The sequence below is a fragment of the Ochotona princeps genome, chromosome 24, assembly GCF_030435755.1.
Source record: "Ochotona princeps isolate mOchPri1 chromosome 24, mOchPri1.hap1, whole genome shotgun sequence".
Classification (NCBI taxonomy): Eukaryota; Metazoa; Chordata; class Mammalia; order Lagomorpha; family Ochotonidae; genus Ochotona; species Ochotona princeps.
In genome coordinates, this window is record NC_080855.1 from 26,541,904 (window position 1) to 26,603,447 (window position 61,544).

Below are 61,544 nucleotides of genomic sequence, written 5' to 3' on the forward strand. Positions count from 1 at the left end.
AATGGAAGAGAGAGAGAGAGAAAGCTGTTTCCCCCTCCAGTTCACTTCTTAATCAGTTGCAGCAGCTGTGGTTGGGTCTGGACAAAGGCAGGAACCTTGAACTCCAACCCGGTTTCCCATATGGCACCAGGAATTCGTACCCTTGAGCCAGTGCCACTGTGTTCCAGGGTCCACTTTGCAGGGAGGTAGAGTCCATACCTGCAGCTAGGCATCTCTGTGAGCAGAGAAGGCTAGGGTCAAGGTCCTTGTCTTCACACAGATGAGAACTGAAGCACACCACATGAGTAGCCAGCAGTGTGCCAAGACCTCCTGGCGTGGGGCATTCATCAGCGGGAATGTGAGAGAGTACCAGGCCATGCAGAATGGGATAAGTGAGGTTGTCTGGTTTAGCAGAGATAATACACCCGAAAGGACAGGTGGCATCCCAGGGAAGGGCTAAGAAGGCAGGTTTGGCTGGCATAGCAGGGAACAGAGTCCAGTTCTTCCTGCCCCTTCCCCTCACCCCTTCCCCTCCTCTGGACAAAGGATTGGCTACATGTGAAATAGGTCAACATCCTCCCCAGGTTTTATTGTCTAGTATTGTCAGGTTCCCACTTGGCCTGGGACAGAGAGCAGGTGCTTTCTCTGGAAAAAGGCTAGGACTAAGTGGAAAGTTAGTGGGCCATGGGCAGGGCCTTGGCAAACAGAATCATGACATTCCAGGATGTGCTTCTGAAGCTGCTGTGTCCTCCGAAGGCTAACTTTTCTCTGTCCACCTAACAGCACTCACTCAACAGGTGTCCCAAGAAAGGGGCTAGCCAACAAGCCAAAGGAAAGGCCCCTATGAAAGTTTCTAGAGCCACTAGACAGCAAAACCAGAATCAACGTGCCCTCAAAGATGGCACTAATAGTTTCTGCCTAGGACAGTCATGAGGGGGTCGATCGTGAAGTGGGTAAAGCCACCACCTGTGACACGGGCATCCCAAAACTGGTACTGGTTCAACTCCTGGCTTCTCCATTTCCAACCTACACCCTGCTAATGAGCTTGGGAAAGCAGCAGAGGATGGCCCAAGTGCTCATGTGGGAGATCCAGATGAAGTTCCTGACTTTAGCTTGGGCCAATTTTGGCCACTACAACCATTTGGGGAGTAAACCAGTGGACAGAAGATCTCTCCTTCCTTCTCTCTTCCTGTAATTCTGCCTTTCAAGTAGAAAGAAAATAGATGCTGTTTTAAAAAATAAGCATGAAACAGCAGCAACAGCTTGGCAGCCAGTGTTAGTCTGTGAACTGTAGACAGGAACATTGGATGGAGAAAGGAGATTTCTCCCCCATCCCTTCAGTGGTCATGCTTCACCTTGGGAAATGCGTGAGGGTGACCTGCATGTTGGTTTGGACTTACGCAATCAGGAGCTTGGTTTTACTCAATCTCCTTGGGTGACCTTGGATAAATGACCAAGCTTACGGTATCACTGTCCCTGTTACGGCCTATCAGGACTTGCGTACCTGAAACTCCTGCCAACAATTAAATCTGATGTCTTCGTGTTCATGGCTGATGGAGTAGGAGTGAAGACATGATGTAATTGGGTGGCCAGGATATAGGGCTTGTGGAAAGTTTGCAGGTCACTGGGGCTTGGCCTAGGAGAGTGGTTCCCAGGAGTGGGCCCATTGATATTGGAGTTCAAGTTCTGCCCAGCTGCAAGTCATTATGGCATATGTCACCTTTCCCACCTGCCCCCACCCCTGCCACCTCTCATCTGATCCTGAACTGTAATCTTCAAACTCTCCTGGTTTTTCAGGCATTTTTGTTACAATATTAAAGTGAAGACACAGATTGGAGTCTCTCTTTCATGCATCATATTTAGCTCCTGGCGTGTGCCAAGAACCAAGCCAAAACAGTAGCCATAAAGACAGCTGAGACATCCTGTCCTCAGAGTTCAAGGTCGAACTCGGTGGTACTTCCACTTTCTGTCCTCAGGTTCACAAGGTACCTGAGGGAGCTTTGCCTGTCTTGGCTACACAGGAAGGCATAGGAAACACTGCAGCCCGAGTCCCAGCAAACCAAGCCTGGTACAGCCTCGGATGGGAACAGCCACTCCCGTGGGCCAGAGGATGTCCTGACTTGTGGGGGGATTTCTCCACCAGGAACTCTGCACACAGTGTCCCATTGATCCTGAGCACAGGTGCAGGCCCTGTGTAGATGAGGAAACAGACTCCATGACTCAGCAGGCAGCGGGTGGGTGGCCGTGGTGATACCTGCCCTCAGCCAGGAAACTGTTCTCGGGGAGGAGTTGAGGCTCTTGCCGGCTGTGTGACTTGGTGACTTGGGGCCAATCGCATAATCCTTTGGTGGTTGGTGTCCTGCAGATGAGCTGGCTGTGGAGGTTGCAAATCCTCCCACAATTGCGTGCTTTCCTTTCTGTCTAGTCTCTCACATCCCTGCTGTCAGTCCCATGCAGGTATCAGAGAGAGAGAGAAAGAGAGAGAGAGAGAAAGTGACCACTGGGCGCACCCGTTCCCACAACCCTGTCCACTGGAGAGTCAAGAATTGGGGAAGTGCCCGGATGGACAGGTCGATCACTGGCTCAGGAGAGAGAAGGGGCTCAGCAAAGAATTTACCTTGGTCTTCCAGCTGGAGAGCCCCAGGGAGGACCACGATGGAAGAGGAGAGAATGCTGAGAAGCCGAAGTGGCAAGGTATCTGTCCATGGTGACCGGAAACCCTGGAGGCTGCTGGCCATAGTAGGGCAGCGATGGAAACTCAGGGCTACCTGTGGAGGAGCCGTGTGCGTGGAAAGGCACTGCTGAGAAATGACAGGGACCAACGGCACCGGCACTAGCTGACAGGAAAGTCAGCTGGCCCAGGGAGGAGGGAGCCAAGGAACCCTGGGCTCTCCCAGATAAAAAATCCAGATAAGTAAATCAGCGGCAGCAGAGAGGAAAGGCAACAGGTGGCATTGACCGTCATCCAACATCCAACGCTGAAAGACACCTCCAGCAGGTGCACCGTTGAGACTCCCTACGGCTTGGCCCCTTGCAAAGTTCATTCCCAAGGCTTGTCCTGACTGATCATTGGTGGCAGAGCAGAGCTAGAGGGGTCTGCATTTGCGGGCAGACACCCCGACTCCGCCCCTTACCACCCAATGTGTATCACCCAAGTGTTACCAGCAGAGATGGCTGCTGGCGGGGAAGGAGTTGGTTCTTGTCTTTGAGAAAGGAAGAATCGGGGTGTGAGATAGAGAGGAGGGGTGAGCAGAGCAGTCAGGCTCAATGGGGGAAGGGCGTCATAAGAACAAATGAACACTTCGCCTCAGCTGAGAGGGAGTGCTCAGGCATACAGTCTGGAGGAAGCGAGGTGGCATCTTTTAATGGACAGAATACACCTGGCAGGTCAGCTGATGGCATCTCAGCCAAGAAGAATGAACTGAGCGAGCTGAGCAATACCCATGATAAAGCAGGCACGCATGTCGGGGAAGAGCTGAGTGCAGAGTGGCAGGGGCTCAGAGGGGAGCAGGGTGCAGCTCCATCTCTAGCTTTCTTCTGTTCTCCACTGACTTCGGGAAGAAGGGTGTGCTGGGCGTACAGAAAGTTCTGTCTGTACCACTCCAGGGCTATTGGTCTGGGTAGGCCACTTGGCCCTGTGCAGAGAAGAATCTCTTTAGAGGAAAGTGGGGACCACCTACAGTGTTGTTCGGCCTGGGCAGGATTTGGTGGTGAGGAATACTGAACTGCCTCCCAGGTAAGTGCACAGTTCTCTTAGTGTGATACCTAATTTCCTAATGAAGTTCTAGAACGTCCCCCTACTCAGTAAAGGCCTGTGCCTGCCGGTCAGTTGGTCGCTGCAAATGCTGGGTACCTGGGCCAGCAGCAGCCCAATGCCCAGTCGAGTCCCAGGCTCACCCTTTGACACTTCTAGGGTGTGAGGGCTCCCGGACTGAGCACAGAGGTGCTGGGGGAGGAGACAAGGACTAAGTCAACAGCTGCCCCCTCTGCATCGCCAGGGTGTGCCCTCCTCCAAGGCAACAGCTTGTGCCAGGTCTGTCTGGCAAGTCCCACCCTGGGCATCTGCAGGTTTCCTCATCCTTCTTGCTGGGCTCCCTACCCCTTGGAGCTCCCTACACCCTAGAGCTCCCTCTGCGTCAGCACCCCTGCATAGCAGGAAGTTGAAACTTTCTGTCCAGGGCTTCTCCTCTGAGGTCCTATTTGGGGGGTCTCTATGGCATATCTGCCCTCTGCCTCCCCCACCCCTGACAGCCCAGGCTGTTCCATTCATTCTAGACCTGGTGTTTCTCCCTCTCCTTTGGAAGTGCTTTGTGCCATGGCCTCTTTGTCTCTGACCCTCTGCTCTCGGCTCCTCTTTCTCCCTTTCCAGCTCCCTGGCCCCAGCCTAGGCTCCAGGCAGCCCCCATGAAGGGCAATGCCAGTAGGGTGTAGACATAGACTCCCAATGCCCCTTCTGCCCAGAGCTATCCTTCCAGACGGGGACCCAGGGTGGGGTAGGGAGCCTGCTCCTGGGACTGGGGCTGGTCCAGGGAGGAGCCTGAACTCCCCTGTACAGGGCCCACCCAGAGTGCACCTGAGCTTCCCAGGGGCCTGGCTGGAGGCTGCTGGGCTGGCAGGAAAGGAACAAGGCCTACCCATGACTTGCCTTGGACCGTCTCACCTGCCCAAGGGCTTGAGGATCCTGGAACCCGGTCTGTGTCCTCCACTCCCATAGACATAACCATCGCAGGGAGTGGGAGATTAGGAAGGAGCTCTAGAGAAGCAAAGATGGGGTGAGTGGGCAGGGCACAGTCTCCCCCCTTCCCTGGGCCCCCCTAGAGCTCTCTGCCCCACACATCTGCCCTTTCCTAAGTCCCAGGGTGGGAAGCTGTGGGTTGACACTTCATGGTTTTCAGGAGACTTCCAGTCAGCAGGCTGCTCTCCCTCTCCCCCTTAGGCGAAGGGGGCATTGTTGGCGTCTCCAGGGAACCCAGCAGCAGTGGCACTCAGGAGCAGCTGGTTCAGGCTGCCTGTGGATGCAGAGGGAACATATGGTCCTCAGAGACCTGGGCATTAGGGGTGTGGTGCTTGGGCTAGCCCCAGGTCCACAACTCTGTGAGTGTGCACCCAGGGATTGCTGGTCTGGGGGAGTCAGGTGAGTGGGGCCCTGAGTCAGCTTAGCCCACCTGGCATTTGTGGCTCCTCCTGTTCAGCCCCCAGTGGCTGTTGTGTGGCTCTTCAGGCCAGTGTGCAGGTCTATGAATGTCAGAGAGCTCCCCATTGGCCCAGGACATGGGACACTGCCCTCAGCCCATAGTCCCCTGGGCCATGTGCTTTCTCTTTGTGTGAGGTAGGGGCTGGGGGCATTAGGCAGCTTGAGAACAGAGGAGCAGGTATTCTTCCAGCCCTGGGGTCCCCCTGCCTCACTCTAGGGTTTAGACCCTGCACCCTATGCTCTCTCCCAACCTGGCCACAGAGCTCCCTGCATTGAGCTCTCCTCTGTGCGCTATAGGAAGCTTCTTCAGACTCCAACAGGCTTGTCCACCTGTCTGGGAAGGTGGATTGGAGAAAGTGTCTCTTGGCAAGGTCTCTGGACAGGGCAGAAGGGTGTGCCCTGGGCCTGTGCAGTCTGGCCTGGGCTGAGGAAGCTAGCTTGCATCGGCTCCTGCAGACCCACAGTGCTGGGTACCACATTTGGGTGTCACAGCCACGCACCCAGCAGCGTCCACCTGATGTTTCCTGCTCACAGATGACCTGAAAGAATCACTCTGGTGACTGAAGCACCAGCTAGGGTGTCAGGCTTTGCTGAAGGAGTGCCTCCCCCTGGCCTGGGGAGGGCGCCCACAGGCTGAGGAGGCCATGGTGCAGACCTGTCCTGTCCCCCACCATCTTGGCCCTTCCTTGGGGGCTGCAACATCTCGAGCCTGGCCTGGATGCCCTGCCCATCACAGCCTCCCCCAGCTCAGACCCCAGGAGGTCTGACTGCCCTCAGGAAACTCTCCCCTCTGCAGGTGCTGGGCCACAGGGCTACTTCTGGGCAGTTGTGCCTGAGTGGACCCTGGCCCTGTCTGGGCCTGCCTGGAGCCCTGCTGGATCAGGTCCACTCTGAGCCCTGAGGTCCAGCCCTGTCCCTGAAAAAGTTCAGATCCCACATCTTGCTCAAGCACCTGGTTATTTCTAGGGCTCAGAGCTGTATAAGGCCCCTCTCCAAGTTGGCGGCCTCCTGCAGCCCCTCTGTAGAGCTGTCCTGTGTTACTTGTCAGCGTCGGTATCCTTGGAGTCTAGACACCCTAAATCCAGGGGAGATAAATGGAAGAATGTCCCTGCCCCTCTGCATTCCCATTCCCCAGGCACAGTCTCAGAACGGCAGGGGTGGGCACCCTTAGCTCAGTGGCATCCTCCCGGAACTACCTCTTCTGCTGCTGTCCCCACAGGAACCAGGTGGGCTAGACCTCTGGCCTGGAGTTTCTCTCACCTGGGCCCGGCCTGGGGCTACACCTGCCCAGAGGCCTGGGGGTTCTCCCACCTGCCCATGCTGCCTGCTGATCCCATCTCACCACCTCCACCTCCACCTCTGCTCATGGGCACGGGTGAGAGCCTCGCCCTCCTCCCACATGGATGGGGCCAGGAAACAACTTCTGGTCCCAGCACTACCTGCACAGTGTCCTCCTTGCTCTTCCCTTCAAAACCCAGCTGCCTGTCTGCTGTGCAAGCCTAGGGCCGTCAAGGGCTTGTGCTGGTTGAGCGAGGCTGAACACGGAGCCCTGAGCCAGCAGGTCCACTCTCAGAAGGGATAGGTGAGTCGTTGTTGGAGCAGGGGTAAAGGGAAGCTGTGTCAGGGTGCACCTGAGCTGACTGGGCAGATCCCTGGGATCCCCCAGGGCATCCTTGATTTCCATCTTTTCCTTCCAGGAGAGCTAGAGCCTCCAGCTGCTCTGGGACACAGTGGGCAGGGCAGGGCTGGGTATGGGAGCCCTGAGTACCAGCTGAGCATGGTCCGTGACCACTGGGGCTTCCTCAGCTGCCCGTTGCTGACTTGAGGGTCCTGTGGAGCACGGACCTCCAGCTCTGAGCTGTGGGAGTGGCTCCTGGTTGTGCTGTTTTACTGGCAGGTAGGTAGCCACCCCAGAGCAGCAGGGTACAGCTGGCACAGGTGGACGCAAAACCCAAGCTCCATGGGGAATGATTTCTTTAGCAGCTCAAGGAGTGAAGGTGTGATAAAGCGTTACTTCCATGAGCACGTGGTTCTAACCTAGGCACATGGCAGACATCATGCCCCAAGTAGTCCCTTTTGCAGAAGAGAGGGGGCCAGATAGAGGAGAGAGTCCTCTCTGTGTCCTAGGAGCCTGAGACCTGCAGCGGCTCCTTAAAAAACCACAGAGAGAACAGCACTCAACGTCCCATTCATTGCAGTCTCCAGTTGACCCTTGCCACTCGCCTGCACCTGGAGACTGTGGGCGGGTTGACCAGCTGCATGTCCCCTCCCTGCATGGTTGCTGGAACCCAGGTACCGCCCATCTCCCTGCACACCCCCACCTCAGGCTTGCTTCCCACAGGGGCTGACCAGACTGACAGATCTAGGATCAGTTCAAAATCAAACTCAGAAAAGCCTGGAGACTCAAATTCCATCAAGGCAGCTCCTCAGACACATGCTGGACACTAACACAGGGACCTGAGACCCAGCCTGACCTGACCCTCCAGGAAGAGGAAGCTGCTGAGATGAAAGTTGCCACAGCAACTCTGCCCTCCTGCCAGACCAAGACCCCGCAGAAGCAGTGGCTGGAAGCACTGGGCGCCCTCCACTATGTGCTCAGTTTCCTATTTCTAGGTGAGAGGAGGGGGAGGCTAGGGTGCTTGGGGACAGCCCAGGGAGAAGGGACTGTAGGAATATGGCTATGTGGTAACTGGAACACCTGGACCAAGGGACAGGGACAAGGCCAAAGGAGATGCTCCAGCCAGATGCTACGAGGAGAAGTGGGCTGAGATACTCAATTCTGGGGACACATGTTTCTTGCTCTCTTACCCCAGGCCCTTGCGCCTCCATTCTCCTCTTCCTCCTTCTCTTCACGCGGCTCTGGTCTCTGACTGTCCTCTACCTGATGTGGCTCTACGTGGACCGGGACACCCCCAGCCAAGGTGAGCTCAGACAGGGTTCAAGGTGGGAGGAGGGATGGGGAGGCTGTCTAAGGCAATCGGCTACCAGGATCTCCACCCACAGGAGGAAGGCGGGTTGTATGGACAAGGACCTGGATGATCTGGAAACATCAGAGGGATTATTTTCCTATCAAGGTGATGGTTACCCACCCCAGAGTCACCTCTTCTTTCTTGTCCCATCCCCACCCCTGCACCTGCTCACTCTTTCCTGTCCTGCAGCCTGAGCCCTGCTGCCCAAGGATACAGAGGGGAAGGGGTGGAGAGGTGGACCCTAGGACCATCCCAGAACACTGAGCTCTTAGGTCTGCTGGAGAAGAGGGCAGCACCTCCAGCTGTGTCCTGTCCTCTATGCCTTCCTTCTCTCCTCCTGCCCAACTGTGCAAAGCTGGTGAAGACAGCAGAACTGCCCCCCAACAAGAACTATGTGCTGGGATCTCACCCCCATGGGATCATGTGCACTGGAGTCTTCTGTAATTTCTTCTCTGAGAGCAACAACTTCTCCCAGCACTACCCAGGAATACAACCCTGGCTAGCCACCCTGGCCGGCCTCTTCTACCTTCCTGTCTTCCGGGACTACATCATGACTGCTGGTGAGTCGCACAATGAATGATGGGAAGGGCCCCTGGCCTGAGTGCTCCTCTCCAGGAATTCGAAACTCCTGAGGCAGAGGAGACCAGGACACCTGTCTTGAACACTGAGTCCACTCTGCAGGAGCAGGGGAGGGGTGATGGAGGAGGGGATTGGGAGGAGAGAGAGGGGGGCCGCCCCATCTGTGCTAAAGGGTTGGGTGAAAGACTAGGAACCCCAGGTGCACTGCTGACTGCTCCCCACCTACTCATGCCACAGGACTGCGACCCGTGAGCCGTCACAGCCTGGACTTTGTCCTGTCTCAGCTCCAGCCTGGCCAGGCGGTGGTCATTGTCACCGGGGGTGCCCAGGAATCCCTGTACACGGCTCCAGGACAACACTGCCTTGCACTCAAGAGACACAAAGGCTTTGTTCGCCTGGCACTGAGGCATGGGTGAGTGGATTTGAGACTCCACGCTGGGCTGTGCTCTGTGTGTCCACCCCTCTGAATGCCTGCAGGTGATGTTGGAGTGTCCAGAACTAGATGTCACAGTCCACACCTGGAAGCACCTGTCAGCCCCTCAGGTTCTGGTGTCTGCCCTGTGTGGTGCCAAAGTCCCAGGCTCCCTCCACTCTCAGCAAGCAGGACCACTTATTAGAACAAGGCCTGTGGGACGAGAAACTCTGGGTTCTCTTTCTGACTCTGCCTCAAAAGCAAACCCTTGCATTTGACCTTTCCCTGAACACAAGGCTGTGCTGGCCTTGCCCCAGGGCTGCAGGTGCAAACCCTGAGTGAGAAGGTGCAGGTGGAAAGCCCGCTGCACAGGCATTTCTCAACACAGGTGAGGTGTTCTTCCATTGCATTCTGTGTAGACCTTGTAGGGAGCTTCCAAAGGCCTTGGTTGTGACATCAGGAAACTTGGGGAATGATATGCAGTTCCTCAGATGACCATTGTGTGGTATACACATGAGTTGGGCATGACTTTTCTTTCTGCAGGGCGTCCCTGGTGCCCATGTACTCATTTGGGGAGAATGACACCTTCAAAAGTATGACTTTCGCCAAAGGCTCTTGGCAGTATGTGTTCCAAGTCATTTTCAAGAAAATTGTTGGTTTTCCGCCCTGCGTCTTCTGGGGCCGGAGTGTCTTTTTGCCCAACTCCTGGGGCCTACTGCCCCTTTCCACGCCCATCACCACCGTGGGTATGTGCCTACCTACATGGCAGGGAGTGGCCATGGGGAGACAACATGGATAGCGCAGCCTCGGACTCACCTGTGTTTCCCTCCCTTGCAGTGGGCGCCCCCATCCACGTGCCCCAGCTTGGTGTACCCACTGAGGAACAGGTTGACCACTACCACAGGCTCTACATGGAGGCCCTGGAGCGACTGTTTGAGGAGCACAAGGAAAGCTGTGGTGTCCCCGCCTCCACCCACCTCACCTTCCGTTAGGTCTCACCTTTGCATGGAGCCCTGGACACCCATCTCCTGCTCTGCCACATACTCTGTTGGCAGGAGTACAGCCAGACACAACACCCCACCGAATGACCTGCATTATTCTATTGCGCATAGTTGCTCCCCTGGATTGGGGCTCAAGACCCTGGTTAGCCTGCCAGGGATAGAGGACTGTGCCACAAATTGGGAAAATCTGTTTTTCAGCTTCTATCTATTTAGCCAGGTGCCCTCATGGGTCAGCACAGAGTGGGAGGGAGACTGCTAACTTTGGGGCCTTGAAAAGTGAACAAGATTGATGGGGAATCAGAATGGGGTATATTGACTCCTGGGGCAGGAGCTGAACTTGCTAAGAGGCCCAGTTGGAATCAGGGATGGGAGGAGCGCAGGGCATGAACAGAGCTGAGTGCTGTGCTTTCTCCTTCACCTGCCCTTCCTTTGTGAAGTCTGAGGCTGGTAGACTAGATGACTGTAGGGCAGATATTTTGCCAGCATGAAGAGCTCCTGTTAGCCCAGCTGTGGGCCCAACTTCCTAGGTTACTGTGGAGATTCAGTGAATGAAGACTGGAAGCCTTAGCACAGAGTAAGGGCTCAGGCCAAGAGCCAGGGGACACTCCTACACTCCTGCTGCTGTCATCACTCCTGGGTTACTTGTTCAGATGGGAGAGAATAATGGTTGCAGATCTGTCTCATCAGCTTTGCTCTCTCTCTGACAGCACCTGGCACAGGCTCTTGGAGAAATCCCGTTGCAGGTTCAAGGTCATGGCTCTTGTGTCAGCTCAGGTTCTGCTCACACCTTCATGAAGAGTCGGGGATTGAGTCCCATCACGACCTGGATCACACATCTGGAAGTGGTCTGGGAAAGCAGCGGCAAATGCCCCAAGTGTTTGGTTCCTTGCATGGACATGGGAGACTTGGATGGATGTCGTGACTGCTAGGCTTAGCTGGCCCTGCCTGGTGCAATCATCTGGGATAATGATTCAGCAAATGGAAGAGCTCTCACTTTCTCTGTAACTGTGATTTTCAATATGTATCAATAGCCATTAAAAAGAAAAACCACCTCAGGACCAGAGACAAGAGTTTGGGTCCCACAGCCCCTTCTAAATTCCTTAGCTCCTGGCACAGGGCCTGGTTCTCAGCTCTCCACACTCACTCCATGCAGTGCTGCCACCTTGGGGACTGATGCCCACACATGGTGTTTAAGGGGATCCAAACCATATGGGAAGCTCAGCTCAGCATTGTCTGACTCCGGTGGCACCCCTTGCTCCTTGGCATAGAACTGCTCCAGGACTGGGGAGGAAGAACTGGTGGGAACACCCCAAGGTGCTCCTGGAGCCTCTCTGTGCAGTGTCCAGGCCAGAATGCTCCCTCATCCCGGGAGCCGACTCCAGCCCTGCCAACTCCTGGGTCACACCTGGGGCAGTGCGTTGTGGTCACTAGAGATTGCCCTTGGAATCATGTCCCTTCCCCCTCTTGGCCTGGGGGTGTGAAATCCCCCATACTGGCAAGGGAGGCTGCAGGGGCTTCTCCTGGGCCTGGGGTGGGGACGCCAGGAGAGCGAGCAAGGGTGACCTCCTCCTGCCCTGTCCTTGCAACTGACTGTTGGCAAACCGGATGGGGGTAGTGTGGAATAGAAATGGGACATTAGGGTCCATTCCTCCAGAAGTGACAGGGATGGGAGAGTTGCACCAGCTCACACGCCTTACCCTTGGGGTCCCAGTCTGGGATCTGGTCCCTGGGAGGCCCCTGGGCAGCTCAGAGCTGCTTGGCCTGATGGCAGTCTTTGGTTTTCTTTGTGGAAATATCCTTGCTCTCTGTTTGAGAGGCACTGAGACTGAGACAGAGATATGGGGCACTCCCACCCTCTGGGTCACCCCCAAAGACCCATGAAGGCTTCAGGGAGCCTTGGCCCCCACGACAGCCTGGAAACTCAACCCAGGTCTCCCAGGTGGGTGACAGCAACCCAGTCCTGGGGGGTCATGCCTGCTTCACCCAGACTTGCTACAGGCAGGGAGCTGGGCAGGACTAGAGCAGCTGATTAGTCCAAGTTCTCAGAGCTGGGAAGAAGGAATCTCACACACCAGCCAGAGTCAGTCCCATACCTGGTTCTGTCTGTGCACCTGCTGGACTCTTCTGTGGGAGACTCCTTGTCCTTCTAAGGTGGGGACAGGGGAGCCCAGACGTCTGGGCTGGAGCCCACTGGGGACTAAATTTGCTCCCAGTCCTTCCCATGTTTTTCCTGTTATGGGAGCAAGGATGGTCACAGAGCAGACACTGCATATTCTTGCTGGTTACTTGCCCCAAAGGCTGGGCTGTTGGAGTTCTTGAACCTGCAGCATGGCTGCTGATCCTGTCCAGGTGGCCCTGCCATGTGGAGGCAGGGCTCCCGCCTCCCAGGGTTATCCCCAAAGCTTCTCTGCTTTGTACCTAAGCTCTGGGTTCTTGCCCAAGGGGCAGAGTTCAGGGGGAAGCTGTGAGCTGGGGATGGGTTAGATGCCCTCCAGCCCTGCCCTCCTCCCTGGGAGTGGAGGGGGCCAGGTGAGGATTGGGAGAGTGTGGAAGGGAATTCCCTTCCCATCATGCCTCTGTGTGAGGTCCATGTCCACAGGGGCGGGGTGTGGGAGTGGGGCTGGGCCTGTCCTTAGTTTGGGGTGGAGTTCAGAAGGCAGGTAGTCCAAGAGGGAGAGAGAAGCCAGGAGAACATGGTGGAGGAGGGAGCAGAGTTGACCTTGAGGCCCATTCAGGCTCCCAACTGGACAAGTTCATCCGGGAGGTGAGTGGACAGAGGAGCAGGACTAGGAGGGAGCCAGTCTTTGTGGAAGCTGTGGATGCGGGCAGGTGTGAGGGGAGTAGACCACGGCAGAAAGTAGGATGGTGGAGGAGGTCAGATCAGGGACTGGTGCCTGTGTGGGCTTAGGGACTCGCTGGACAAGCCAAAAGACCTGGTGGTGGAGTACACAGAGTTGACCTTGAGGCCAAGACAAGCTCCCATGGAGAAGTATTCTGGGGTTGTGAAGCCAGCTGGAAACTGGCCAGGGCTAGGGAGGGAGTGGGCAGGGCTGGGGGTGTGGGGGCAGTGCTTCATGCAGAAACACAAGGTTGGGAGATCCTGGCAGGAAACAGAAAGGTGCGTGGAGGGCAGGTCAGGCCCTTCTTTCCGGGAACACTTGTCCTCATGCCTGCTCATGTTCAGGCTGCACGACTTCGTTAAGACAGGTGGCTTCCCCCGGAAACAGTGAGGGATGACACAGAGATAGCCTTGCCCAGTGTCTGGACATTCAGCTACCCCCTTCCATGCAGTGGTGGCACAGCCCCATGCCCACTGTGTGCTGCTGGGCATGCTGGCCATTGCTGGTACAGAGAAGCCACCTGTGAGCCCAGGTGGCTTTGGCTGGGACCTGGTTTCTGCCATCAGCACCCATCTCAGAGTTCCCACCCATTGGACGCAGGTGAGAAAATCGTTGCTTCCCAGCTCCTTCTAGGGGTTGAGTGTGCAGCATCATAGCTGAGACCCCCACATCCCATATCAGAGACCCTGCCCTCAACACGTAGCTCAGGCTCCTGATGACCACTCCCTGTTCTCTAGCAGGGAGAAGGTGACAGATGTGTGGAAACTATCTCTCTATCTCTCTCCTCAACCCTGTGCCCATGAGATAAAATAAAATGTATGAGAAGGCCTTTTAACGATCATCTTGTTTTGATCATTGAAAATATCAATAATTTATCGATTATTTTTAATGTGCTGAGACATTGTGGATAAACATTATTTTATGATTTTTGTAGATTTGTTCATTTACTTGCTTACAGACAAGGTGGATTGATGGGCTAGTGGGGTGGGTGAGAGAGAGAAAAAGGAGAGAGAGCGAGATCTTCCATTAGATGGTTCCCTCCCCAAGTAGCTGCAATGGCTAGAATTAGAACACCCTGAAGCCAGGAGCCAGGAGCTTCTTTCAGATTGTCTGAATGGTTGTAGGGGTCCAAGGATTTGGGCTATCCTCCATTGTTTTCCCAGGTCATAAGTAGAAAGCTGGAAGGGAAGTAGAGTAGCTGGATCAAATCAGGATCCAATCAGGGATGCTGGTGCTACTGGTAGTGGCTTCACTGCCACTCTACAGCACCAATCCAGATCCCTCTACTTCCAAAAACATCACACCTTTTTTTTTTTTTTTTTGACACAAATAAACACAACCTGACTTAATTGTGTATAACTTCTTTTTCCAACATGTATACTTTCTATGTGTGTAGAACAAAAGATTTTTTTTTTAAGACCTTATTTATTTGAGAAACAAAGAGAGTGACACAGAGAACTCTCCCATTTGCTGTTCTCCACCTCCTTTTCTCCTACTAAATGTCTGTAACCACCAGCTTGGGGCCAGAGCCAGGCAGAGACCTGGCTACTTGAACCTTCACCACTGCCCGCCTTGGTCGTCATTAGCAGGAATTAGAGCTGGAGCTGGACCCAGCTCTGCAATCCAGGCGCTCTGCTGTGCGACATTGCAGCTGCCACCAGAAGATGTTTTGTGGCAGTCAGTTCAATGAAGCTGCTTGAGAGCAGATGAAGAATCATCCAGAGCTTAGCAGGTGGAACTGACATCCTCTAACAAAACTAAAGCTACCCAAGAACTTCTAGGGAACAGAGAACGTTTCAGCTTGGAGTTCCGGGTTTCCCTTTCAGGACTTGGCAGCCTCATATACAGCTTTCCGTTTATGGTGCCCTTGGGAGATGCTGCCAGCAGGATTTATGTTGGCATCCACCAGGCCTGGAGTCATAAGGCATCCTAACTAGGGGGCCCCATGGCGCCTCCTCCTTCCCTGCCCTGTAGGAGGTGCCCCAGAGGCCCTGTGTGGCAGCCTCTGGGTTTTATCTCTGCTCCTTTCCCTACTGCTAAAGCTCCTAGGCCCAACCCTAGGCTCCAGGCCACTCTGAGGGGTGCAATGGGTGGACAGGGCCAGCCCCACCTGTGACCTGCCCTGAGCCCTGTCTCACCTTCCCAGGGCTTGAGGACCCTGGAACCCAGTCTTTCCCATTACAGGGAATGGGAGAATTGGAAAGAGCTCTAGGAAAGTGAAGATGAAGTGAGTGGGCACAGTCTCCTCTCTTGCCTGAGACCCACTAGAGCTGCCCACCACCACCTGTCCCTTCCTGAGACCTAGAGAGGGAAGCTGTGGGCTGATGCCTCATGGTGGTCAGATGACTTCCAGTCAGCAGGCTATTGTCCCTCTCCCTCTTAGGGGAAGGGGGCATTGCTGGCGTCTCCAGGGAACCCAGCTGCAGCTCCCAGGAACAGCTGGTTCAGGCTGCCTGGAGATGCAGATGAGCCCAGGAGTTCACACGGCTGCACCTCCTGGGTGTTGAGTGCTTCCTCCCACCACTCCTCTAGCCTGGCTGGTGACCTTGATCATTACCTTCCCAGACCAGGCTGGGTCCTCACGATGTGAGGACAGGGACACACTCTGGGTCACAGCTCTGCCACCTGCGAACATTTCCATGACTGATTCCCAGGCCTGGTGAGGATGGGAACACTGTCCCAGGTGGGTGGGGCTTCCAAGGAGACCTGGGACCCCTCCCCCAGCACAGTCTCAGAGGCAGGTGGGGCACGCAGCCCCTGTTCCCAGTAGCACCTTCTGGTACCTCCTCTTTACTCCACATTCAGAGCTTGATGGGTGGGGCCTGAGGCCTCCACGCTGTACCTGCTCCTGTTGCCAAGCTGGCTTTACCCCACTGTGTCTTCAGATCACATTCTGTGTAGGGCTGAACCCTCTCGCTCCTGCTTGAGGATGCACGGTGAAGAGGTGAAATGCCTGGGCCCCATGCCTCCAGCAAGGACCCTCCTCCTCTCCTTCCCATGCCCAGCTGGTATCCCCCAGGTCACCTTTCCTAAGCCAAGGCCAGGGCTGCCCCTCAGCTCCTCAGACCCAGGACCCCACACACCACCTGTTCTGGGCTGCCTCAGGGTTCTGGGCTGTGTATCTGGACACGGCCTTCTCCCACCGCCCCCCGACCGGGTACTCCTCCCTCAGTTCCCCTTCCCCCAGCTGTCGCCTGCCTCCAGCAACTATCCCAGCCCTGAACTCTGTCCTGGTCACTGCTGCCAGCCAAAAGAGCCCAGGTCATTCGAGCTTGGCTGTTCTACTCCAGTGCAGGCAGTGGTGCTGGGCAGCAGAACCAGGAGGGTACCCTGGGTACCCACAGAGCCATGGGAGCACTGAGGAGCTCCCAAGGTTTCTGCAGCCCCAGCACCACGTCCTCCCCTGGGAGAGGCCCCTCTCACCCTTCACAAGGCCCCTCTGGGACTGAATCACACTGAGTGCATCACTGCAGGCTGGGAGAGGCTGTGGCAGCAAGAGGTCCTGTGCAAGGGGTGGGGCTGCCTGTATCCATAGCCCGCATTGGCTGCCCAGGCCTGCACTGGCTGCCCAGGGAGCCCCAACATTCCCAGACACCTGCAAAGAGCTCAACACGTAAGCTCCTCCACAGCCCAGTTTCCGAGGGCTAACCGCAATGGCCCAACAGTGCCTGGGGCCCCATGGGAGGGCTAAGCAGCCTCTGTCCCCTCCCTGCATAATCCCCGGGGCACCCAGGTGCTGCCCCTCCCCCTGCACACCCCTCCCCTGGGCCAGCTCCTCCCAGGGACCAGCCCACACTGACAGACCCAGGATCAATTCAAGATCTGTCTCAGAGGTACCTGGAGACTCTGGGGTTCCAGCCAGGCAGCTCCCCACCTACCACTAGAAGAGGCACCTGTGATACCACCTGTTGCCCTGATGGTAGAGGGAGCTGCTGGGATGGATGACTCTGTGGAACCTCCAGCCTCCCACCCCAGGAAAACCCTGCTGAAGCAGTGGCTGGAAGACCTGAGTGCCTTCCATCATGTGTTCTTGCTGTGCTCAGGTGAGAGGCAGCCTGGCTGTGCTCCTGGGAATAGGACGTGCCGCTGTCAGGGGTCCTGTGAAGGTGGAGAGGGAGGCAAATAGGTCCAAGAACTGGGACCCCAAGACACTCATTTTTCTTTCTCACTTTCCCCAGTCCCTTGCTCCATTCTCCTTCTCATCTCCCTCTTCTTCACACGGCTCTGGTTTCTGTCAGTTCTCTACCTGACGTGGCTCTACCTGGACCGGAACACCCCCAGCCAAGGTGAGCTCAGGCAGAGTTCCAGGTAGGGAGACAGGGAGGTGTTGTCTCGGGCATTCTGCCACCCGGATCTCTGTTCACAGGGGGAAGGCGGTGGAACTGTCTAAGGAGCTGGTCGATGTGGAAACATCAAAGAGATTATTTCCCTATTAAGGTGATGGGTTACCCTTCCCAGAGTCACCTCCTCCCCCAGGCCCCTCTCCTCCCTTCCCTTCCCTGCAGCCTGAGCCCTGCTACCCAAGGACACAGAAGTGCAGGGGGTGGAGGGGTGGACCCTGAGCCCATCCCATCTCTGAGCTCTGCGGTGTGTAGGGGCACAGGGCAGCACCTCCAGCAGTGACCTGTCCTCTGTGCTTCCTCCTCTCCTCTTGCTTATCCCTGTCAAGCTGGTGAAGACGGCAGAGCTGCCCCCTGACAGGAAGTACCTGCTAGTGGTCCACCCTCATGGAATCATGAGCTATGGGCTCCTATGTAATTTTGTCTCTGAAACAAACAACTTCTCCAAGCACTTCCCGGGAATTAAGCTCTGGATAGCCATGATGTCTTGCTTCTTCTATGTTCCTGGGTTCCGGGAATACGTCATGAGCCAAGGTAAACCTCATGCTTGAACAGGAGGAAGCAGTCCCCGATCCAGTGTTCTCACACAATAAGACCTCCCCATCCTTACTGAGAACACAGGGATCTGACCTGAACACTGGACCAGCTCTACAATGGGCAGGAGATGTGCAATGCAGACTTGGGCTCCGCTTTCCCCTGCTAAAGGGTGAGGGGAGGATACAGGGAGCCTACCAGGGAGTAGTAACTACCCCCCCACAACTGCTCATGACACAGGATTACGACCCGTGACCCGTGCCAGCCTGGACTTCATCCTATCTCAGCCCCAACTGGGCCTGGCAGTAGCCATCGTGCCTGGCGGTGCCCAGGAGGCTCTCTATGCAGCCCCAGGGCGAAACTGCCTGGAACTCCTGAATCGCAAAGGCTTCGTTCGCTTGGCACTGAGGCACGGGTGAGTGGGGAACAGCTTCCAATGCTGGGCCGTTCCCCGCCCCCCACTCTGGCTGTCCAGGTCCCTGTAGGAAAACACTATGCCTGCACCTGGGTGTGCCTGTCAGCCCCTCCCTGTAGAAAGGTGGAGCCCAAACTGACACAAGGAAGTCCCCTGTCCTAGCAGTCCTGGATTCTCTTCCCAAGCCCACAAAGAGACAGCCCTGGGGCTTGACCTTTCACTCTCCGCAAGGCTGGGCCTGCCTTGCCCCAAGGCTGCAGGTGCAAACACTGAGTGTGAAGGCAATGTGGAGAGGCCATTGCACAGGCCTTTCTCAACACAGGTGAGACTTCCTTCCAGAACATTCTATGCAGACATAGAATGGCATCAGTTGACCTGGGAAGTGGCATCAGTTGAGGTGGGGAGGGATGTGCAGTGCCCACAACTCCAGTGCCCATTATGGGGGTCAGTCCAGGTTCTGCCCATGACATTTGTCTCTGCAGGGCATCCCTAGTGCCTGTGTACTCCTTTGGGGAGAATGATATCTTCAAATGCATGACTTTCGCTGAAGGCTCCTGGCAGTACCAGATACAGTTCATCTGCAAGAGGCTCACTAGAATATCGCCATGCATCTTTTGGGGCCGAAGTATCTTCTTGCCCAACTCCTGGGGTCTGCTGCCCCTTGCCAGGCCCATCACTACTGTGGGTGAGTGTACACCTGTAGAGCAGGGAGCAGCCATGGGAGGTACGGACAGTGGCAATCTTGCGCTCACCTGTGTCTCCCTCCCTTGCAGTGGGCGCCCCCATCCCTGTACCCCAGTTCAACACACCCACTGAGGAGCAGGTTGACCACTACCACAGGCTCTACGTGGAGGCCCTGGAGCGACTGTTTGAGGAGCACAAGGAAAGCTGTGGCATCTCCGCCTCCACCCACCTCACCTTCTGCTAGGCCTGCCCTCAACATTCCATGGAACCTACTAGCTCTTTCCCTACTCTGTTCTCCAATAAAGGTTGTGATGAAATTGACATGTCCAGGCACAGCACCCCACCAAACGCCTTTGTCCTGTCCTGTCGTGCTGCAGAGTTGTACCCTGGGTTTGGGGCTCAGGTCCCGATTTTTCCCCTGGGGGAGAGGACTGTGTCACAAGACCTGGGACAATCTCTCCCTCTGCTGCTGTGAATAAAGAAACTGCTTAGCCAGATGCCCTTTGGGGTCAGAATGTAGCAGGGTGGGAGGTTATGAGTGGCAGGCCTTGAAAAGGTGAGTAGGATGGAGGAGGAGCAGGGTGAGTCTTGGGGACCCCTGCAGCAGGAGCCAAGCCTGGTCAGTGCCCAGTAGGAGGCAGGGAGGGGAGGAGCCTAGACCCAGGGCATACAGAGCACAGCACAGTGCTTGCTCCTGCACCCATCCATCTTCTGTGAGTTTCTGGTGCTGGCGGACCAGATGGGAGCAAGGCAGCCCATCACTCAGCTCAACCTCCCAGGCTGCTCTGGAATTCCATGAATGCAGTCCAAAGGTGCTTAGGACAGAGATGGGCTCAGGGTATGAGCCAGGGAAAGGCTCCCACATCTGTCACTGTGGTCCTCAGTATAGGGTGGCACTAAGGATGGGAGGGAGACACTCATGGTATTAGATTTTGTGTGTGTGTATACACACACACATTTACTTACTTTGTTTTTTCTTGATAGTCAAGTACAGACAGAGAGGGAAAGACAGAGATCTTTCATCTGCTGCTTTTCTCCACTAATGACTGCAGAAGCCAGAGCTAGGTTGACCTTCTTTTGGGTCTCAGGTGCAAGGCTCAAATTCTTAGGTCTTCTGCTGCATTTCTAGAGCATTAGCAGGAAACTGCCAGAAGTGAAACAGCCAGGGCTTGAACCAGCACCCATATGGAATGCTTATGCTGAAAGTGTAGGATTAGTCTCCTGCACTGCCACTCCAGCCCCTGAGAGTGCTTTGGTTCTGACTCCTGACCTCAGCAATTAGTGAAGGAAGGAGGTTGATTTAGCTCACGGTGCTGCAGGTCAAGGGCATGGCACCTCTGTCAGCTCAAGCTGTGGATGTAACTCATGCAGAGTGACAGATGGCAACTCTATCCACTAGGATCACAGAAATCCCTGGAATGGGCAGCGTGTCCCTTTAAGCAGCCACCACCTCCAGTTGACGCACCTCTTCCCCAAGCCACACCTCTTCAAGGTGCACTCAGCTGCCGATACTGCTTGCCTGGGGGTTGAGTGACCAAGGCACTGATACACGGGACATTTCTGTGACCGTTTCCTTTGTGGGTTTTGCAGATGTGGTGCTGTGTGGGTGAGGCTTCAGAGGAGAGTAGAGACACCCTTTCCAAGGACTCTCTTAGGGATGGCTGGGGCATGCACCCTCTGCTCCCCACCGAGGGAGGATTGGCCAAGTTGAGTCAATCAGGGACCTGCGATTGGGCTTCCTCCATCTGGAGACTTAGAGTCCGGGGACTCTGCACGGAGGCCTTGAACTTCTCTGGTCTCCTGCCATGCAATTCCTCCCCGCCACTGTCGGCCCTGACTGTCCTGCTGGATCCATCACCCTGGGCACCAGGATGACACCCTCCCCCTCCTCCCATGGACCCATAGCTGGAGGAACCCCTGGTCCATGGTCCACCCTCCTGTATCCTCTTGACTTTGGTCTCAAGCCCAGGCCTAATGGCCCCTAAGCTGCTCTGACAATATCCCAAGCAGCCCATGACTTCCTGGTCATGGACTGTTCTCCTGGACCTAATGGCCGCTAAACCCAGAGCCCTGTGTTTTGCAATTTCACAGTCAGAAGGGAACTCTTTAGAATCTCACTGAGGGAGTGGCTGTGAGGAGCAGTGAGGGCTCAGGCTTAACCCTGCTCCCCCAGGGCCTCCCTGGCACCTTCCAATTGTGATGAAACATGCTGGTACCCAAGGTGAGCTGAGAGTACAGAAAGCCCTATATAACTGCCACTGTCTCAAGGTCTCCTGGGCCTCTTGCTGCTCACCTATGCTCAGCGAAAGTGTCTGGAGGCTCAGGCCACTCCTCCTAATCCCAGAAAGGCTGGGGGCCCCCCACTTCGAGCAGGCTGTGTCCATCTCACCCCTTTGAGACCGCCCAACCTGTGCATGGAAAACCTCATCCACACTGATTGCTCTCGCTGCCACGCTTGTGGTGGACACAGACCAGGGGATAACAAGGACTCCTGTACACCTGCAGAAGGACTGCCATCCTGGGGCAATGTTTTGTGTGTCTGTGTGCAGGGTGGGAACAGTAGGGTGGGCACACCAGAGCCAGCAAGGAGCCCTGAAATTTCCAGAGAGACATTGGGATAATGTCTTGGTAACTGGCATAGCCTGGGAAACCATTGCAGGCTGTCTAGCTGCTTATCCAGTCCTTGCTAATAGCTTGTGCACCCAGGGCTGCCCCTCCCCTGCACACACTAACCCTGGCACAGCTCCTCCCAGGGACCAGCCCAGAGTGACAGACCCAGGATCAGTTCAAGATCCGTTGCAGAAGCACCTGAGGACTCGGGCTCCAGACACAGGCAGCTCTCCAGCCATACACTGTAAACTGGCAGAAGGAACACCTGCGACCTTGCCTGACCCTGCAGGTTGAGAGAGCTGCTGAGATGAACGGCCCCACGGCACCCCCGCCCTCCCGTCCCACCAAGACCAGGCAGAAGCAGTGGCTGGAAGCACTGGGCACCCTCCACTATGTGTTGGCTGTGATAATTCTAGGTGAGAGGAGGGGAGAGGAGGGTTGCTTCATGGGAAGGGACTACAGGAAGAAAGCTGGGCTGCTGGCCAGACTCTAGGTCAAGGGAGGGTGATAGGACTGAAGAGATGCCACTTCCAGAGGTTTCTTGCAGGTGGAGGAGGGGAGTGGCTTGGCTGAAGGCCTGGGTCCCTGGAGGAATTAATTCTTCCTTCTGACCTTTCCCCAGGCCCTTTCTCTTGCCTTCTCCTCTTCCTCTTCCTCTTCACACAGCTCTGGCCTCTCACTGTTCTCTATCTGATGTGGCTCTACCTGGACCGGGACACCCCCAGCCAAGGTGAGCTCAGGCAGGGCTCCAGGTGGGGAGAGATGGGAGGCTGCTTATGGGACTATGCCACCCTAAACTCTGCCATAGGAGGAAGGCGGTGGAAAAGGCTAAAGAACTGGTCGATATGGAAACACCAAAGGGATTATTTTCCTATCAAGGTGATAATTACCAATCCAGAGATGGTTATTTCACCTTCCCCCTCCTTCCCCTCACCTGCTCACGCTTGCTTGTCCTGCAGCCTGAGCCCTGCTGCCCGAGGTCACAGAGGGGCAGGGGGTGGAGGGGTGCATCCTGAGCCCATCCCAGGACCCCAAGCTCTGAGGTCTGCTGGGCATAGGCCAGCACCTCCAGCTGTGTCCTGTTCTTGTGCCTCTCTCCTCCTGCCTAACCGCGCCAAGCTGGTGAAGACGGCAGAGCTGCCCCCCAACCAGAACTACGTGCTGGGATCCCACCCCCACGGGATCATGTGCATGGGAATGGTCTGTAATTTCATGTCAGAGTGCAATGATTTCTCCCGCCGCTTCCCAGGGCTGCAGCCCTGGATAACCACGCTCGTTGAATTCTTCTACCTTCCAGTCTTCCGTGACTACCTTCTAGCTGCTGGTGGGTCTCATAAGGAATGGGGGGGAAGCAACCCCTGGCCCCATCCCCACAACTAGCTTTTGCCCCCATCCAGAGACAGAGCAGACCTGAACATGGCATAATCAGGACTGGACTCAGATGTGGGGAGGAGTGATTCGAAAAGCACAAAATGTAGGGCTGTCGTTATTTGTGCTAATTCATAGGTAGCAGGGATAGAAGTAGTGTTGACCACTCCTTCCCTCACATGGCACAGGACTGCGACCTGTGAGCCGTCACAGCCTGGACTTTGTCCTGTCACAACCTCAGCTGGGCCAGGCAGTGGTCATCGTCATCGGGGGAGGCCAGGAACTTTTGTCTACCTCCCCGGGGCAGCACTTCCTCAAACTCCTGAATCGCAAAGGCTTTGTACGCCTGGCGCTGAGACACGGGTGAGTGGACGTGCAGGTATGGATGTTGGGCTGTCCTCTCCATGTCCACTCCACTAAGTGCCTGCAGGTGGCATTGTCGGTTCCCAAAGCTGATTCCTGTACCCAGTACCTGATGCTTCTTGCCAGCCCAACTGTATTCCCAGTCCATGAGCTGCTGACTTCCCAGTCTCTGAGTTCCTTAACCATGGCAGGGCCATTAATAAGAATAATGCCTACTGGTGCAGACGCCCAGGGTTCTCTGACCCTGTTTTCACAAAGTCATAGATTTGACCTTTCCTGACCCAAGATTGGGCCTACCTTGCCCCAAGGCTGTAGGGGCAAACACTGAATGAGAAGATGCATGTGGAAAGCCTACTTCACATGCATGACTTAACACAGGTCGGGCGTCCTTCCTGAAGTCTATACTCAAATAGTCATGAGTTTCCTAAGGCCTGGGTAGTGGCATCAGGAGAGCTGGGGAGCTCATGCAACTCTTAACATGCCTGTTGAGGGGACAGATATGAATGCGACCCTTCTCTCTGCAGGGCCTCTCTGGTGCCCACATACTCCTTTGGAGAGAATGATGTTTTCAATACTAAGACTTTTCCGGAAGGCTCCTGGCTGAACCTCTGCCAGGTGGTCCACAAGAGGATTATCGGTTTTTCTCCATGTGTTTTCTGGGGCCGAAGTATCTTCTTGCCCAACTCCTGGGGTCTGCTGCCACATCCCAGGCCCATCACCACTGTGGGTGAGTGCCCACCTGTAGAGGAGGGAGCAGCCATGGGCAATAGAAACAGCATGGCAGCCTCCAGCTCACCTGTGTCTCCTTCCCCTCAGTGGGCGCCCCCATCCACGTGCCCCAGCTCAGTGCACCCACTGAGGAACAGGTTGACCACTACCACAGGCTCTACATGGAGGCCCTGGAGCGACTGTTTGAGGAGCACAAGGAAAGCTGTGGCATCTCTGCCTCCACCCACCTCAACTTCCGCTAGGCCTATGACATGGAAACCAATGGCATATGGGCAAAAATCAAATTCACATGCAGGACAGAGTGGTGCCATTGCAGGAAACTAGTTTTCATGGGAACATCAATGTCAGGAAAACATAAAAATCCTGGGAAGAAAGGGCATAAAACCTGCTGGTTGTTAACAGTTCAGGACATTCAGGATTTATATCGTCAAAGTTAACTGCTGTGTGTTTGCTTCTCACACCATTGCTCTGTAAGATGGAGACGAAGGGACGCTCAATGTCCATCCAGTGCCCAGGCTCCTATCCTCTGGAGTTAATAAAAGCTACTTCCTTTCCACAAGTGGCTAACGAGTCTCTGGTGGTCAATTTCTGTAACACCTGAACTGATAACTGAGCCCCACCTCCACCCTCCCATCTCCTGCCCTGCTCTATCCAATAAAGATTGTGGTGGACGAGAGCACGGCCAGGCTCAGGGTCATACCCAACCCTCCTGTCCAATCCTGTCCTGTCCTGTCCTGTCCTGTCGTGCTGCAGAGTTGTCACCCAGAATTGGGGCTCAGGACCCTGATTCTCCCACTGGGATGAGAGGACTGTGCCGCAGGACCTGGGTCAAATTAAAAAGCTTTCACAAGGTCCCGGCACAGCAGCCTAGTGGCTAAGTCCTCACCTTGTACACGCCAGGATCTCATATGGATGATGGGTCTAATCCCAGCGGCCCCACTTCCCATCCAGCTCCTTGCTTGTGGTCCAGAAAAGCAGTCAAGGATGGCCCAAAGTCTTGGGACTATGCACCCATGTGGGAACCAATAAGAAGCTCCTGGCTTTGGATTGGCACAGCTCTAGCTGTTGCAGCCACTTGAGGAGTGAATCAACAGGAAGAAGATTTTCCTCCCTGTCTTTTCTCCTCTCTGTATATATCTGACTTTTCAATAAAAACAAAATAAATCTTCTTAAAAAATGTTTTCACAAAAACTTGTGGCAGTTTATTGAGTTGTCCATTATGATCATCGAATTGTGGTGGTCCATCACTTCTCTTTCTCTCTCTTCCTTTCACTGACTCCATACATCTTTCACAGGCTCTGAACTCAGCTGGAGCTGGTCTCTGGCAGGGTCTCTTTAAAACCCGCTGGTTGACTCCAGCACTTCTGCCCAGTCCCCACCTCTTCAAAGTGCACACACAAGCCAATACTGTCTCCCGGGGGACCAATTGACAGATGTAGAGGCACTGGGCACATTGCCATGACTTCAACTCCATCTGGAGGGTACTGGGGCCTAGTGCTGAGTGCATGAAGCTGCAGAGTAGTTGGGGGAACCCTCCCCCCAAATTGTTTCAGGCATGGCTGGGGCGTGCACCCTCTGTTTCCCATGGGGGTATTGGCTGAGGTGATTCTCTTAGAACAAGCTCTTGGGGTTCTTCCCTACAGACAAGATTCCTAGAAGCCGATGACTTGCTGGTCTTGGGCTGTTCCCTCTCACCTGCTGGAGGTTAAACCCAGACCCCTGTGTTTGTGATTCCAAGATCAGAAGGGATTTTTCAGGCTGGCACCAGAGCAGTGAACATGACCACCTGCGGGGGCATAGCCATGTTGTTGCTCCCAGAGGGCGTAACTGGTGGATTCCAGGCATTCTAAACATGCTGTTCCTCAGGGTTGCTGAGCCCCCAGGAAACCCTGTAACCCCTGCATCTTCCCAAGACCATGAAGCAGTCTGCTGCCCATCCATGCCCGTCCAGGATGTCTGGGAGCCCAGGCTTCTCCACTTTAATCCCAGAAAGGCTGGAGCTGGCACATCCGGGGTCAGCCTTGTGTATCCCATCCTGTGAGGTGAGACCCCCCCAGTGTGTTCTTAGAAAACTGCCCCATGGGCCTGGCGCCATGGCCTAGTGGCTAAAAAGTCCTTGCCTTGAACGCCCCAGGATCCCATATGGGCGCCGGTTCTAATCCCTGGGAAAGCAATCGAGGACGGCCCAAAAGCTTTGGGACCCTGCACCCGCGTGGGAGACCTGGAAGAGGTTCTGGGTTTCCGGCTTCGGATCAGCGCAGTACCGGCCGTTGCGGTCACTTGGGTAGTGAATCATCGGACGGAAGATCTTCCTCTCTGCCTCTCCTCCTCTCTGTATATCTGACTTTGTAATAAAAATAAATAAATCTTTAAAAAAAAAAACTGCCCCAGCCCTGAACACTGTCACTGATGCTCCTGTGGTGGGCACAGATCAGGGGATTTCAGTGACCACCACAGGAGCCTGCAGGGTGGCCACCACCCCTGGGAGAAGATCGGTGTGCCTGGGTACAGTGTAGGGTCATTGGGTGAACACAGCAGGGCTTTACAGTGCCTTGAGAAGAATCCAATTAGCCCCTAAACCTGATTAACTATAGAAAAGTTTATGCAGATATTGGTAATTGGTGCCCTGGGAGCCAGTGGAAGGCTGGCCATTTTTCTTCCCTGCCAACATCTGATTGTAGACATACAGTACTGCCCCAACTCTGCACAAACCAGTCCCTGCCAGTTTGTTCCAGGGATGAGCCCGGACTGACAGACACAGGATCAATTTAAGATCAGTCTCAGAGGAGTCCGGAAACACTGGGACTCTGGATACAGGCAGCTGGAGAGCCACATACCAAACACTGACACAGGGAATACCTGTGACCCTGCCTGATCATGCAGGCTGAGAGAGCGGCTGGGGTGGACATCTCCATAGTACCTCTGCCTTCCTGCCCCATCAAGACCCTGCAGAAGTAGTGGCTGGCAGCACTGGGCGCCCTCCACTATGAGCTGGCTTCCTGTTTCTAGGTGAGAAAAGGGGAAAGTTGCAGCTCCTCTTGTGGGAAGGGACTGCAGGAGGATGGCCAGGCTGCTGGCTCTAAGACTGAGGGACAGGGTAGGACAGAAATGTCACTAACATATTTTCTGCAGGTAAGAGAGGGGAGTGACTGAACTGATGCTCTGCATTTCCGGGATAATTTTTCTTCCTTACCTTTCCACAGGCCCTCTTGCCTTCTCTTCTTCCTCCTTCTCTTCACACGGCTCTGGCTTTCTGATTGTTCTCTATCTGATGTGGCTCTAACCTGGACTGGGACACTCCTAGCCAAGGTGAGTTCAGGCAGGGCTCCAGGTGGGGAGAGATGGGAGGCTGCCTCGGAGATTCTGCCGCCTGGATCTGCCCACAGGTGGAAGGCAGTGGATGTGGATGAAGAACTGTTTGATGTGGAAACATCAAAGGGATTATTTTCCTATCAAGGTGATGGTCAACTTACCCAGAGATACTTGCTCCTCTTTCCCTCATACCTCTCCTGCACCTGCTCACCCTTCCTGTCCTGTAGCCTGAGCCCTGCTACCCAAGGCCACAGAAGGACAGGGGCAAGAGGGGTGAACCCTGAGCTCATCCAAGGACCCTGAGCTCTGAGGTCTGCAGGGGCACAGGACAGCACCTCAGCAGTGACCTGTCCTCTGTGTCTCCCTCCTCTCCTGTCTGACCATGCCAAGCTGCCCCTAACCAGAACTACACACTGGGGGTCCACCCATATGGAGTTATGAGCATGGGAGTTGGTAATTTTATGTCTGAGTGCAGTGATTTCTCTTAGTACTTCCTGGGGCTCCAATCCTAGATGACCACACTGTTCCAATTCTTTTACCTTCCAGTCTTCCATGACTACCTCCTGGCTGTTGGTGAGTCTCACAGGGGAAGTAACTACTGGTCTCAACCCACAAGTAGCTCATGCAGAAATATAAGTAGTTGTGATGGTTTCCCACCTCTTCATGACACAGGACTGTGTTCAACGAGAGCTGTCTCAGCATGAACTTTGCCTTGTCACAGCCTCATTGGGCCAGGCAGTGACCATTGTCATCGAGGGAGTGCAGGAACTTTTGCTTACCTCCCCTGGGCAGCACTGCCTCAAACTCCTGAATTGCAAAGGCTTCACACACCTGGCGCTGAGCCACGGGTGAGTGGATGTTGGGTTGTTCTCTCCGTGTCCACTCTGCTGAGTGCCTAGGGTGGCATTGTGGGTCCACAGTGGTGACCACCATACATACCCAGAGGACCCTGTCCACCTGGATGTGCACTGTCCTCTGTCCTGGGCTGTGCGACCTCCCAGGCTACTCTGGACATTCCATGAATGCAGATGTGAAGGTGCTTAGGACAGAGATGGGCTCAGGACATGAAAGAGGGAGAGGCTCCCACATCCTCTCTCTGTGGTCCTCATTGCAGGATGTGTTTGTTCTGGAGCTAATCTGATACAGGCTATTACTGAAGTTAAAGAGGATATTCAGCCCATGGTGTTGAGTGAGCCAAATAGTAGGAAAGTATAGTGACAATATAAGGACTTATTTTTTTTTATTTTTAAGATAATGTTCACATAGTTGAGAAGTATGCACACCCACGTGAGCCTCTGATGAGGATGGGGAGGGTCAGGTAGTGTAGAAGGTGCATAGGACATTTTTTGAATTTCTTTCCCATGTCCGCAGGGCAGGGAGGAGGGAGCCTGCTCACCTGCCTACCAGATGATGCCTAGATCAGCATCTTGGGCGAATAAGGGACGTTCTGTTTATGATGTTTCAGCAACTTCAATGTGAGGAAAAATGTCCCCACATTAAATGGTTGCTTTGACAGTTTTGAGAATTTGTGGGTTTCATTGCTCCTGGGTTGAGAAAATCTTTCCAAGGTCTATTGGCTGATCAAGTCCACCTTAGTGTATCCAGAGACTTAGAACATGCTTGAAAGCTTGGCCAGGAGTGTGGTCCAACCTGTTCTGCTTTTCTTCTTCTGATTGAGGCAGTGACATCTCCTGCTGGCCAGATGAGCTGGCAGTCATGCCCTGTGTTTCCATCTGGGCATGTTGTCCACTGCCAAGGCTTGAGCAACTGAGGAGGCCAGTCCTGACACATGCACTCCAAGGTCACACCACATGTCCTGTGGTTTTCCCTGAACCAGGTTCTGAGTTAGTGCTCTAGTTGGGGAGTTTCCCCAAGAAACCTTGCCTGGGTGACCTCAGGCATAACTCTTGTATGCACCAGCCAGTACACATACTGGTGGCTACAGCTGCCTGATCACTTCTGCCTCAGCCCCATATCTCACAGGAACCAATGGTGCTGAATCCCACCCCAGTTAGTCCACCATAGACCCGGTTCTATACCAGGTCTATACCAGCAGGTTCCATGGCCCAGTCAGGATAAATCACAATAACCCACTTCACACCCATCCCAGCTCTGGTGTACTTGCAGAGTGAATTCAAATTTGGCATTAACCAAGTCCTGAATGCCTACCAGCTACTAGCTGATTTTCTTTCTTTCTTTCTTTCTTTCTTTCTTCCTTTTTTTTTTTTTTTCTTTTTAGACAATGGTTAGACCCTAGTCAGGTTCCAGGAACTCCATCTAGGTCTTTTTTTTTTTTTTTTTTGCAAGATTTATTTATTTTTTATTACAAAGTCAGATTTACAGAGAGGAGGAGAGAAGATCTTCCATCCGATGAATCACTCCCCAAGTGAGCGCAACGCTCGGTGCTGTGCCAATCTGGAGCCAGAAGCCAGGAACTTCTTCCAAGTCTCCCACGCAGGTGCAGGGTCCCAAGGCTTTGGGCCGTCCTTGACTGCTTTCTCAGGCCACAGGCAGGGAGCTGGATGGGAAGTGGAGCTGTCGGGGTTAGAATCGGTGCCCATATGGGATCTCGGTGCTTTCAAAGCAAGGACTTTAGCCTCTAGGCCACGCTTCCGGGCCCTACTAGCTGATTTTCTTCCAGCAGCATAACATGTGCCTAGTTACAAGGCAACTTAGGCAGTTGTCTGGAGGTGGGGCACAATGGCATGTTTCAATCTAAGGTATCTACTTGATCTCCTAATACAATAACTGCATCTTTTTTAAGCTTGTAACTCAGTATTGCATGTCTCATCCATTCAGTGTATATCCTTTATTACTGTGGTAGCACTGTGTGCAAGGTGATTCATCAACCTTGAGGTCCGAGTAGTTTGAGTTCAAGAGGTCGACACTGAGGGCAGGAGGCCACTAATATCGCCCATTCTCCCTGAGCATGCCCTGAAACTGCCTGAAGCGGGGCCGGCAGATCTCAGCAGGCTCTTTCCTCTCCCTCCAGAGACTCCCAAGGCTCTGGGAGCCTAGGAGGGATCCAGACAGGCCCTGGGTGTCCAAGGATCACACTGGGATGTTGACACTGAGAACCTATAGATGTGTACTGTGGAGGTTTACCCTCTGAGCAGGAGATGGTGTGTGTATGAGGGCTAGAAGTACAAGTTCTAGTCACACTGCCCATCAGGATGACAGGTGGGAGAACACACAAGATTGGAGACATTTTCAAAAGCTTGCAGTGGCAGCCAGCAAGTCTCTTGGATGGGAAAGACTGGGCTGTGGCTGGTCCAATCTGAACCATTGGTCAACTAGTCTTCAACCCATACTCTTTCCATTACCAAAAGGGATTTGTTATGGTAGCCACATTAATAATTGACTAGGGGTACCAGTACCACTACATTTTTGCCACCCTGCCATTTTACTATGCAATGATGGGTGTAAAAGAGTCCCCAGCAAACTATTGAAGTTAGGTGTATAACTTTAAGCTTCCCAGTTCCCATCCTTCTGGTCGCATGTCAAGCTGTGTAGATCTTTTGTCTGATGGCCTTTGGCATGTCTGATAGCAGAATCGCAAACACAGGGAGCCAGGATTAGGCCCAGAGAGTCCAGGGCACAGCCCATGACCAGAAAGTCATCGGCTAACAAAGACCTTGTGTGTGAAGGAGGAACCCCAAGGGCTTGTTCCAAGAATATTATGTAAGCCAACCCCCACAGGCGGGGAGCAGAGTGAACACCCCAATCATCCTTGAGATGGTGAAGGGTACCACTGACTCCCCTGGTGCCTCATGCACCCAGCACATAGTCCACAGTACCTCAATGGAGAAGTCGTCACAGAAATATCTCCTGTGTCCTAAGTCAGACTTTCGATACCCAGAGAGAATTAGCAGATGTGTGCTCCCTGAAGATCTGGGACCTGCCTGGAGACACAGCACTTACCTTTGGGGTGTGTGTGTTTGAGGTGGGGGAAGGCGTCATCAGGATTGTCTGGCGCAGTTCTGGGTCTCTGTGATCCTGTCTGATGGAACTGCCAAACACCACTCTGTGTGAGTTACACACAGCTTGAGCTAAACCAGATGATTAGTCATTTATCAGAAAGACATTTACAGAGTCAGAAGGAGACAGAGAGAAATCATCCCCTGACTGGTTCAATATGCAAATGACCAAACATTCTAATCTTGAGCCACGTGAAGCCAGAACCTAGGAACTTCTTCCAAGACTTCCATGTGGGTGACAGGAACGAGACCCTTGGCCATTCTCAGCTGACTTTCCAGATGCTTCATCAGGGAGCTAGATCGAGGATGGACAGCCTGGACTTGAACTGGCCCCCGTACGGGAAACAGCACAGACCTCGGCTTCGTCTGAAAGCCCGCGAACAGCCCAGTCATTCTCTTAACCTGAAATGTATGAATTAAATAAAGTCTCTTTCTCTTCACTAATAGACTATGAGGTGAATAGTTACAGAACAAACACTGATGGAGACATACTTTGGGACCATGCCTGTCTCACCCCCATCCCCAGTACCATCCAGTAGTGAGGACCCCAGCAAGGGGTTTGGGACCCTCTCCCTGGCTCGTGTCCTGAGCCCATCTCTGTCCTAAGCACCTTCATGCCTGCACTCATGCAATGTCCAGAACAGCCTGGGAGGTTGAGCTGAGTGCTGGGCTTGCAACAGCACGGAATGCTGGGAAAAGTCAACCCTGGAATCACCTGATCCATCAACCCCAGGCCATCCCACATAATGGACAGGTGCAGGAGCAAGCACTGTGCTGTGCTCTGTGTGCTCTGAGCCTGGGCTCTTGCCCTCGCTGCCTCTTGCAGGGCCTTGACCATGCTCAACTCCTGACTCAGGGGTTCCCATCACCCCCACTGCTCCTCCTCCATCCTGCTCACCTTTTCACATCACACCCATCACAGCCTGCCACCCTGCTACATCCCGACCCCAGAAGGTTTATAGGTAAGCAAGTGCCTTTGCTCATCAGGGAGAGGAGACCTTGTCCCAGGTCTTGCGGCAGAGTCATTTCCCCTTTGTGGGAGAATCATGGTCCTGAGCCCCAATTTCTGGTGACTACTCCACAGCACAATTGACAGGTTTGGATGGGTACCATGTCAGACCATGCTCACTTCCACCACAACCTTTATTGGAGAGCAGAGGAGGGCAGCAGATGGGGTCTCAGAACTCCATGGTACATGAGCCCAGGCCTAGCAGAAGGTGAGGTGGGTGGAGGTGGGGATGCCACAGCTTTCCTTGTGCTCCTCAAACAGTCGCTCCAGGGCCTCCATGTAGAGCCTGTGGTAGTGGTTAACTTGCACTTCAGTGGGTGCGCAGAACTGGGGCACATGGATGGGGGCGCCCACTGCAGGGGAAGGAGACACAGGTGAGTCGGAGGATGCCACTATCCACGCTGCCCATGGCTGCTCCCTCCTCTTCAGGTGGGCACTCACCCACAGTGGTGATGGGCCTGGGATGTGGCAGCAGACCCCAGGAGTTGGGCAAGAAGAAACTCCGGCCCCAGAAGATGCAGGGAGAAATGCCAGTGATCTTCTTGAAGATGACCTGGCACAGATACTGCCAGGAGCTTTCTGGAAAAGTCTTAGTTTCGAAAATATCATTCTCTCCAAAGGAGTATGTGGGCACCAAGGAGGCCCTACAAAGGGAATATTGCTGGTCAGATTCTGAATGTATGCCCGTTTAAATTCCTTTGAGGTTTCACTTGCTCCCTAGCTGAACTGATGTCAGTTCTTTGTCTTTTGGAAGCTCTATGTCTGCAGAGAACATTCTAAAAGAACACTTCAGCTGTGTTGAGAAAGGCCTGTGTAGTGGGTTTTCCCTCTGTACCTTCTCTTTTTTTTTTTTTTTTTGCAAGATTTATTTTTATTGCAAAGTCAAACATACAGAGATGAGGAGAGAGAGGAAGATCTTCCATCTGATGATTCACTCCCCCAGTGACGGCAACAGACGGAGCTGCGCCAATCCGAAGTCAGAGGTCAGGAACTCCTCCGGGTCTCCCACACATGGCTGCAGGGTCCCAAGGCCTTGGGCCGTCCTCACTTGTTTTCCCAGGCCACAAGCAGGGAGCTGGATGGGAAGCAGGGCTGCCGGGATATGAACCGGCACTTATATGGGATCGCAGCACATTCAAGGCAAGGATTTTAGCCACTAGGCCACTGCGCCAGGACCCCTTGCATCTTCTCATTCAGTGTTTGCACCTGTAGCCTTGGAAATATCAAGTCCCAGGGCAATCTTGGGACACAGGATCCAACAGAAAACAAATCGTGCTGGAATTAACAGCCCTGCTGGCAACTGTCTGAATGTCCTCAGCTCAGACGGCACAGTCAGGGCATAGACAGGTACATCAAGGCTGTCCAATGAGGATCTCTAGCAAACCAAATCCACCTGTTGCCGTGGATGAGTGAGCATGGAGAAGACAACCAACATCTTTACCTGCAGGTGCACTCACCCATGTCTCAGTGCCAAATGAATGAAGCCTTTGCGATTCAGGAGTTGTAAGCAGTGCTGTCCTGGGGCTGTGTACAGGCTTTCATGGGCACCACCGATGGTGATGACAACTGCCTGGCCCAGCTGGGGCTGAGACAGAACAAAGTCCAGACTGTGACGACTCGCAGGAAGCAGTCCTGTGTCAGAGCAGTAGAGGAGCTCTCACCACACAGTGTGTCTCCCTATTCCTTCACCCGACCTTTCCGCATGATGAGGGGTGATGCCCACTTCTGGTATTGACCCGTTTTTCCCTACTCCTTTGAATACGCTAGGGACCAAGCCCTATGCTCATGAAGATCCTTTGTTCTGGATTGGGAAGCAGGCTCTTGGCAAGGGAGGTCAGAGGAAAATTCCCCCCAGGGGTAAATTCCCACTCACTGTCCCACCCCATTCAGCATGAAGCTCACCAACAAGCATGATGTAGTCCCGGAACACGGGGATATAAAACATCCCGGCCAGTGTGGCTAGCCAGGGCTGCAGCCCCGGGAAGCGCTGGGAGAAGTTGTTGCATTCAGTGAGAAAGTTACAGAAGGATGCTGTGGTCATGATCCCATGGGGGTGGGCTCCCAGCACATAGTTCTGGTTGGGGGGCAGCTCTGCCGTCTTCACCAGCTTGGCACGGTTGGGCAGGAGGAGAGGAGGGAGGCACAGATGATAGGACACAGCTGGAGGTGCTGCCCTGTGCCCCAGCAGACCTCAGAGCTCAGGGTTCTGGGATGGGCTCAGGGTCCACCTCTCCACCCCCTGCACCTCTGTGTCCTTGGACAGCAGGGCTCAGGCTGCAGGACAGGAAGGGTGAACAGGTACAATGGCTTGCATTGGAAGGGAGAGGGTTGGACGTGTTTCTGGGGAGGTGACTCATCACCTTGATAGGAAAATAATCCCTTTGCTGTTTCCAGATCATCCAGTTCCGTGTGTGTTCTCTCTGCCTTCCCCCTGGGGCAGAGATCGGAGTGGTAGAACACCTGAGACAGCCTCCCCATCTCTCCCCACCTGGAGCCCTGCCTGAGCTCACCTCGGCTGGGGGTGTCCCGGTCCACATAGAGCCACATCATGTAGAGAACAGTCAGAGACCAAAGCCGTGTGAAGAGGAGAAGGAAGAGGAGAAGGCAAGAGAGAGGGCCTGGGGAAAGGTAAGAATGAAAAATGAGTTCTCGGGCCTAGCGGCTAAAGTCCTCACCTTCAACGCCCCGGGATCCCATATGGTCGCCGGTTCTAATCCCGGCAGCCCCACTTCCCATCCAGCTCCCTGCTTGTGGCGTGAGAAAGCAGTCAAGGATGGCCCAAAGCCTTGGGACCCTGCACCTGCGTGGGAGACCCAGAAGAGGTTCCTGGTTCCCAGCTTTGGGACCCTGCACCCGTGTGGGAGACCTGGAAGAGGTTCCAGGTTCCCGGCTTCGGATCGGCGCAGCACTGGCCGTTGCGGCTCACTTGGGGAGTGAATCATTGGACGGAAGATCTTCCTCTCTGTCTCTCCTCCTCTCTGTAAATCTGACTTTGTAATAAAATAAATAAATCTTTAAAAAAAAAAGAGGGTGGAGCAATCCACCGTGGGGGGAGGGTTTTGGGAGGGGCGGGGGGAATCCCAGTGCATAAAAAAATGTATCACATAATGCAATGTAATTAGTTTAAAAAAAAAAAAAGGAAATGCAATAAAAATATATGTTAAAAAAGAAAAAAAAAAAGAAAAAGAAAAATGAGTTCTCATGGAACCCAGAACTTCATTCAAGCCATCCCCCACCCACTCATGGGAAACTTGCAAGGACATGCCTTATTTTCTGTAATCAGTTGACCTGAGACTGCAGGTCCACAGCCCAGCCATCTTCCTCTAGTCCCTTCCCATGGAGGCACTGCAGGTTTCCTTTTCTTACCTAAAACCACGATAGCCAGTGCATAGTGAAGGGCACCCAGTGCTTCCAACCACTGCTTCTGCAGGGTCTTGCTGTGGCAGGAGAGTGGAGGTGCTGTGGGGACGTCCATCCCAGCGGCTTCCTGTCCCGTAAGGCCAGGCAGGGTCTCAAGTGTGTCCTTTGCCAGTGTCCAGTGTGTGGCTGTGGAGCAGCTTGAGCTTTAGTGTCTCCAGGCGCCTCTGACACTGATTTTGAATGTCCTGGGTCAGTCAGTCTGGGCTGATACCTGGGAGGCGCAGGACAAAGTGATGTGTGCACCACTGGTAGTGGGGTGGAGCAACTAGCAAGGACTGGACAAGCAGCTGGCTAGCTTGCCCACAGGTTCCCAGGCCATGCCAGGTACCAACTCTGTGCCAGCTTCTCTGCCAGTCTCTGCTAATCTCAGGCTCCCTGGGGCACCCTGGTGTGCACTCCCTACCCTGCTTACAGACCTTAAAACTCCATGATCTGTCTGCCACCTGCGGAAAACTACAGGACTACCTCAGTTCATGTCAGCATCTGTATTGGTCAGGACCAGATGTTTGTCCCAGAAGAACCCATCCTGGACCTGAGCTCCTTGAGCTGCAGGGTGAGCCGTTGCATTCTGATCCTCTGCACAGTACTCACCTGTACCTGCATGCAGAAACAATTGTTTATAACCGTGGGTGTGGCACTGCCCCACACTCCTGAATCGCAAAGGCGTCATGCGCCTGGCACTGAGACACCGGTGAGTGGATGTGTAGCTACGGATGCTGGGCCTTCCTCTCCATGTCCACTCTGCTGAGTGCCTGCAGGTGGCATTGTGGATCCACACTGATGACTACCATGTGTGCCCAGAGGAACCCATCCACCTGGATGTGCATTGTGTTCTGCCTTTGGCTATGCCACATTCCCAGGCTCCTGCCCTTCTGAACTAAACATTCAAACCAAGAGCAGCAATGGTTTCAAAATTATTTGTTCTCTGACTAATCATGTGTTCCAGTTTGACCTTTTCCTGTACACTGTGCTGGGCCTGTCTTGCCTCAAGGGTGCAGGAGCAAATATGAAATGAGAAGATACATTGGAAAGCTCACAATACAGGCTTTTGTCAACACTGATCAGGTTTCTTTCAAGAACGTTCTGTATAGACATGATCATGAGCTTCCAAAGGCCTAAGTATGGTATCAGTTAGCCAGGGTGAATATGTAACCTTCAATGTGCCCTTGAAAGGACAACTCAGACCTTGACTCTCTCTGCACAGCGTTCCTGGTGCCCCTGTATTCCTTCGGGAGAATGATGTCTTCAACACTTACTGTTGTAGAAGACTTCTATCCACACATGTACCAGATTCTCTACAAGAAGATCACGGGCTTGCTTTCTGCAACTCCAGGAGTCTGCTGCCACATTCCAGGCCCATCACTCACCACTTTAGTGCCCACCTAGGGCGGGGAGCAGCCATTTGCACTATTGACAGCGGCACCTTCTGGCTCACCTGTGTCTCCCTCCACTGCCCTAGTTCTGCGCACCCACTGAGGAGCAAGTTGACCACTACCACAGGTTCCTCATGGAGGCTTTGGAGTGACTGTTTGAGGAGCACAAGGAAAGCTGTGATGTCCCCATCTCCATCCACCTTACCTTTCACTAGGTCTAGCCTTAATGAAGAGAGAGAGGTGATTCAGCCCATGGTGTTGCAGGTCAGGGACATGCCTGGGTGATGAGCCAGGACTGCAAGCTACGCCGCTTCCTTTTGTGCTGACATCCTTTATGGCATCCAGTTCATATTCTCATTCAACCTTTGATCCTGCGACTGCCAGCACATATGTCCAGGAAAAGCAGCAGAGAGCATGAACCAGGTGCTTGTTGGCATGTAAACCCCATGGGGGACTAGGAAGAAGCTCCTGGATCCTGGCTTAAAAATGGCCAAGTTTCAGATGTTTGGTTATTAGGGGAATGAACCAGTGGATAGGTGATTCCTCTCTGCCCATGCTTCTCACTCTGTAACTCTACATTTCAAATAAACAACACGGCACCTGTGTTAACTCAGATGATGGTCGTAACTCACGGAGTGTGGTGGTGTTTGCACCAGAGTGGATCCCAGAGATCCCAGGACTGAGCCTCGCAGACTCTTTAAGCATCTCTAGTTTTCTCCAGCACCTCCCTCCATGCCCCACCTCTTCAAGGTATACACACTTACCAATATGTCTCCATGGGCACCGAGTGTGCAAAGCAGGGACACAGAGGACGTTTCTGTGACTACATCCCCTCTGGAGGGTACTGTGAGCCTGGTGCTGTGTGCGTAAGGCTTCAGAGGAGATGAGGGACCCTGTCCCCCAAGCATCGTCTGAGGCACAGCATGAGTGTGCATTATCTGCTCCACCCCTGGGGTGATTGCTGGGATGATTCTCTGGGAACAAGTTCTTGGGGTTCCTTCCACAAACATAGAGATCCCTGGCAGCCGATGACTTTCTGGTCGTGGACTATTTCAATGGATCTGCTTGGGGCTAAACTTGCAGCCCTGTGCTTACCATTCAGCAGAGATTCTTCAGGCTGTCAGTTGAGCAGTGGTGTGAGCACTGGGGTGGTAAGCTACACCCCTGTCCACAAGGGCCTGACTAATGTCTTCCAGCTATTCTGGAACACACTGGTTTCCAAGGTATTCTGACCCCCAGGATACCCAGTAGGCCCTGTGACTGTCACAAGGCCATTGGGCAGCCTATTGTCCGTCCACACCATCCAGGCTGACTAGGAACTCAGGCTTCTCTCCTCTCATCCCAAAAGGCTTGGGCCCACAGTCCTGCAACCTCCCTTGTGCATTCCAGCCCATGAGGTGAGATCCTCAGTGTGTGACTTGATAAACTGCCCTAGCTCTGAATGCTGTCACTGATGCTTCTGTGGTGGACACAGACCAGGGCATATCAATTGACCACTGAGCAACTGCAAAGGGACCCCAATTTTGAGAAGAAATGACTTGTGTGTCTGGGAACAGGGTAGAGACAATGTGGCAGGCACACCAAGGTCCTACAATACCTTAAGAGGTATTCAAGCATCTATAAATTCCCAATTAAACAGAGAGAAGTTGGCATAGGATCCCAGTAGCTGGTATGCCCTGGGAGCCAGTCTGTGGGCATATTGGCAAGTCTTTTCTTCCCTGCCTACTTTGGTTGTGTATCAAACTCTGTGCACTCCAACCTGTCCTGCCTTTCCCTATTCTTCGGGCAGACTGACAGACACAGGACATTTAAAGTCAATCTTAGGGCCTGGCGTGGTGGTCTAGCTGCTAAAGTCCTTACCTTGAACACACTGCAATCCCATATGGGTGCCAGTTCATATCCCGGCAGCCCCACTTCCCATCCAGCTCTCTGCTTGTGGCCTGGGAGAACAGTCGAGAACGGCCCAAAGCCTTGGGACCCTGCACCTGTGTGGGAGACCTGGAGGAAGTTCCTGGCTCCCAGCTTTGGATTGGCACAGCACCGGCCGTTGCGGTCACTTGGGAAGTGAATCATTGGACGGAAGATCTTCCTCTCTGTCTCTCCTCTCTGTATATCTGACTTTGCAATAAACATAAAATCTTAAAAAAAAAAAAAAAAAGAGGGTGAAGAAAAAATAAAGTCTATCTCAGAGGAGACTCGGGACTCTGGGGCTCCAGAAACAGACTGCTCCTTAGCCACACACTGAATACTGACACAGTCACTATAAATCCCCCCAAATGAACAACAGGAAGAAAAAAAAAGAAATTAAAAAAAAAAGAAATATAAACTGCATTAGTGCCATTCGTGCTGCCCTGAGAATAAAAGCTGCCAGGCAAAGCTGAGAAGTGTTCCCTGCTTCAGCCTGCTGGGAACGTTCCTTCTGGCTTCCTGCTCTAACTCTAAACTTGACTCTCAGTCTCTTTTCCTTTCTTAATTCCCAATGCCCACTCTTCATCCCTGCTCCCCACCATGCAGGTCATAGCAGCTGGTGCTGAGCACGGACCTGTAGGAGAGGACAACTTATAGTGAACATGGCCATGAGGAAAGAAGGCAGAGTTGAGTCCAACACCAGTACAGAATGTCCAGAGTTACAGACTGTGAGTTCTGAGAAAGTTTTCCTTTGTTCATACATGTATAATGATGTATGTTAGACATATAACATATGTAATGCTGTTTATATGCAATTATATTATTAAACATGTATTATATATGAATATATAAAATGCATTATGTATAAACATCATTATAATTTCTGCTTCTCTTTTTTTGGTGAGATGTATCTCCTGTAGGCAACAAATAAATGATTTTGCTTTTTCATTTCCTCAGCAATACATTAGTCATTCAGTAGCATGTTATTTAGCTTTATGGCATTGTAAATTTCTTTTTTTCTTCCTGTTGTTGATTTTGTTTTGTGGTTTTTCATTTAAGGGGATGTATAGTAACTGTGTAATGGAGACTGTCATATCCAGTGTCATATTGTTAACTTCATGGGATTGTAAATTTATTCTTTTCTTCTTGTTGTTGATTCTGTTGTGGCTTTTCACTTGGGGGGATTTATAGTGACTGTGTAGGGAAGACTGACATATCCAGATGTGAGGATATGATGCAGGGTGCATCTCTACTTCCGGATCGAGTATGGACTCCCAGTGAAACTTGGATTTTTCTTTTTTTTTTATTTTTGACAATCTTTACATAATCAATTAGGGCACAAAGGGTCAAGACTACAGGAAAGTGGGTAAGACAATTATTTCCACATTTGTTTCTGTATCTGGGGTAAAGGGGGAGAAAAGGGAAAAGCCCCACCCAACCTCCCACCCATCCCAGGTCTCCGATGTGGGGCATGCACCTAGGGTTTTGCTCAAGTGGTTTTGATAGTTCAACAATTATGAATTGCTGCCAATCTCGCCATTCCAAGTACAATGAAGTCGCTGCAGAATCCAGTGATTGATATAGTCCAGCTTAGAGCCTCCATTTGCGCAGTTTTTCACTGCCAACATATGGCTGGAATAGTTGGTTGATTTGTTCTGTCCTCTGTTGTGGTACCAGGTATCCTCTGCAGGTTCTGATAGACTGCCATATCCTCCATGTGCACCTGGTTATGCTCTCCACTGCTCCGTCTGAGCCTCGGAGGAGGCTCAGCTCTGACACTTGCATTCCATGGCAGACCATGGAACCTGCACTTCTCTTCATGGTTAGAGTTCTGAGTCCGGCAGTTCAGTTGGGGGAGATCCCCAAAGAAACTTTGTCTGACGTGATCCCAGACCAGATTCTTGTGTGTACTTGCCAATACAGGGCCTGGCACAGTCCATCACCTCAATCGGCTGGTGGTTGCAATTGCTGGGTCGGTTCTGTTTCCAACCCTGTCTTCCACTCGAACCAATGGGTGTTACAGTCCAGCCTGATTCTGCCCAGCACACACTCAGCCCTCACAAAAACCAGTGAGAGCTGCAGCCTAGTTGGAGCGACCGACAATGACCCCCACCAGGCCCACCCCCTGCCCCAGTTCTCGTGCTTGCCAGTATGTGCAGCAGACTAGTCCAGTCTGTCCCAAATCCCATTCAGCTCTCATACATGTCAATGGGCATTGAAGCCTAGTTCAACCCAACCAGCTTCATTATCCAGCCCAAGTACATACTGGTGGGTGTCATTCTGTCCAGCCACCCCTGCCTCTGTCCCAGATTTCATGCTCTCCAGTGGGAGTGGTAACCCCAAGAGGGAGGTGCCCACTATTTCCCTACTGGGCCCACTCCCAAGTCATGCACTTTTTGGGTGGTTTTGTAATTTAACTTGACAGATTAGTCACTGGTGCCAGCATCTGCCATCTGATGCTGCGGCAAAGCCCAACCAACCCTCACCCATTCTGCTTTATGTTTGCACCAGTAGGGACAGTCAGCCAAGCCTGGCCCTTCCCTGATCTGGCTCACATAAGGCCCACAGGTGTTGTTGCCCTGCCCGGACTGGTCTGCTCCCATCTGAACTCATGCTCCCCAGTGGGCAAGATGTTCCAGCAGGGGGGGCCTCCACATTCCCCCCTACCAGCTTTACCCCCTCCCTCCCTGATTCCTACTAGTTGACGCTGCAGCCCAGTCCGGCATGGCCCGTCTCACCTCGGAACTCGCTAGTGGATATTGTAGCCTGGCCCGGCCCAGCAAGCCCCCAATTTCAGCTGGTGATGGTTACAGTCTAACCCAGCCCAGCGTGTACCCTATCCCAGCTGTAATGTGTACTTTGTGTTGCCACCATACCAGGCCTGACCCACACTGTTCTGGTGCTCAGATTTGTCAGCAGGTGATGTGAACTGGCTCAGCCTGGTCCACCCTGACCTGTGCCAAATGTATGCCAGGACTGTGTCCTGCCAGAGGAGTTGCCCAGGCTCCTCCATCAGAACCTCTCCCAATGCCATATCTTGCGCATATCAGTGGGTCCATGACCAGCCCTAATCAATCCACCTCCTGTCCCAGCAGGTCCTAGGATATTACCCTGCTAGACAAGTCCCAAGCCTTAGCTTTTGCATGGACTGGTGTATGGTGATCCTTCCCTGACTGGCCTTCAACCCAATCTGGTTCTTACTGTTGGATGTTTCGGCCCAGCCAAAGCTCATCCATACCCAGACACAGCTCACACATAGCTCAGTAGGGGCAGAGACCTAGCCTAGACTCAGGGAGCAGGATGGAAAATGGAGCAGCCAGGAATTGAACCAGTGCCCATATGGGATCTACCACATGCAAGGTGAGGACTAAGCCACTAAGCCCTTGCACTGGGTTCTCTATTTCCTTTCTTAATTATGCACTGCTTCTCCACATTCAAACCCAAACACTGCATTGCAGGTTGTAGCCAAAAGCCAGTCCCAAGGCTACCTGGGATTCCTGCTACCCACCCATGCCCACCACGATGCCTGGGAGCCCAGCCCTTTCCCCGCTAATTCCGCAAAGCCTTGGGGAGGTCCACCAGGAAACAGCCTTGTCCACCATAACACAAGTGAATGTACAGTGAATCTACAGAAAACTGTCCCCACCCTGAATGCCATCACTGCCCCTCCTGTGGTGGATACAGACCAGGGGATGTCAATGACCACTGGGCACCTGCAGAAGGGCTGCCATCCTGGGCACTGATGCCCATGGCCCAGCAGGTCCAGGTAGACACTGTGCAAGGGCTTGACATGCAGCATGCAGTGGCTCACCAGTAGTTCAAGGAGCTCAGGTCTAATGGGCTCCCCAGGGCCAAACCTTGGCTGCTTATCGAGGCAGGTGCTGACATGAGCTTAAGCAGTCCTCTACGTGACAACAGGTGGCAGAGTGACTATGACATCAGTGTGTCTGCAGGCAGGGTGGACAGGGCACACCAAGGCACCCAGAAAGCCATGAGAAACTTAGAGAAGTGGAAACAGAATTTGCAGTTGGCATGGCCTGGAAACCTGTGGGCAGGCTAGCCATCTGTTTATTCATTCCTTGATTACTTACTTGGGCAAACATATTCGCTTCCCACTGTGACCCAACCATGCCCTGCTCCTCCCATGGGCCAGGCCAGATGACAGACCCAGGATCGGTACAACATCAATCTCAGAGGACTTGGAGACACAGGTCTTAAGACACAGGCAATTCCCCAGCCACATGCTAGACGCTGATACAAGGGACACCTGAGACCCTGCTGACCCTGCAGGCTGAGGGTGCTGCTGGGATGGATGTCCACACAGCACCTCTGTCCTCCCCCAGCAAGACCCTGCAGAAGCAGTGGCTGGAAATACTCGGAGCCTTCCAATATGTGCTGACTTTCCTGTTTCTAGGTGAGAAGGGGGGACTCAAGTGCCTGGGGTCAGCCCAGCGAGAGGGAAATGCAGAGGGGATGGCTGTGCAGTGCCCAGGATGCCTGGAGAAGGGACAAGAACAGAGAAGATGCCCCTGCCAAGTGCTGCATGAATGCAGGAGTGGACTGAGTAACAGTTTTAGGGGAACTCACATTTCTTCATCATTCCTTACCCCAGGCCCTTGTGCCTCCATTCTCCTCTTCCTCTCCCTCTTCACCCGGCTCTGGCCTCTGACTGTCCTCTACCTGATGTGGCTCTACCTGGACCGGGACACTCCCAGCCAAGGTGAGCTCAGGCAGGGATCCAATGGAGGGGAGATGCGGAGGCTGCCTCAGTGATTTTGCCACTCGGCTCTCTGCCGACAGGAGGAAGACGGTGGAAGTGGCTAAGGACCAGAAAGGTTTGGAAACTTCAAAGGCATTATTTCCCTATCAAGGTAATGGGTTACCATCCCCAGAAATGACTTGTTTTCTCCTCCTCTGCCCCACCCTGTACCTGCTCTCCTTTTGCTGTCGTGCAACCTGAGCCCTGCTGCCCTACAACACAGAGGGGCATGGGATAGAGAGGTGATCTTGAGCCCATCCCAAGACCTTGAGCTCTGAGGTCTGCTGGGGCACAGGGCAGCACCTCCAACTATGTGCTGTTCTCTATGTCTCCCTCCTCTTCTCCTGCCCAACTGTGCAAAGCTGGTGAAGACGGCAGAGCTGCACCCTGATCAGAACTACGTGCTGGGATCTCACCCCCATGGGATCATGTGCACTGGAGTCTTCTGCAATTTCCTCACTGAGAGCAACAACTTCTCCCAGCACTTCTCAGGAATACAGCCCTGGCTAGCCACCCTGGCCGGCCTCTTCTACCTTCCTGTCTTCCGGGACTACATGATGGCTCTTGGTAAGCCCCATAATGAATGGAGGGAGTGAGCTCCTGGCCTGAGTGCTCCCTCCAGGAGTCCAAAACTCATGAGGGAGGGGAGACCAGGGAACCTGTTCTGAACACTGAGCTTACTCTGTAGGGGCTGGAGATGGGCAATGGAGGGGGTTGGGAAGAAGGAGAATGGGGCTTCCCCTTACCAAGTTAATGGGTTGGATGAGGGAATTTGAATCTCAGGTGCACTGCTGACTGCTCCCCACCTACTCATGCCACAGGACTGCGACCCGTGAGCCGTCACAGCCTGGACTTTGTCCTGTCTCAGCCCCAGCCTGGCCAGGCAGTGGTCATTGTCACCGGGGGTGCCCAGGAATCCCTGTACACAACCCCAGGACAACACTGCCTCGCACTCAAGAGACACAAAGGCTTTGTTCGCCTGGCACTGAGGCATGGGTGAGTGGATTTGAGACTCCACGCTGGGCTGTGCTCTGTGTGTCCACCCCTCTGAATGCCTGCAGGTGATGTTGGAGTGTCCAGAACTAGATGTCACAGTCCACACCTGGAAGCACCTGTCAGCCCCTCAGGTTCTGGTGTCTGCCCTGTGTGGTGCCAAAGTCCCAGGCTCCCTCCACTCTGAACAAGCAGGACCACTTATTAGAACAGGCCTGTGGGATGAGAAACTCTGGGTTCCCTTTCTGACTCTGCCTCAAAAGCAAACCCTTGCCTTTGACCTTTCCCTGAACACAAGGCTGTGCCGGCCTTGCCCCAGGGCTGCAGGTGCAAACCCTGAGTGAGAAGGTACAGGTGGAAAGCCCGCTGCATAGGCATTTCTCAACACAGGTGAGGCATCATTACAGAACCTTTCGTACAGACATGATCATGTACAGACCTTGAGGAGTCATAAAAGAACTGAAGAGGAATCTGAGTCCATAAAGTGTCCATTGAGGGGTCAGTGCAGCATCCAACCTTCCCAATCTCTCTGCAGGGTGTCCCTGGTGCCCACATACTCCTTTGGGGAGAACGATATATTCAACACTAAGACTTTTGCAGAGGGTTCCTGGCAGTACCTGTGCCAGGTCATCTTCAAGAAGATCACTGGCATTCCGCCCTCTTTCTTCTGGGGCCGAAGTCTCTTCTCACCCAACTCCTGGGGTCTGCTGCCCTTTTCCACACCCATCACCACCGTGGGTGAGTGCCCACCTGCAGAAGGGAGCGATTATGGGTGCAGAGTGGACAACGGCAACCTTGCACTCACCTGTGTTTCCCTCCCCTGCAGTGGGTGCCCCCATCCCCATGCCCCAGCTCTGCACACCCACTGAGGAACAGGTTGACCACTACCACAGGCTCTACATGGAGGCCCTGGAACGACTATTTGAGGAGCACAAGGAAAGCTGTGGTGTCCCTGCCTCCACCCACCTGATCCTCTGTTAGACCTGGCCTCACCTTCCCATGGATCCCTGAGCCCATGCCCTGAGTCTGCAGCTCTTGTTGTGCCCTGCCATCCAATAAAGGCTGTATTGGAAGTGAGCATGACCAGGAGCAGCCCCCCGCCCCGCCCCAGTCTGGTCCTGTCTTGTACTATCTTGCTACAAACTTTCTGTTGGTATTGAGGCTCAGGACCCTGATTCCCGGCCAGAAGACTCTGCTGCAAGTCCTGGAAAAAGGTCTTCCTCTCCCTCTCTCCATGTGAACAAAGGCATCCGCTTAGCTACAGACCCTCTGGATTTTGGACATAGCTGGGAAAGCAGCAGGAGATTGTCCAAGTGTCCAAGTGTTTAGGTCCTTGCACACATGTGGGACCTAGATGCCTCGAGATCCTGGCTGCTGGATTTAGCTGGGCCTGACTGGTGGGATCATTTGGGTAGTGTTTCAGCAGATAGAGGATCCATCTCTTTCTCTTTCTATAACCTTAACTTTCCAAAGAATTGAATAAATTTTTCAGGGAAAATCTGAGTACCAGGTTCACACAGAGTTGGGTCCCACAGCCCCTTCTAAATCCCTGTCCATGGCTCCAGCCCTACTCCTGAACCAGATCTCTGAGAGGTGTACACTCCATACTTGCAAGCCTTGATTTGCATCCTTGGCTGGCCTGAATCCTGTAGCTGCACATGCCAACAGGCCTAGGGATTCTCCTACCTGCCTGTGCTTCCTGCTGATCCCAACTCTACCTCCACCTCGACCTCTGTTCATGGCCAGGGGTTAGGGTCTTGCCTTGCTTCCACATGGATGGGTCCAGGAAAGAAACTTCAGGTCCCAGCACTACCTGTACAGTGCCCTCTCTACTCTTATCCTCAAACCCAGTTGTCTGTCTGTTGTGCAATCCTGGGGATGGTGAGAGGGCTGTGCTGGTTGAGCGAGGATGAATGCAAAGCCCTGAGCCAGTGTGTCCACCGTCAGAAGGGATCGGTGAGTCGTTGTTGCAACCGAGGTTAAGGGAAACCATGTCGGGGTGCACCTGAGGTGGCTGAGCAGAAACCCAACTCTCCCTGGGCATCCTTGGTTCCTATATTTTTCTTCCAGGAGAGTTAGCACCTCCAGCTGCTCTGGGATGCAGCAGGCTGGGCTAAGCCTACTGGTATGGAAGCCCTGGGTCCCAGCTGAGCATGGCTTCTGACACAGGGGCTTCCTCCTATCCATTGCTGACTATGTGGCTGCTGTGAAACATGAACCTCTAACTCTTGGTTATAGGAGAGGGACCCAACTGTGCTGTGTCACCCACAGCTGGGTAGCCACCCCAGCGCAGTAGGATCCAGTTGGCACAGGTGGACACAGTGCCTATACTCCATAGAGTAATTTCTACAGAAGCAAAGGTGTGCTAGATTGTCCTTGCCCAAGTACTCGTGGTCCTCACCTATGCAAATGGCAGCTGCTCTGCAACCATGAGACAGTCCTGAGGCATTTGTGTGTGTTTCTGTGATCAGTGGGCAGGTTCCCTCAGGCCTCAGGACCAGCAGTATCTCCTAGGGAGAGTTGAGAGGTCACCATTCGACATTCTTCTCAGCCCAGTCTCCAGTTGGCTCCTGCTGCATACCTGGAGACAGTGAGGACACTGGCAAGCTACTTGTCCCCTCTCAGTGTCCAATGCCGAGCACCACCTATCCATCCCTCTCCCCGCACACCCTCACACCTGCCCTGCTCCTTCCAAGGGTAAGCCCAGGTTGAAAGATAAAGTACATTCAAATTCAGTTTTAGAGGAGATTGAAGATTTTGGAGGCTAAAGGAGACTAAGGCTTCTCCACAGTCGTACACTGGACACTGGCACGGGGAACAGCTCAGACCCTGCCAGACTCTACAGGAAAAGAAGCTGCTGGTTTGGACGTCCGCACAGCACTTCCACCATCCTACCCAACAAGACCCTTCAGAAGCAGTGGCTGGAAGCACTGGGCACCCGCCACTACATGGTGACTTTCATGGTCCTAGATAAAAGGACGGAAAGGTGGCAGTTGTTCTGTGTGAAGGGACTGCAGGAGGAGGGTTGGGCTGCTGGGCCAGGCCCTCAGGTCAACAACCAAGAACAGGACCAAGGAAATGTGCTCCAACCAGCAGAGCCAGTAACATGGACAGGGAGAGGGTCTGGGGATGAAGCACCAACAGGAGACCAGTGATGGTAGAAATCTCTATGAAGTCTCATTTCATTGCTCCTTCAACTCTCCTTATATACTCTCCACCTCCCCACACACACATTCTCATTTAGCAGGTTATTGGATACAGATGAGTTCAATTAGTCTAGGTGTTTTTAGCTACAAGACCAGTTCCTGTTCCTGCCAAGGCTAACAAGCACTAATCAACTCCTTAGCCCAAAACAGAAATGTCCATGAACAATATGTCCAACTGAGGAAGGGCAGTGGTTGGGCTGATGTTCTGTGTCCCTGGGGGCACTTATGTTTCTTTCCCGTCCTTCTTGATGCCCTTTCTCCTACTTTCTCCTCTTCCTTATCCTCTTCACACGGCTCAGGTCTCTCACGGTTACCTAGCCATTGTGGCTCTACCTGGACCAGGACACCCCTAGCCAAGGGGAGCTCAGGCATGGCTCCAAGTGGGGAGAGATAAGAAGCTGCCTCAAGGATTCTGCCACCCGGCTGTCTGCCCGCAGGGGGAAGATACACTCGTGGTCAAGAATGTGGAGGGTGTAGAAACACCAAAGGCATTATTTCCTATCAAGGTGATGGGTCACTCTCAACAGAGATGCCTCCTTGCCTTTCTCTTCCATCCCCTCTCCCCTGCACCTGCTCACCCTTTCCTGTTCTACAGCCTAGCCCCGCTGCCCAAGACAACAAAGGGGCAGGGGGTGGAGGGGTGGTACCTGAGCCCATTCCAGGATCCTGTGTGCTGAGGTCTGCTGGAGAAGAGGGCAGCATCTCCAGCTGTGTCTTGTCCTCTGTGCCTCCTTGTTCTCCACCTGCCCAACCGTGCTAAGCTGGTGAAGATGGCAGAGATGCCCCCGAACCAGAACTATGTGCTGGGATCTCAAACCCACAGTGTCATGTGCACCACTTCTGCAACTTCCTGACTGAATGGAACAACTCTCAGCTTTTCCCAAGGCTGCATTCCTGGAAGGCGACACTGGCTGGCCTCTTCTACTTCCCCGTGTTCCGGGACTACATCATGCTCAGTGGGGAGGAGGAACTCAACTGTTCAATTATCCAAGAAATGAGGATTCCCCTTCATGCCTAAGTGTGAGGGAATAGGGAGCGCCAGGAGAAAGGGTGACTGCTCCCCATCTGCTCCTGGAACAGGGCTTTGTGCTGCGAGCCGTCACAGCTTGGGCTTTGCTCTGTCTGCACCTAAGCTGGGCCAGGCAGTGGTCATTTTCCCAGGGGGTGCCCAGGAAGCCCTTTACATGGCGCCAGGACAACACTGCCTCAAACTCCTGAATCGCAAAGGCTTCATTCGCCTGGCCCTAAGACACGGGGGAGTATATCTACAAGAATGGATGCTGGGCTGTCCTGTCTGATTCACTCATCCTAGTGCCTGCAGGTGGCATTGTGGGTCCACAGCGATGACCACTAAGTGTCCCCAGAGGACCCAGGAACCTGGATGTGCACTGTGCTCTTCCCTGGGCTGTGCCACCTTTCCAATCCTGCCCTTCTGAGATGAGGACATTCAAACCAAGGGCAGCAGAGGTTCCAGAACCACTTGTTCTCCATCTGAATCTGTGTCCCAGGCCAGCCCCTGGGGCTTCACCTTTCTCCGATTCATGGCCATGGCCTGTCTTGCCACACGGCTGCGTATAGAAACACATAATGAGAAGGTGCATGGGAATACCCACTCCATAGGCCTGCTCAACATAGGTGAGGCATCCTTCCAAAACATTCGGTGCAACATAGTCATAAGCTTTCAAAAACGTAGGGAGTGACATCAGGAGACATGGAGAGAAATGTATCGCCCCAGTGACCATTGTAGGGGACACTCAAAAACCTAACCTGACTTTTCTCTATAGAGCCTCCCTGGTGCCCACGTACTCCTTTGGAGAGGTCATCTTCAAGAAGATCACTAAAATTGCTCCCTGCATCTTCTGGGGCCGCAGTCTCTTCTCACCCTGCTCCTGGGGTCTGCTGCCCCTTTCCAGGCCCATCATCACCATGGCTGAGTGCCCACCTGCAGGACAGTAGGAGTTTCGTGTGAAGTAGACAACAGCAGCATCATGCTCATTGTATCTCCCTCTCCTGCAGTAGGTTCCCCATCCCCATGCCCCAGCTCAGCGTACCGACTGTGGAGCAGGTTGACCACTACCACAGACTCTACATGGAGGCCCTTGGAGCGACTGTTTGAGGAGCACAAGGAAAGCTCCCACCCACCTCACCTTCTGCTAGATATGGTCTGGCATCCCCACTGAGTCTGAGTTCCCCACCTCCACTGCTACCCTACTCTGCCCTTCAATAAAGAATATAATGGAATGAACATGACCAGGTACAGCCCTCCATCTTCTTCTGTCATGCTGCTGATTTGTCCCCTATGACTCAGGTATCTAAATCTCTCACCAGGGAGATTCCCTATATGCCAAAGGACCCGGGACAAGTCTCACCCTCTCCTTCTGCCTCTCTGTCTCTCTCTCACTCTCCCTTTCTTGCTCCCCTCTCCCTCTCTCTCCCTCTGTGAACAAAGGCACCTGATACGTGATTTGGCTGGTACAAGTAATGGATCAAACCTGACCTTACACTGGCTGCTGCATACAAGAATCATGTTTGACCTCAACCCAGCAAGGTTTCCTGGGGGAATCCACAGCTAGAAAGCTAGACTCAATCCTGGCCACAGTGGAAAGTCACAAGATACATGGTCTGACCTTACTTGTATGTCTCAGAACTGGACCTCCCTGTTGTTGATATCTAGCAGTGGAGTGCATGCCCAGATGCACACAGAGGTCATGACAGCCAGCTCATCTAGATCAGAAGAGGACGTCAAGTGCCTTGGCAGACGATGGAAAGCAGAACAGGTTGGACAACTCTCCTGGCCAAGCTTTGCAGCGAGTGTCTGCGTCTATGAATGCTCACTATGGTGGACATGGTCAGCCAATAGACCTCAGCAACATTTTCTCAGACCTCATGCAACCAAGACAGCAATGTTTCAGAACTCTCGAACCACCCAAGTAACACCCTCAAAACATTCTTCCCCACACAGGGATCTCTAAGACGTCATCAAATGACTGTCCCTCATCCCCAGGTGATGATGTAGTTTGACAGTAAGAGCAGTCCCATTCTCCCCTGCTCTCCCGTCCCACACAGCAGACAGGAGGAATCAAAATGAAAAGAAATATTAGTCCCACCCATCTTCCTCCATACTTTAGCCTCCCATCCCTAATCAGAAATCCACATGGGGGTGCATCTCTCTCAACTAGGTTGTTATATTAAAAAATAAAATTTAGAAATGCACCTGTTCATCAGCCAGATAAGAGCTGGCTGGTTGGGCACACCCAGATGCACATGGAGGACATGTCAACCCATTGAAGCCTGCAGGACATATCTGATACCATAGCAGAAGAAAGAGGGCAGAATAAATTGGTCAACTGAGTGAATGGACACTCAGATGTGCACTGTGTCAGCCAATGGTCTTGGAGGGATTTCCTCATTTTTGCATCTGCGAGATCGACAGCATTTCAGATCTATCGCAACCACTTAAGCAGAACCCTTGGAGCATGCTCCACATCATGGACTTTGTGATGACATCAGGTGACTGTTTCCCATCCTTGGGTACTGAGGCTGTTGGGAGGCTGAGTGGGGCTTCCCCCCTTGTCTCTCCCCTTCCCCCAGACACAGGAAGAAGGAAAATAAATTGTGGAAACAGGGTCTCACCCAAATTCCCCAAATCCAGGACCCTTCCTACCCTAATCATCGACATAAACATTATCAAAAATAAATTCTAAAAAATCAATCAATCAATAAATACCAAAAATGTACTTGCTTGGCTATGAATCCTCAGGGGTCAGAATATAGTGTGCTGAGAGGCTGGGAGTTTTAGGCCTTGAAAACGTGAGCAGGATGAAAGAGCAATAGTGAGGGTAATAGGGACCCCTCGAGCAGCAGCTGAGCCACGTCAAGATCCAGCAGGAGGCAAGCAGATGATGATCTCGGCAGACAAAGCTGAGCAGACAAAGCTGAGCACAGTGCTTGCTCCTGCACCCGTCCATCTTATGTGGTAGTAGACCAGACATGTCCGGGTCAGACTTTTCTATGTATTCCTTGCTCCTGTAAGCCCAGCACTTAGTTCAAACTCCCAGACAGCACTTGCCATTCCATAAATGCAAATACAAAGGTACTTACGATAGAGATGGGGCTCTGGGAAAGAGACACTCACTGCAGAGGTTCAAGAGACCCTTCTTGGAGGTATGTACGCTGATCACATGGGCTCTCTCGGGGGAGGGAAGCTCGGCAGGACTCTTGGACCACCCCATCCTGGCTGTTCGTTTTTTTTACCCTACAGGTGCCTTTAGCTAAGCCACATAGCTCCCCCCTGTAGGGCCCATGCTGCCCAGGCTCCAAAGGCCCTTGGTGAAGCCCCTTGGGCCGCCCAAGTGCACACCCCACGGTTAGAGTCTAATTTACAAGGGGATGATGGTATCACACAAGTGGCAGTGGGAGATAACCTGTGTTTTTCTGCCCAGGTTAGGAATTACAGCTGAGAGACTTCCATTGATAAGTCCATGACATGTGTCTGTATGTAGAAGACCGACACCAAAGTGATTTGGAGGGTAGAACAAGAGTGAGAGAAGTTGGTCTGATAGCAGAATCTGTGGGGGAAATGTGGACTCACCCCTGTGGAACTGCAATTTCTGCTGGCTCACCCAAGAATTGTGGATGAGGTCAGGCCTTGCTAGGGAGCTAAGGAGGTACCCCAGCTGGGTTGGGGTTCCTACTGGTGAGAATGAGAGTAGGACTGAGGGCAGTAGGCATGGCTGTACAGGGCTGCAGACTGCCATGGTGCGGGTGTGCACTGGGACAGTGGAATGACAGATTGGACTTGACTCCACCCCCCACTGGTACTTGTGAGAGCCAGTTTGGGTGTAGAACATGCCAGACTTGGTCTTGACTCCCGCTGAACTATGTGAAAGCTGTGTCTGGGTGCAGACCAGGTAGCAGTGGGCTGCAACAACCAACAACAAGAACCAGAATGGGTGTGACCAGTCGAGCAAGGCCACTGTTCTTGTGAGGGGAGGAGGTGGACAAAGTCAACCCAGTGATGCTTGGGACACCAGGCCCAGGTACTTGGACTCACCTGCAAGAACATGCCCTATTTAATGAAAGAGGTGGAGCAGTGGACACAGGCCCTGTTATAAAAGGAGAATATGGCAGCACATTTGGTGCTGTAGCAGAACAGAACTAACTGAACAACTACCCCAAACAATGACAACAAAAATCTCGGTGAGTGGAGCCAATGGACATTCGGAGGGTGACATCATCCTCAGATTGGTAAAATCGGCAGCATTTCAGAACTATCCAAACCACCTGGACACAACCCTCGGGATATGCACACATGGAGACTCTGGGTCGATATGAGGAGGTGGTTCCTCATCCCTGGTACTGGGACGTGTGGAAAGTCATGAGTGACTTCTCCCTTTGTTTCTCCCCTTCGCCAAGGAACAACAAGAAGAAATAGCAAGTTTGGAAGCAATGAATTTATCCAATTTTCCTAAACCTCGATCCTTTCCAACCTGATCAAGCACGTAATCATTATTTTAAAAATAAAATTTATTAATAAAAAAGAAAGAGTTGGGCTCAGGAAATGAGCCAGGGAGAGGGTCCCACACCCCTCACTGTGGTCCTCACTACACAGAGTCACTGGGGATGAGAGGGTTCCAGAATGAGTCTTCGTTAGCATTTGTTCTGTAACTAATCACCTGACACAGGCTATTAGTGAAGGGAAGGGGGTGTGACAAGCTTATGATGTTGCAGGTCAAGGGCACGGCACCTCTGTCAGCTCAAGCTGTGGATGTAACTCATGCAGAGTGACAGATGGCAGTTCCATCAGCTAGGATCACGGAGACCCCTGCAATGGGCAGCATGTCCCTTTAAGCAGGCACAACCCCCAGTTGACTCCAGCACCTCTTCCCCAGACCACACCTGTTCAAGTGCACATACTTCCCGATACTGTCTGCCTGGGGACTGAGAGCTCAACTCTGGGATGAAGGGGACATTTGTTGACAACTTCTCCTTTGATGGCACCGAGGACTTTGCGCTGGGTGGGTGAGGTTTTAGAGGAGACTTGGGACCCCTTCCCCCAAGCACCTTTCCAGGGACAGCTAGGACATGCATTTCTGCTCCCTACCTTGGGGAATTGACTGAGTTGATCGTCCTGGAACAAGCACCTTGATTTCTCCCCCTTCCCTCCCTCCTGGAGTTGTGAATCCAGGAGACCCTCCACAGAGAGGCCTCTGGTTTCTCTTCTCTCCCCACTGTCCTGCACCCTGTTCGACTACTTCTCTGGTGTTCGCCAGAACAACATCATGTCCAGGGCTAAAGCTGTAGCAACCCCCTCAACCCACATGCACAAGATGGTGTGGGGAACTTGCCCAGGTGTCACTTTCCTAGTGCCTATTCACTCTTTTCTCCAAGACTCAAGCATAAAGCCTGCCAGCCTGTACCATCCCTTCAAGTTGTAGTGCCCCATGAAAAAGTCTGCAGGTAATCAGGTGGCCATCCTGGCCATGGGCTGGTCCCCTGGACCAGTTGGAAGCAAACCCCAGAGCCTAGAGCTTGGGCACCCTCAGCTGAAACTTTCCTAAGTTGGCACATGGGCAGCTGGGTTCAGGTAGAAGCACCAGGGCTGCTCCTGAGCGAAGAAGCCAGGCCAAAGGGGCCTCCCTGGCACCTGTTTCTTCCTCTTTGTGGAAAAGGAGCTTGTGCAGCTGTTCCCAAACCTTATAGGCTCCTAGGTGTACTTGGCAGCCCCTGCCCACAGCAGCGCTGCTGCTGCCCAACAGCTGCTGACATCTCCTGCTGCCTTGTGCACCAGCCACACTGGCCATGAACCCCACCTCCTCCTCCTTAGGTCTGGCCCCGCCAAGTGTCATGAGGTCCCTGATGGGTCTGAAATACTGGGCTCTGTGTCATGTGTCCAGAGATGGTTGTCCTCTTCACCCACTGTATACATGGAAAACTGCCCCAGCCCTTAGCTCTGTCTCCATTGCTTATAGTTGAGGGTGCCTATGCAGGTGACCAGAACAACTGCGGTTCATCAGTCGAGGGGCCACCAGTGTGTCTGTGTGCAAGCTAGGGTAGGCGCACCAGGATGCTGCAGGACATGGAGCCCAAGGGAGCCCTGACATTCCCAGGTGCACAGAGAGCTCAGTGCAGGCTCCTGGTACCTGGCACAACCTGGGGAGGCCATGAGATGGCTGCACAATGGATTGTCCCCTCCCTATAAGCAGTCCTGAGCATCCAGGTGCTGCCCCTCCCCCTGCAGACCCTAGTCCCGCCCAGCTCCTCCCAAGGACCAGCCCACACTGACAGACTAGGATCAGTTCAAGATCCGTCTCAGAGGAGCGTGTAGACACCGGGGCTCCAGACCCAGGCAGCTCACCAGCCACACGCTGGACACCCAAGATCCTGCCTGACCCTGCAGACCAAGAAGTTGCTGGGATGGGTGTCCCCACAGCACCTCTACCCTCCTGCCCCAGAAAGACCCTGCAGAAGAAGTGGCTGGAAGCACTGGGCGCCCTCCACTATGTGCTGGCTTTCACGATCCTAGGTGAGAAGAGAAAAGCCTGCGGTTGCTGTGTGTGAAGGGGAATGTCTGGGCTGCTGGCCTGTATTTCAGGTCAAGTGATAAGAACAAGACCAAAGAGATGTCCCTGCAGGATATTTCCTGCAGGTGAGGGAGGGGAGCGCCTGAGCCAACCAGAACTACGTGCTAGGAGCCCATCCCCACGGAATCACAAGCACCGCTCCGTTCTGTAACTTTCTCACCTTTCCCCAGGCCCTTTCTCCAGTGTTCTCCTCTTCTACCTCCTCTTCACACGGCTCTGGTCTCTCACTGTTCTCTACCTGATATGGATCTACCTGGACCGGGACACCCCTAGCCAAGGTGCGCTCAGGCAGGACTCCAGGTGGGGAGAGATGGGGAGGCTGCCTTGGGGATTTTTCTTTTTTTTTTTTTTTTAAAGATTTATTATTATTGGAAAGCCGGATATACAGAGAGGAGGAGAGACAGAGAGGAAGATCTTCCATCCGATGTTTCACTCTCCAAGTGAGCTGCAACGGGCCGGTGCGCGCCGATCCGAAGCCGGAAACCTGGAACCTCTTCCGGGTCTCCCACACAGGCGCAGGTTCCCAAAGTTTTGGGCTGTCCTCGACTGCTTTCCCAGGCCACAAGCAGGGAGCTGGATGGGAAGTGGAGCTGCTGGGATTAGAACCGGCGCCCATATGGGATCCCGGGGTGTTCAAGGCGAGGACTTTAGCCACTAGGCCACGCCGCCAGGCCCTGTCTTGGGGATTCTACCACCCAGATGTCTGCCCACAGGGGGAAGGATGTGGAGCTGGATGCGGAATTGGAGAATTTGGGAACAGCAAAGAGATTATTTCCCCATCAAGGTGATGGGGCACCCTCTACAGAAATGCTTCCTCACTCTCTCACCTCTCCTCCTCCCCTACCTCTTTACCTACTCTCCCTTCCCTGTCCTGCAGCCTGAACTCTGCTGCCAAAGGACACAAAGGGGCAGGGGGTGGAGGGCTGGACCCTGAGCCCATCCCAGAACCCTGAGCTCTGAGGTCTGCTGGGGCAAAGGGCAGCACCTCCAGCAGTGACCTGTCCTCTATGCCTCCCTCCTCTCTTCCTGCCCAACTGTGCCAAGCTGGTGAAGACGGCAGAACTGCCCCCCAACCAGAACTACGTGCTGGGAGCCCATCCCCACGGAATCACAAGCACCGCTCCCTTCTGTAACTTTCTCACTGAATGCAACAGCTTCTCCCAGCACTTTCCGGGGCTGCAGAGATGGTTAGCTACATTAGCTGGCATCTTTTACGTCCCCGTGTTCCGAGATTACATCCTGTCCACTGGTGAGTCTCAGAGTGAATGGGGAGAAGTAGCTCCTGGCAGGAGTCTCCTCCCACCCACAGCCACCTAGGACATGGCCCCTAGTCCATACAAGTTCATACTAGTTCAGATACAAGGGTTCAAATATACCAGAGGTGGGGCTCCCCTGTCCCGTGTCGAAAGGTGCAGTGAGGGAACTGGGAAGTCAGAGTGATCTGGTGACTGACTCCACCTGCTCTTGACATAGGACTGCGTCCCGCGAGCCGTCACAGCTTGGACTTTGTCCTGTCTCAGCTCCAGCTGGGCCAGGCAGTGGTCATTGTCATTGGCGGTGTTCAAGAGGCTCTGTACACAGAACCAGGACAGCACTGCCTGGAACTCCTGAATCGCAAAGGTTTTGTACGCCTGGCGTTAAGACACGGGTGAGTGGACATGCAGGTACGGATGCTGGACTGTCCTCTCAATGCCAACTTAGCCAAGTGCCTGCAGGTGGCATTGTGGGGCCACAGCAATGACCACATGCAAACCAGAGGGCCCTGTCCACCTCGATGTGCACTGTGCTCTGTCCTGAGCTGTGCCACCTTCCCAGGCACCTGCCCTTCTGGGTTGAGGACATCTGATCAAGAGCACCAGAGTTCCAGAACCACTTGTTCTCTGTCTGATCCTGTGTCCCAGGCTATCCCCTAGGGCTTGACCTTTCTCTGTACTCATCCCCCAGTGTTGTAGGTGGACAATCCAAGACCTGACCATGACTCTTCTCTCTGCAGGGCCTCCTTGGTGCCTGTGTACTCATTTGGGGAGAATGATTCCTTTAAATGTAAGGCTTTTCCCAAAGGCTCCTGGCCATACCTGTGGCAGGTCACCTACAAGAAGATCACAGGTTTGCCCTTTTGCTTCTGCTGGGGCCGAAGTATCTTTTCACCCAACGTCTTGGGTTTTCTGCCATTTCCCATGCCCATCACCACTGTGGGTGAGTGCCCACCTGAAGAGGAGGGAACAGCCATGGGGATGTTGACACTGGCAGCCTCTGGCTCACCTGTGTTTCCCTCACCTGCAGTGGGCGCCCCCATCTCCGTGCCCCAGCTCAGCGCACCGACTGTGGAGCAGGTTGACCACTACCACAGACTCTACATGGAGGCCCTGGAGCGACTGTTTGAGGAGCACAAGGAAAGCTGTGGTGTCCCCGCCTCCACCCACCTCACCTTCCGCTAGACCTGACCTCACCTTCCTCAGAGTCTTGAGCCTCCCAGTTCCTGCTCTGACCCAATAAAGCCTGGTTTTAGAAGTGAACATGTAGGCTTAATCTACTCATAATCTCCCTTCCAGCCCTAGTCTCCGTTAAGGTGTGTGCATGACCACTTGACCATCTTGGTCTGGACAGGTATCTAGAGGGGCTGGAGGCATATCCCAGAACCCCAGGCTTGTGGATACACCATCAGGAATGTGCTGGTACCCAAGGCCTTGTGCCATCCTTCTCTGTTTTCCCTCGTGATAAGCAGAGAGCCAGATCAGAAATAGAACAGCCAGGACTCAAACCATAGCCCAAACTGGATGTGAGCGCTGCCAGCAAAGGGTTAACATGATATGTCAAAGCACTAGCTTCGCTAAGTACTCTTTTTAAAATATAGCCAGCATGGCGGTGGGGAGAGGGACTGTGTTGTGGAGTATCAGGTTAAGCTGCTGTAAGGCTAATGTCCCGTATGAGTCACAGTTTGAGTCCCGGCTGCTCCCCTTCCTACCCAGCTTCCTACTAATGCATCTGGGAAGTCACTGGAGGGTGGTTGAAATGCTTGGGCCCCTGCAACCCATGTGGAAGACCTGAAATAATCTCCTAGCTTTGACCTGCTCCAGCCTGGGATGTATGCATCCATTTGGGAGTGAACCAACAGATGGAAGATCTCTATCTATCTCCGTCTCTCTGTGCCACTTTGCCTTTTAAATAAATACATAAACAGGTATTTTTAAAAGACAGGATATAGTGACCTGGCATGATAGCCTAGTGGCTAAATCCTTGCCTTGCATGCACCAGAAACCCATATGGGCACTGTGCCCCGGATGCTCCACTTCCTTCCAGTTCCATATTCGTTGCCTGGGAAAGCACTCAAGGATGGCCCAAATCGTTGGGACCCTGACGGAAGACCCAGAAGAAGCTCCTGGCTCCTGGCTTCAGATCAACTCAGCTCCGACTTTGTAGCTATTTGGAGAATGAACCAGCAGGTGGAAGACTTTTCTGTCTCATTTTCTCTGCAAATCTGTCTTTCCAATAAAAATAAATAAATATTTTAAAAGACAAGATACATGTTGTATATACATATGTGTATGTGTGTACAAACACAATAGCTTTACTGCATAAAAATAGTTTCACAGTACAAGAGGCACATTCATAAAAACAGACAAGTGTTCAAATACCACATAAAGGACACTTAATATTGTTTATCTGGGAGACAAAGGTCAATCTCAGGCATTTATTAGCTTCCCAAATGCCTGGGAATAGGGTTGAGCTGAGGCAGAAGTGAGGAGATGAGGGCCCAGCACAGTGGTTCAGCACACTAATCACCTACTTGCAAGTACTGGCATCCCATATGGGCGCTGGTGTGAGACCAGGCTGCTCCACTTCCCATCCAGCTCCCTGCTTGAGGCCTGGGAAAGCAGAAGAGGATGGCCTAAAACCTTGGGACCCTGCACCACATGGGAGACCCAGGAGAAGTTCCTGCCTCCTGGCTTCGAATCGGCTTAGCTCTGGCCATATCAGCCATTAGGGGATTGAACCAGGAGATGGAAGGTTTTTCTGCATCTTCCCTGTAAAACTGCCTTTGGCAGAAGAAAAAAAAAAGTCTTTAAAAAAGAAGAAGAGGAGGAGGAAGGGCAAGAAGAAGGAGGGAGATGAAAAGGAGGAGTCTGTGTCCCCCAGCCAGTTGGTAGGTTCAACCATCACTGCTCCTTGCCACGGTCTACATTAGCGGAGGTTGCATTCAGGAGTCAGAACTGTGTGCTGATCCCAGGCACGCCCATATGGGATTTGGGATCATTAACTGTAGGCTAAGCACTCACCCAACACAGGGCCAAGGACACAAATGATGTTTTTGCACCAGAATGCAAACGGGAATAAACACTGTTAGGGCCTGCACTGTGGCCGACAGGTATAAGCCAGAATACCTGCACCCCATATGAGCCCTGGTTCGAATCCCAGCTGCTCCAGTTCCCATCCAGCTTCTTGTTAATAGGCTGGGAAAGCAGCAGAGGATGGCCCAAGTGTTCAGGCCCCAGGAGAAAGCAGCTTGGCTCTGGCCGTTGTAACCATTTGGTGAGTGAACCAACAGATGGAAGATCCTTCTCAGTAACTTGGTCTTTTCTTTTTCCTTCCTTTTTTTTTTTTTTTTTTTTTTTTGCGGGGGAGGGTCATAGAAAACACAGAGTTTATTATTGGCAAAGTTAATTCATTTTAAAAATATACAGGTAGTAAATATAATAAAGTAAAAATTAGAATGCTATAGGTAACAGTAATTTATGGCTTATTTCTTTTTACATTCCCTTTTAAGGGCTTTTCAAATGGTAAAAAAAAAAAAAAAGAAATATGCTTTCTGTCTATTTCTAAATTTTAAAAAATCATGTATTTATTGGGAGGTGAAATAGCAAGGCATACTGATCTCCCATCTACTATTTACTCCTAAATGCCTGCCATGGTGGTGGAACTGACCCTCACTCTGTGAACTACAGTTTGCTAAGTGGATTCCTAGAATGTGTGTCCACTGACTGCTGACCTTTGAGGGGACAGAGACCCCAGCCATGCTCTTTCCCACCTCTAGGGTCTCTCCCAGGTCACTGCTGCCCAGCACTGAAGGAGACAGTCCAGAGAGTCCATGAGTCACACCACCTCTCACCCTCTGTGGGTACAGAGGGCATGGGAACTGGGGGGCCAAGCCAGGCCTCCTCCCTCTCCCATCCCCAGATCAGAGCACAGGTGAGCATCCCTGCCTGCTCTGAACCGCCCCTCTGGGGAGGGACAGCTGAGACACCAAAGCCACCTTTGACATCAGCACTGCCCACCCCCTGTCCTGGGGAAGCCGGGGGCGGGGGGCGGGGGGACATTGGCTACCCCCAGAAGGGTGGAAATATTGGTCAGCTTTACTTTCTGATTGTCTGGAGGACCTGGAGGTGGAGAAACGTTGGACCAATCCAAGACAATCTGGAGGCAAAAGGTGAGGGTTCAGGTGGAAGGGGCGGGATCACAAGCTGATTGCCTCTCCCTTGGGCCAATAGACTTTCCCCTGGGAATCTGGAACTTGGTGAGTGCTTTCCCCTAGGGCTGCACTCCCCACTCCACCCTTACTGGGGTGAAAGGTAGAGTGTGGCCACTCCCGGAAGTCAGAGAAGGGGAGACATGACACAGGAACAGGCTGAGAGACTGGTCCATGACTCCTGGCCACACCTCCTTCGGCTTCCATGTCTGTGACCATGCTGTGGCCATATGGGGGCCTCTAGGACATGAACCCGCAACTCCCACCCCATCACAGGACCATGCCCAGCAGGATCAGCCCACCTGCAATATGGGACTGTGGACCTAGAATCAGATGGCAGAAGGACGCACTGCGGGGAGAAGGGGCTGAGGACAGGTGAGAGCCGGGCAGCCCGTACAGGAGGTCCTGGGCGGACCCCAGGAGCCTCCCCCATCTCTGCCACCCTCCCAGCACTGCACAGTTGGGAAAGGGCTGTGCCTGTCACTGTCCTGGCTCTTGAGCAGGTGCAACCACAGGTGTGCAT

General features: G+C 53.2%; 5 protein-coding genes and 1 pseudogene across 6 annotated transcripts; 5 read left to right on the top strand and 1 right to left on the bottom strand.

Moving 5' to 3' along the window:
* The first annotated feature begins 2,634 nt into the window (after positions 1 to 2,634).
* Positions 2,635 to 45,857, top strand: LOC101529047 (2-acylglycerol O-acyltransferase 3-like). Its single transcript, XM_058680485.1, has 8 exons — positions 2,635 to 2,718; positions 7,660 to 7,786; positions 7,987 to 8,094; positions 43,817 to 43,887; positions 44,138 to 44,342; positions 44,597 to 44,771; positions 45,304 to 45,506; positions 45,595 to 45,857. The coding sequence occupies exons 1-8, from the start codon at positions 2,635 to 2,637 to the stop codon at positions 45,747 to 45,749; spliced, it is 1,128 nt and encodes a 375-aa protein (XP_058536468.1). The 3' UTR covers positions 45,750 to 45,857.
* LOC101528061 (2-acylglycerol O-acyltransferase 3-like) lies at positions 16,807 to 19,444 on the top strand. Its single transcript, XM_012927484.2, has 7 exons — positions 16,807 to 17,017; positions 17,153 to 17,260; positions 17,341 to 17,411; positions 17,644 to 17,848; positions 18,089 to 18,263; positions 18,746 to 18,948; positions 19,037 to 19,444. Exons 1-7 carry the CDS (start codon positions 16,891 to 16,893, stop codon positions 19,189 to 19,191), a joined length of 1,044 nt encoding a protein of 347 aa, XP_012782938.2. The 5' UTR covers positions 16,807 to 16,890; the 3' UTR covers positions 19,192 to 19,444.
* Positions 19,513 to 24,618, top strand: LOC101528320 (2-acylglycerol O-acyltransferase 3-like). The gene is made up of 6 exons (XM_058681015.1): positions 19,513 to 19,528; positions 20,538 to 20,553; positions 22,517 to 22,881; positions 23,114 to 23,288; positions 23,813 to 24,015; positions 24,105 to 24,618. The coding sequence occupies exons 1-6, from the start codon at positions 19,513 to 19,515 to the stop codon at positions 24,257 to 24,259; spliced, it is 930 nt and encodes a 309-aa protein (XP_058536998.1). The 3' UTR covers positions 24,260 to 24,618.
* On the bottom strand, positions 32,442 to 35,897 carry LOC101528561 (2-acylglycerol O-acyltransferase 3-like). Its single transcript, XM_004587186.2, has 7 exons — positions 35,682 to 35,897; positions 34,826 to 34,933; positions 34,676 to 34,746; positions 34,218 to 34,422; positions 33,773 to 33,947; positions 32,757 to 32,959; positions 32,442 to 32,668 (listed from the first exon to the last, which is right to left on the bottom strand). Exons 1-7 carry the CDS (start codon positions 35,788 to 35,790, stop codon positions 32,514 to 32,516), a joined length of 1,026 nt encoding a protein of 341 aa, XP_004587243.2. The 5' UTR covers positions 35,791 to 35,897; the 3' UTR covers positions 32,442 to 32,513.
* A 789-nt stretch (positions 45,858 to 46,646) lies between the features above and the next one.
* Positions 46,647 to 50,154, top strand: LOC101528797 (2-acylglycerol O-acyltransferase 3-like; annotated as a pseudogene).
* A 5,148-nt stretch (positions 50,155 to 55,302) lies between these two features.
* On the top strand, positions 55,303 to 59,050 carry LOC101529538 (2-acylglycerol O-acyltransferase 3-like). Of its 2 annotated transcripts, XM_004587188.2 has the most exons (7): positions 55,303 to 55,499; positions 55,728 to 55,835; positions 56,271 to 56,341; positions 56,602 to 56,806; positions 57,031 to 57,205; positions 57,551 to 57,753; positions 57,841 to 59,050. In XM_004587188.2, the coding sequence occupies exons 1-7, from the start codon at positions 55,391 to 55,393 to the stop codon at positions 57,993 to 57,995; spliced, it is 1,026 nt and encodes a 341-aa protein (XP_004587245.2). In that variant the 5' UTR covers positions 55,303 to 55,390; the 3' UTR covers positions 57,996 to 59,050. The 2 variants fall into 2 exon arrangements, with proteins under 2 accessions (XP_004587245.2, XP_058536957.1); XM_058680974.1 differs by having other exon boundaries at positions 57,551 to 59,050.
* The last annotated feature ends 2,494 nt before the right edge of the window (positions 59,051 to 61,544 follow it).

Coding starts and splice junctions, on each gene's coding strand:
- LOC101528061 (XM_012927484.2), top strand. CDS start 16,891: ATGGTAGAGGGAGCTGCTGGGATGGATGACTCTGTGGAACCTCCAGCC. Junction 17,261..17,340: donor CCGGAACACCCCCAGCCAAG/GTGAGCTCAGGC, acceptor CTCTGTTCACAG/GGGGAAGGCGGTGGAACTGT. Junction 18,264..18,745: donor CGCTTGGCACTGAGGCACGG/GTGAGTGGGGAA, acceptor TTGTCTCTGCAG/GGCATCCCTAGTGCCTGTGT.
- LOC101529047 (XM_058680485.1), top strand. CDS start 2,635: ATGGAAGAGGAGAGAATGCTGAGAAGCCGAAGTGGCAAGGTATCTGTC. Junction 7,787..7,986: donor GCTCAGTTTCCTATTTCTAG/GTGAGAGGAGGG, acceptor CTCTTACCCCAG/GCCCTTGCGCCTCCATTCTC. Junction 43,888..44,137: donor GGCATTATTTCCCTATCAAG/GTAATGGGTTAC, acceptor AACTGTGCAAAG/CTGGTGAAGACGGCAGAGCT.
- LOC101529538 (XM_058680974.1), top strand. CDS start 55,391: ATGGGTGTCCCCACAGCACCTCTACCCTCCTGCCCCAGAAAGACCCTG. Junction 55,836..56,270: donor CCGGGACACCCCTAGCCAAG/GTGCGCTCAGGC, acceptor GTCTGCCCACAG/GGGGAAGGATGTGGAGCTGG. Junction 56,342..56,601: donor GAGATTATTTCCCCATCAAG/GTGATGGGGCAC, acceptor AACTGTGCCAAG/CTGGTGAAGACGGCAGAACT.
- LOC101528561 (XM_004587186.2), bottom strand. CDS start 35,790: ATGGACGTCCCCACAGCACCTCCACTCTCCTGCCACAGCAAGACCCTG. Junction 33,948..34,217: donor GGACTACATCATGCTTGTTG/GTGAGCTTCATG, acceptor GCTCTGACACAG/GACTGCTTCCTGCGAGTCGT. Junction 32,669..32,756: donor CAGGCCCATCACCACTGTGG/GTGAGTGCCCAC, acceptor CTTCCCCTGCAG/TGGGCGCCCCCATCCATGTG.
- LOC101528320 (XM_058681015.1), top strand. Junction 22,882..23,113: donor TGACTACCTTCTAGCTGCTG/GTGGGTCTCATA, acceptor CACATGGCACAG/GACTGCGACCTGTGAGCCGT. Junction 24,016..24,104: donor CAGGCCCATCACCACTGTGG/GTGAGTGCCCAC, acceptor CCTTCCCCTCAG/TGGGCGCCCCCATCCACGTG.